The sequence below is a fragment of the Polychytrium aggregatum genome (genome assembly GCF_025602895.1).
Source record: "Polychytrium aggregatum strain JEL109 chromosome Unknown BJ171scaffold_10, whole genome shotgun sequence".
Taxonomy (NCBI): Eukaryota; Fungi; Chytridiomycota; class Chytridiomycetes; order Polychytriales; genus Polychytrium; species Polychytrium aggregatum.
In genome coordinates, this window is record NW_026516212.1 from 70,529 (window position 1) to 138,548 (window position 68,020).

Sequence of the window (68,020 nt, forward strand, 5' to 3'; positions counted from 1 at the left end):
GGTACTGATCCGTCCCAGGCCCAATGGCGCAGCCTGGTGCTGATCCGTCCCAGGCCCAATGGCGCAGCCTGGTACTGATCCGTCCCAGGCTCGACGGTGCAGCTGGTGCTGATCCGTCCCAGGCCCAATGGCGCAGCCTGGTACTGATCCGTCCCAGGCCCAATGGCGCAGCCTGGTACTGATCCGTCACAGGCTCGACGGTGCAGCTGGTGCTGATCCGTCCCAGGCCCAATGGCGCAGCCTGGTACTGATCCGTCACAGGCTCGACGGTGCAGCTGGTGCTGATCCGTCCCAGGCCCAATGGCGCAGCCTGGTACTGATCCGTCCCAGGCCCAATGGCGCAGCCTGGTACTGATCCGTCACAGGCTCGACGGTGCAGCTGGTGCTGATCCGTCCCAGGCCCAATGGCGCAGCCTGGTACTGATCCGTCACAGGCTCGACGGTGCAGCTGGTGCTGATCCGTCCCAGGCCCAATGGCGCAGCCTGGTGCTGATCCGTCCCAGGCCCAATGGCGCAGCCTGGTGCTGATCCGTCCCAGGCCCAATGGCGCAGCCTGGTACTGATCCGTCCCAGGCTCGACGGTGCAGCTGGTGCTGATCCGTCCCAGGCCCAATGGCGCAGCCTGGTACTGATCCGTCCCAGGCCCAATGGCGCAGCCTGGTACTGATCCGTCCCAGGCTCGACGGTGCAGCTGGTGCTGATCCGTCCCAGGCCCAATGGCGCAGCCTGGTACTGATCCGTCCCAGGCCCAATGGCGCAGCCTGGTACTGATCCGTCACAGGCTCGACGGTGCAGCTGGTGCTGATCCGTCACAGGCTCGACGGTGCAGCCTGGTACTGATCCGTCCGATGCTCGATGGTGCTGATCCGTCCCAGGCCCAATGGCGCAGCCTGGTACTGATCCGTCACAGGCTCGACGGTGCAGCTGGTGCTGATCCGTCCCAGGCCCAATGGCGCAGCCTGGTACTGATCCGTCACAGGCTCGACGGTGCAGCTGGTGCTGATCCGTCCCAGGCTCGACGGTGCAGCCTGGTACTGATCCGTCCGATGCTCGATGGTGCAGCCTGGTACTGATCCGTCCCAGGCCCAATGGCGCAGCCTGGTACTGATCCGTCACAGGCTCGACGGTGCAGCTGGTGCTGATCCGTCCCAGGCTCGACGGTGCAGCCTGGTACTGATCCGTCCCAGGCTCGATGGATCATCTTTATTTTCAATCGCGATGGGATATCAGCTCACAAAGCAAGTCTGTCGGAGTACATACGCTTGAACACTCTCCAAGTTGCAATCTCACCCTTCTCGAAAACAAAAAGCTTCATTATAACAATAATGAAGATGTGCAACTCCCTGTAGTAAGCGTACTCATTCAAAGATCCATTTTCCACAACCTGTTTCCACATCTCAATCGAAGATCCCGTCTGAACACTAGTTGTCGCAATCTCACCAAACCACAACATCACCATGTTACCGATGCTTCGGTTTATGCGTGCCTTGAAGGTTTCAGGTTCAATGGTGTCGAAGTAATCCTTCAATTCGGCGTCGGAGTCGATGAGCTGGCGAACCGTCTTGAAGTTGGCGGGGTTGGGATCCACGGGCTCGGCAAAGGCGGCCTTGAGGGCGGCCACATCGAGCTTCTGGAAGGACCAGCGCTCATCAGGAAGCTCCTCGATCACAGGAGCAGCAGGCTTGGGTTGAGTGTCCGCGACAGGTGGACTTTGTCCATTGACGAGAACAAGGATACTCTGAGCCAAAAATTGGATCGTCTCGTGATTGCCGTTGCTGGCTCGACCCAAAGACTCCAGGGTTTTCATCGCAAGCAACTTCTGCCGGCCCTCCCAGAATTGCTCATGAAGCAAACTCTTCTCATCCGATGGGATGGCCGAGACCAAAACAGGGACGATATACGAATCGTCTTCGGCCCGATCTTGGACGTCGCGCTTTCTCTTCAAGGATATGGATGTATCCTCGCTCGACACGGCGGTCGGGGTGACTGCGGGTTCTGTGTGATATGCGGGGTGGTGTGAGTCAATCGCCGTCAAAACGCAATGGGTAAGGGTGGATCCTCGGTGGATGGCTACAAATCCAGCATACTCACCAGCAGTAATTGCAACGTCCTCCATTTCAAGTTCGCCTTGGTCGACAACGATCGTGTCTTCGTCGAGCTCGAACTGGTTCTCATCGGCGGATCCACTGTAAAAGACAGTGCTACCGACCTCGGATGGGAGCCCGATGCCAGGGAGATGCTCCTCGACAGGAGCATCGTGGACCGGCTGGACTGGAGCATCGACAGGAGCATTGTGGACCGGCTGGACTGGAGCATCGACAGGAGCATCGTGGACCTGCTGGACTGGAGCATCGACAGGAGCATCGTGGACCGGCTGGACTGGAGCATCGACAGGAGCATCGTCGACCGGCTGGACTGGAGCATCGGTGAGATCGTCCATGATGCTGTCCTCGCAGGGATCGGATTCGAACTCGGAGTCAGACTTGGAATTGAGATCGGAATCCAACATGAAGTCGGAGTCGTTATCGGCCTCGGACTTCACCTTGAACTCGGAAACGGTGTTGGAATCGGCATCGGCATCGGCATCGGCATCGGCATCGGCATCGGCATCGGCATCGGCATCGGCATCGGCATCGGACTCGGTGAGGTCGATCAAAACCACAGAAGCGCGAGACTGGGGCTCCGCGCGAGCCACTGGGGTCGCTGGAGTAGCGGGAGCCGTTGGGGGAGCATGCGCTGTCATAGTCGCTGGGTCAGTAGGAGCCTTAGGAGCCGCCGGGGTCGCTGGAGTAGCAGGAGCCGTAGGGGGCGCGCGAGCCGTCGCGAAACCCAAAGGAGCTGCAGAGGCAGTTGGGATCGTAAGAGCCACGGGAAACGTCGTGACCGTAGGAGCAGTAGGAGCCGCTGAGGCAGTTGGGATCGTAAGAGCCACGGGAAACGTCGTGGGTGCAGCAGTCCAGAGGCCATGCTGGGGATTAGGGCGAATGAACCAAAAACCATCCACAGTGTCCATCGTTCTCATGATGGTAAAGTTGGAATCAACAACAAGACCCAAGTACATGGAGAATGGCATGAAAACGGGATAATGGTGCGATGGATGAATCAGGATACGGGGGATAGGGACATCCTTAGAAGCTGAGATGCGTTTGCCCTCGAATGCGTTGAATCTCGCACGGGGGGTGATGATGCGATAATCACTCATGGAGTGCTGAAGGAAGAATGGGGCGATGCGGCCGCATTCGGTGGCATCAAAGGGGCAGACGAGAGTGGCATACACATGGCAAACGGCGATCAACTCAGAGTCGTCACCAAAGAGATCAAGATGATGGCAGATATCCTTCTGGAAAATGGCGCGGGTGTAATACTCCTCGTTCTTCTTGATCAAGCCGCGGATAGTTCCACTGAGCCCGACCAATTCGGGGAATATGCGCACCACGGTGGACTCGTACTTGAGGAAGCACTCCAAAAGGAAGAAGATGTAGCGACGAGCGAGGATGATGTGCTCGGTGCACCAGACAAACCCGGTGAGGACAGGATGGCCGGTGCGGTTCTCTTGGTCACGGCGATTGATGTAAGGGTTGATCATTTCGTATGTGATGTTCCAGTGATCCTGTTGATTGATCGTCCTACGAACTGGGACGCCGAATGGGGCCTTATTGGGCCAGACAGCCAGAGGATTGAGCTGGCCGTCCTTGGGGGGGAAGGGTGCGAGGACAGTGCTCTTGGGGATGAAGAACATTGGGAGGGTAGATCAGAGGACAGAAGGGAAGACTGCGAGGGCGAGCGAAGCGCTCCCGGTGGCAGCGGGCTTTATGAGGGGGGGTATGGGCTGCTGGTGTCGACGGGGGGAGACATGTCGCGCCGAGGCCAACCTCCGCCCGGTGCGAAATGCTGGACCCTGTCCTCTGGCATGCGCAGCAGGCTCTTTCGCCTTTCCGCCGCCCAATGCATGTGATGCCAGGCCAGTCGTATACGTCCCCCCGTCGCTCCGCGCTCTCGGTACCACCCATGGCCCAGAAGATTCGGAAGAGACTCGGAAGAGACGTATCGAGTGGTCGGAAGAGACTCGGAAGAGGAATTTTTCATGGAGTGTGTTATTATTATCATCTCACACTGAAAACATGGAGAGAATACCACCGCGGAACTCACTCGGAAGTGATTTGGAAGTGAATATGGAGTGAGAAGCTCTTTTGGGGGGCGGTTGGGGCATTGGAGAAGAAAAACAAAAATTTCCAAGAAAATAAAAGATATTCCTGGCCGGGAAGGATTTGGGGCCCACGCTCGCATTCATGGAGTGGACTCGGAAGAGACTCGGAAGTGAAGCTCGCTCGATAAACATGGTGTGGGGCTGAAAACTCGTAAGAGACTCGGAAGTGAAACGTCGTCGCTTGTGAGCGGGTTGGAAGAGGATTGGAAGAAGGTGTGTGCACCCTCGACATGGGGGTTTCCTTCGATTTCCTGCCCGACCCTCCCGCTGCCCAGCCTCTAATGTGCTGTGTGAGCAGCCAGGAAGGATGCACCTCTCCCAACCTGCCCATACCCAGCGCCGAGCCAGGATATGGAGTGGGATCACGGTCATGTAGTGCGCAAGTGCCACTACCCGTTTCCACCGAGGATCACGGGCCCTCCATGCCACCACTCCATCACTCATTGCCACGGCACATATGCCCTGTAACAGGACTGGGGACTGGACGAGAGCGGACGGACTGGAGTGAGCGGGTAACGACTGGTTTACTAGGCGAAGGACGGTGTTGTCGTCTCGCCGGTTTATTTTCGGCGGGCGACGCCTTGCATTTACATCCCTGGGGGGTAGCGGACCGGCTTGCCTGCGCTCCTTGGCGCGGGCTAAGCCCCCTCGGGATGCCTTCCGGGTCGTCCCGGAGCTCCCTGTCCGCGTGCCCATTACATCACCCTCTTCCTAAGCCCCCTTCCTATGTCTGGGGTGTCTTGCGGACTTGGTCTTGGTCGGCGTTCGAGGCTTCAAGGGGTACCGTTGATGGAATTCTTGGACTACTTGAGGTGCGCTCCTGCAATTCTCTTCGGATTCCCACGAGTCTTCGTCTGGTCCGTAGCCCCTCCATCGGATCAGGTATTCCAACTTATTACCCCTTACCCTTGAGTCCAGTATCTCCTGCACCTCATATTCTTCGTGGCCGTCAATTTCGATCGGCGGTGGAGGAGGTGCCTGTCGTCCTGGGAGCTCATTGGGCTTGACCGGTTCCAGCAGAGACGCATGGAACACCGGATGGATCCGGGCCATCGACTTCGGCAGCTTGAGTTCGAAGGCCACCTCGTTGATCGCCCTAACGACTTCGAAGGGTCCAAGGCGCTTCCAATCCAGCTTGTCGCTTGGGCGCTGCGTCCTTATGTTGCGACGAGACAACCAGACCTTGGATCCGACGGCAATGTCAAAAGACTTACGGTGCCTGTCGGCGTTGGCCTTCTGTCTGGACTGTGCGTCCGCGAGGTGAGTCTTGAGTTGTTCGAGGTGCTGCTTGATTTTTTCGATGCGCTCCTCGGCTGCAGGCACCTCGGACTGGGTCGACAGCTTGAAGTCACAGGCAGGGTGGTGTAGGAGATGGTATCTCCGACGCTGTGCTGCGCGTACTGCGCGTACTGCGCGGCGCAGTGGGTCGTGACCTGTGCTGCGCTTTGCGTTTTCACGCACCGCAGGCAGGCCACCGCAGGGTATACCTGCGGGTTGCCCCCGTTCCCCCCGTTTGTCTGGAGTTCGGTTTTATCGTGAATAAACGTAAGTGCTCCCCGAGCTCACCCGTCCGCTAGAGTAGCCTAGCACCGCCCTGTTCTGCCCCGTCCTGTCTTGTCTTGTACCCCCTCCCTCCCCGTCTTGCCCCAACGTCCCAGTAGTGGACGTTACATGGTAGCATCGGAAATCCTCGTCTTGTTTTCGTCCTGTTTGTCCTCTTTCTAGATCCTCAAGCTGGATCCCGCCTCTCTTGCCGACCGACTCTCCTCTCTGTCCCTGGAGCCTGCCCCTGCCATGAGCAACCCCCGCCCACTTCCGGAAGCCTTCCTCAAGACCTTCCGTGCCCCAGTGTTTACTGGGAAGAGCCGCTCCTCCTCGGTGGAGGACTGGCTGCAGCAACTCGAGGACTACCTCGATGCTGCCCAAGTCGCCCCCACCCACCACATCGTCGCCGCCAAGCTCTGCTTAAAGGACCAGGCGTACCGTTGGTACCGCCGCCAAGGGTTCGACGAGCAGAGCGAAGGTGTGTTTGACGACTTCAAGGACCGCCTCCGTCGCCGCTTCGGCAGCCCCAATGCTGAACTCATTGCCCGTGACAAGCTATACTCTCTCGTGCAGCGTGGTTCTGTGACCCGCTACATCGAGGAGTTTGAAGACCTCTCCTCCCAGATTGAGGAGCTGGGCTCTGCTGATGCGATGTACCTCTTCCAGAAGGGCCTCAAGCCCAAGATCAGAGAGTACATCGCCAGCAACCCTGATGCCCGCAAGTCCCTGGACGTGATGATGGACGTTGCCGAGAACCTCGACAACGTCCAGTACCATGGCCGCCAGTTCTACCCGCAGCTGGCAGGCGGCCATCGGTCTCATCACGTCCCAGCCCGTCCGCCTCGCCCGGCCCCGCCCGCAAGACCCATGCCTGAGCCCATGGACGTTGACGTCAACGCCATGGAGGCTCGTGGCCCTCCCCGCTCCCGGTTCCAGCAAGCTGCCACTGTCTCCCCCAAGGACAGACAGAAGCAGGAGGACCTCCGCCATGGTTCCTGCTTCTTCTGTCACCGACCGGGACACCAGGCCAAGGAGTGCCCCATGAAGTCGGGAAACGGCCGACCCTACTAGGTGGCTCTGGAGCCCTAGTAGGAGACCAACGCCGTGGATTGCTCAATGCAGTCCACGCGTCTCCAGAGGAAGTTCACCTCGCCCCCTCCCCCGAAGGAGAAACAAACCAAGTGTTGTGCGTCGTGCGAGAGGTGCATGGTGGCGCAAGCCGCCTGCCTCTCCACGAACGTGAAGAGAAAACCAAAATTGAAAACCAAAACAAAAAAGAAAATCAAGAACCCTTGAGGGACAGGACCGCCTGTGCCCTCACCCCTGTCAAGTCGTGTGTGTCGGATGCTTCCGACATGTGTCCGCAAGCCGTGGACGTCGTGTGCAATGGCGTGCTGACGCCGCAGGCCCCCGCAATGGCCGAACCCTATCCAAAATGTCCGAGTGGCCGTGATGAAGCCAACCAAGACCAAGTGTCGCCCGTTCCCCCAAGTCAAGTCATGGTGCAGGAGGCTGTGCAGGAGGACCATGAAGAGTCCCTGCTGTACCTCCCTGCCACCGTCCAAGGTCACACCGTCCGAATGATGGTGGACTCTGGAGCAAGCTGCAACTTTGTCAGCAGACGCTTGCTCCAGGAGCTCAACATACATGCAACCAAGAAGAAGTCGCCGATGAGTGTGGCGCTTGCAGACGATCGTGTGCAGCAGTGCACACACCAAGTGGTCCTGCGAGTGGCCCTCCATCCCAAGTACCATCCTGTCCTGTTGTTCCAAGTGATCGACACCAAGTTCGATGCCATCCTCGGCATGAGCTGGCTTGCTCGTGCCGAGCCGACTCCAGTCGTCGACTGGAAAGGCCGCACTGTCCGTGTTGGCCCTGACATTGTCCTGCAGGGCATGGCCTCACCCAACATGCCACCTCTCCTCTCAGCCATGCAATTCAAGAGGCTGATCAAGAAGGACACGTCGTTCCTCTGTGTCGTGCGTGAGGTCGACGACACCGACCAAGCCGGTCCCGGTCCCCCGCCTGTGGTGACCAAGCTGCTCGACGAGTACAAGGACGTATTCCCCGACCAGTTGCCACAATGCCTGCCACCCCAACGCACCGTCGATCATCGCATCGACATCGAACCAGGCTCGTCGCCTCCGTCAAGACCGACGTACCAACTGTCGCTGACGGAGATGGACGAACTCAAGCGCCAGTTGGATGACCTCCTCGCCCATGGGTTCATCCGCCCGAGCCAGTCACCGTATGGTGCACCAGTGCTCTTTGTCAAGAAGAAAGAAGGTGATCTCAGGATGTGCGTCGACTATCGCGCACTAAACAAACAGACCATCAAGAACACCTACCCGTTGCCCAGGATCGACGAGTTGATGGATCGTCTGAGTGGAGCAAAGGTCTTTAGCAAGATAGACCTCCGCTCAGGCTACCATCAGATCCGCATCCACGAGGATGATGTCCACAAGACCGCCTTCAGGACTCGCTACGGACTGTACGAGTTCCTAGTGCTGCCGTTCGGATTGACGAACGCACCTGCCACGTTCATGCAGCTGATGAACGATGTGTTCCGCCAAGAGCTCGACAACTCTGTCATCGTGTACCTGGATGATATCCTTGTGTACAGCAAGGATGAAGCGACCCATGAAGGTCATGTCGCCCGCGTGCTGGCCAAGCTACGCGAGCACAAGTTGTATGCCAAACTGTCCAAGTGTGAGTTCTTCAAGAATCAAGTCCCGTTCCTGGGACACGTTGTCTCAGGAAGAGGAATCGAAGTCGACCCCGCCAAGGTCAAGTCTGTGGTCGAGTGGCCGCCGCTCGCATGCGTCTCTGACGTGCAGTCGTTTCTCGGTCTCGTCAACTACTACCGCCGATTCATCCCCGATCTGGCGCGCACTGCCGGTCCACTCACAGACCTACTCCGCAAAGAGTGCCCCTTCGTGTGGGACCACCCACAACGCCAAGCGTTCGAGACCCTCAAGCACGCCTTGACGAACGCTCCTGTCCTCGCTGTGTTCGACCCGAACACGGATGTCTCCGTGCACACCGACGCCTCCGACTTTGCGGTGGGAGCTGTTTTGATGCAGGAGGGAAGGCCCGTTGCCTTCGAGTCGCGCAAACTGTCCCAACACGAGATCAACTATCCCGTGCACGAGAAGGAGCAGCTTGCGATCATCTACGCGCTGCAGAAGTTCCGAGTGTACCTCCACGGTACCGCCAAGCCCTTCAAGATTGTGACGGACCACCAGTCACTGCGTTACCTCGACACCAAGAAGAACCTGAGCCGACGCCAAGCGCGATGGATGGAGTTCCTCGCCGAGTACAACTACGAGGTTGTATACCAGAAAGGCAAACTCAATGTGGTGCCTGACGCACTGTCCCGACGCCCCGACTACCAATTGGCGTCACTGTACGAGTCGACTGTCAGTGTCGACAACACGATGCTGGATGTTGTCCGAGACAACATCGCCAACGACAAACAGTTCGGAGAACTGTTCCGAAAGGTGTCTAAGCTCCCCAAGGACGACGAATCATCCGAGTACACAGTGCGTGATGGCCTGCTCCTCCTGAAGAAGGACAGCCGTGTCTGTGTGCCGGACATTCCGTCGTTGAAGACCAAGTTGCTCCAAGAGGTCCACGACTCGCCCCTCGCTGGACACTTTGGAGTCGAGAAGACATACGACCGACTGGCCAAAGTCGCATACTGGCCTGGAATGAAGCGCACCGTCGAGAAGTACATCGAGTCCTGCCATACCTGCAAGATGGTCAAGTCACGCACGACCCGAGAGCAAGGATTGCTGCAACCCCTGCCTGTTCCCGACCGCCCCTGGACCAGCATGTCCATGGATCTCATCACGCATCTACCGACGACCAAGTTGGACCACGATGCAATCGCTGTCTTTGTCGACAGGTTCAGCAAGATGGCACACTTTGTGCCGTGCCAGACGACATGCTCCGCGCCTGACCTTGCACTGCTGTTCTTCAAGCATGTGTTCAAGCACCACGGCCTCCCAAAGTCCATCGTCAGTGATCGAGACCCCCGATTCACCTCCTTGTTTTGGACAAGTCTGTTCGACCATCTCGGCACCAAGCTGAACATGTCAACCTCGCACCACCAACAAACGGATGGACAGTCCGAGCGGACGATCCGCACCCTCGAGCAATACCTGAGGACATACGCCTCGACCAGCCAAGACGACTGGGACATACAGCTGAGTCATGCAGAGTTTGCATACAACACCGCCAAGTCGAGCACAACTGGCTTGAGCCCCTTTGAGGCGCTCTACGGATTCCAGCCTGATGTTCCCACCTCCTTGACACTGACCGAGTCCACGGCTGGATTGCCTCCCAAACCAAGTGCCTTTGTCAAAGATCATCAAGTCCGACACAAGATGATCGCCGACGCGCTCACGGATGCGCAACAAGTGATGGCGAAGTACTACGACCGCCGACACCAGGATGTCTCCTTTGAAGTTGGAGACCTTGTCTACCTGGACGCCGACAACATCAAGGTCCCCGAAGCCCAGTCAAAGAAGTTGTTGCCCAAGTACCGAGGACCGTTCAAGATAGCGGCCCGACCCAGTCCCCTCAACTACCTGTTGGACTTGCCACCTGGAAGCAAGCTCCATCCTGTCTTCCATGTGTCCAAGCTGCGTCGCCACACGACCCGCAGTCCAGCACAGTTCCCCGACGCCGACGAAGGTGTCCCGGACGACGCACCACTGGAAGACGACCTCGGACAATACTATACTCAAGAATATGAAGTCGAAAGGATCGTGAGGCACAAGAAAGTGGCTGATGGGTCACTTCGGTTTTATGTCAAGTGGGTTGGTTACCCACACTCGGGCAACACATGGCAAACACTGGAGGACTTGTCCCATGCACCCGAGGAGCTGAGTAAATACGGTAAACACCTCGAGGAGCCCCAAATAAAGAGCACACGCAGGGCTCCTCGCAGGAAGCCTTCTTAAGTGTGGGAGTGTAGGAGATGGTATCTCCGACGCTGTGCTGCGCGTACTGCGCGTACTGCGCGGCGCAGTGGGTCGTGACCTGTGCTGCGCTTTGCGTTTTCACGCACCGCAGGCAGGCCACCGCAGGGTATACCTGCGGGTTGCCCCCGTTCCCCCCGTTTGTCTGGAGTTCGGTTTTATCGTGAATAAACGTAAGTGCTCCCCGAGCTCACCCGTCCGCTAGAGTAGCCTAGCACCGCCCTGTTCTGCCCCGTCCTGTCTTGTCTTGTACCCCCTCCCTCCCCGTCTTGCCCCAACGTCCCAGTAGTGGACGTTACAGGTGGAATCCGTAGTTCGCATAGAACGGTGTGCTCTTGGTGCTCGAGTGGGCCGAGTTATTGTATGCGAACTCAGCTAACGGCAAAAGCGAGACCCAATCGTCCTGTTGGTAATCGCAGTAACATCGGATGAAGGTTTCGAGGACGCTGTTGACTCTTTCCGACTGCCCATCCGACTCGGGGTGGTAGGCGCTGGACAGGTCAGTCGAAGTGCCCAGAAGCTCATGGAATCGTCGCCAGAAGGTGGACTTGAACTGCGGACCCCTGTCCGTCACGATGGACTTGGGAGCCCCGTGGATCCTGAAGATGCTGTCCATGAACAGCGTTGCCGTTTCTTCGGCCGTGATGGAGGTACTGCAAGCCCGGAAGTGGGCCATCTTCGTGAGCCTGTCGACGAACACGGCAATTGCGTCGAAGCCTTCGGACTTGGGAAGTTCGACCACAAAGTCCATGGATACGGCCGACCAGGGTGACTCCGGGATCGGGAGTGGCTTAAGCAGTCCGTATGGTGCGTGGCGTGCTGGCTTGGCTCTGCAGCACGTCTCGCAGGACTGCACGTACTTGCGCACCGTGGCGGCCATCTTGGGAAACCAGTAGTTCCTGCTCAGGAGCTCCAGTGTTTTCTCCCTCCCAAAATGGCCCGCCGTCCTCGAGTCGTGGCTGTCCCACAGCACTTCAAGCTGCAGCTCGGTGGTCGGGACATACAGCAACCCGTCTCGGAAGAGGAGTCCATCTCGGAGGCGGAAGGCATGGAATCGCGGGTTGGTCAGGTTTGCGATTACTTCCTGGGCATAGGGGTCAGTCTGTTGAACTGCCTTGACCTTCTCCTCGAATGCCGACAGTGCTATCACCTGAAGGGCAGCGATTCTGAGGCGACTTGCATCCAGCAGCACTTGGTGCTGCTGTGTGTAAGCCGGCTCGTCCGGCTTGATCTCCAGCTGGGGCTTCCTGGAGAGGGCGTCGGGCACGACCATCTCCCTTCCAGGCTTGTACACGATCTCGTAGTCAAACTCGGACAGGAACATCGCCCATCGCGCTTGGCGACGGTTGAGCATGCGACTGGTGGTGAAGTACACCAGGTTCTTGTGGTCACTGTGGACCACCACCTTGTGCTTGGATCCGGAGAGGAAGTGCCTCCACTCCTTGAGTGCCGTGACAATGGCAAGCATCTCCTTGTCGTACACTTCGTAGTTGATCTCTGGTGCCGTCAGCTTGCGTGACATGTACGAGATCGGATGCATCGACTCGTCGGGTCCAAGCTGGCAGAGCACGGCTCCCAAAGCATAGTCGCTGGCGTCTGTCTCAACAACGAATGGCTTATCCGGGTCTGGGTGTGCGAGCACAGGTGCCGTCGTGAAGGCTTGCTTCAGCAGATCGAATGCTTCCTGAGCCGTGGGAGACCACTCGAAACTCCCCGAGTTGCCCGTCAGGGCGTGCAGTGGGGTAGCTATCTTGCTGAAGTCGTGGATGAATGTCCTGTAGTAATTGGCAAGACCCAGGAACATCTGCAATTGCTTCACAGACTGGGGCGGGACCCAGTCGAGGACACCTTGCACCTTGCGGGGATCCATCTTGATGCCCTCGGTGTTGACAATGTGTCCCAGGAACTCGACTTCGTCCGTGTCGAAATGGCACTTCTCGAGCTTGCAGTACAGTCCATTGCGGCGGAGCTGTTCCAGGACAGCACGCACATGGTCTTCGTGTTGCTCGGGGTCCTCGGAGTAAATGAGAATGTCATCCAAGTACACAGCCACACAGTGTCCCAGATCCTTCATGACATGATCCATGAACGCCTGGAATGTGGCCGGCGCACCTTGCAGCCCGAATGGCATCACCAAGTATTCGAACTGCCCCAAAGGGCAAGTGAAACTGGTGAGCCACTCGTGGCCCTCGGCGATCCTCACGAGGTTGTACGCCCCTCGGAGGTCCAGCTTGGTGAAGACTCGGGCGCTTCGGATCTTCCTGAACAGGTCTCGAATGTTTGGCAGTGGGTAGAACTGCTTCTTGCATGCTTGGTTCAAACGGCGGTAGTCGACGCACAGCCGTAGCTCGCCGGATTTCTTCTTCACGAACAGAATTGGAGCGGCAACCGGGGAGGTGCTCCGGCGAATGAATTCCTTGTCAAGGTTCTCCTTGACATAGTCTTGCAGTGCCTGCATCTCCAACTCTGTGAGGGGGTACACCGGGCCACGGACCGGGTGCTTGTCCGGGTCGACCAGCTCGACGCGGTGGTCCCACGGTCGGTGGTCGGGCAAGTGGTCAGCCTGTTGCTTGCTGAACACATCGTTGTAGTCTTCGTATTTGTCTGGGAGCGGGAGGTCTGTTTCCGGAGTTGCGGTGCTCAAGGCTCCAATCAGGACTGGCTGGCCCCGCTTGAGCATTCTCTTGAGGCCCGCGGCGCTGACGAACGACACATGAGGCAAGGTGGGCACGCTCGGAGCGTCTTGTGCGCTCTCGGTATCTGGCTCGGAGGGTGCAGAGTCCGGAGGCAACGACTGACTTGGCTCCGTTGGGAGCGATACGGTTTCGGACCGACACACCTCTTGGCAATGACTGGATGTGAATCGGATGATCTTCTTGCCCCAACGTATCCAAGGCTCGTGGGATTGCAGCCACGGGTAGCCCAGGATAACTTGGTGGTATGGGGACTTGATGATCTTGAAGGTGATGACTTCCTTGTGGCTATCGATGTCCATCACAAGGGGCAAGGTCTCGTGCGAGATGCCCCCGGATGTGAGTGGTTGGCCATCGATGGCCCGTCCATCAATGGGGCTGTCCAAGCATCGGAGTGGAACTTGGTGGCGTTGGGCAAAGTCAGCATCCATGCAGTTCAGCTGGGCCCCAGAGTCGATGAAGGCCTTGGCGGTAAACTGGGACTCTTGGGATTGGCAAGATACGGGAATCTCAAAGCACATTGGTGAAGTACCACTCGAGAGGCTGCTGATGAGTGCACGCTCTGCATGGGTAGGGTCAGGAGGTTTGTTGTTGGAGTCCGGCGGGGCTCCTGATGCAGCCGCCGGACTCAGCGAAAACCCTGCTGTTGCTTCTCAGGGCAGTGCTTTGCGATATGGCCTTTGCCTCCACAATAGAGGCAGAGGCCCAAGCGACGACGTCGGTCGCGCTCGTCGATGGCCAGCTTACCCTTCGCTGCGGGCTGCGGGCCAAGAGGTGCCTTTAAGGCGTCCACTTCCATTGGAGTGGGTTCGGCCGAGGCGTAGGCGTTGGTCGGGAATCTTGAGCTTGCGCGGGGGGCGGGCTGGTAGCGGCGCTCTGCACGTTGTTCTTGACGGCGCTCGTACAGGCGGTTGTCGATCGATATTATGTGTTCGACAAGGTCGTCGAGGTTGAACGGCTCTCGGGACTTGGCGAGCTCGTCCTTGACCTCTGGGTGCAGACCACGGCGGAGGGCAAAGCGGAGGGCCGCGTCGTTCCAGTCCGTGTCGACTGCGAGGCGACGGAACTCGGCGATGTAGCTGGCGGCCGATCGGGTTCCTTGGGTGAGCGTGTCTAGGGCTCTCTCGGCTGACTTGGTTCGATCGGGGTCACCGAACGAGGCGTCGAGGCGGCGGACAAACTCCTCGAAGTTGTCCAGCACCATGGCGTCGTTGCGCTCCAGCACCGGAGCGAACCATGCTGCTGCAGTTTCGCGAAGGAAACTGGCAGCGAACATGACCTTGAGGCGCTCGGTGCTGTAGCGGCGAGGTTGGACCGAGTAAATCAAGCGCAGGTGGTTCAAGAACGAACGAGTCTCCGAACGGCGACCCGAGAACATGGGTGGGTCAGCCATCCGTGGCTCGTTGGGAGCCTGGGGAAGTTGGGCGAGGAAGTTGCCCAGCGCGGCGTGCTGCTGGGCATTGGGAACTTGGGCTTGCTGGAGGGCAGCGTATGCGTGCTGCAACTGACCGAACTGCTCGTGCAGTTGCTGATAGGCAGCGAACAGTTGGTTGGCATCGGGGGGAGGAGGAGCTTCAGCCTCCATCGGCGGGACGTCGGGATTGTACATGGTTAACAGAGAGACAGGGCACAGGGCACAGGGCAAGGCAAGGCAAGGCAAGGCAAGGCAAGGCAAGGCAAGGCAAGGCAAGGCAAGGCAAGGCAAGGCAAGGCAAGGCAAGGCAAGGCAAGGCAAGGCAAGGCAAGGCAAGGCAAGGCAAGGCAAGGCAAGGCAAAAGGAGGGGAGACGACAAACTGTAACAGGACTGGGGACTGGACGAGAGCGGACGGACTGGAGTGAGCGGGTAACGACTGGTTTACTAGGCGAAGGACGGTGTTGTCGTCTCGCCGGTTTATTTTCGGCGGGCGACGCCTTGCATTTACATCCCTGGGGGGTAGCGGACCGGCTTGCCTGCGCTCCTTGGCGCGGGCTAAGCCCCCTCGGGATGCCTTCCGGGTCGTCCCGGAGCTCCCTGTCCGCGTGCCCATTACATGCCCCACTCCATGATGATATTTTTCATTGATTATGGAGAGGAAATTGATATTCATTTCTTTTGATTTCATGAATGTATGGAGTGATATCGTCGAGTGCCAAAATGGCTCGGTGGAGACCGGTAGCCCCCCCTTTTTTTATGGAGAGGGTATCGGTGAAAACGGGTGAGAACAGTAACAAATTCAAGATTTCAGACCATTTTGAAAAAAAAAGTGAATTTGAAAAAATTGAAAAATTTGCATTTGCGTTTTTTTGGGACAAAGGTCCGGGGAACGACCGGTACTCCATCGTTCACCACCCTCTCACCCGTTTCCACCGAGAAAAATGGCCACACTGAGAACATGGAGAGGAAAAGCACATCTCTCACCAAACGGCCCACTCCATCAGGATGTCCTCACCCGTTTCCACCGACTTCCACCGGTCATTTCTACCACTCCACGATTCGTGAGTTGTACGCTCTTGTGCATTAGATTTCCGGATTCATGGAGTGGGTGTGTCGGGGTTGTGCATTAGAATTCTGCATGGAGTGAGTGGTATTTGTACCTTCCTTGGATCTCAAGGAGTGATATTATCGAGTGAGGGTGTGGTTGTGTCAGTGCTGTGCATTAGAAATGAGTTTTATGGAGTGAGGGTCTTGTCGTCGCTGCCAGCTACCCCAAAATACAGAAAATTCAAAAAATTTCAATTTTTTTCTTGGCCAGATGTTTTAGCCAGCTCATCCAGGACCCATGGAGCGAGGCGTGTTTAGAGCGAGCGCAGCCACTCCATGAACCATGGAGACGTTTCGGGTCGTGTGTATTAGAGCGGATCGGCGGTGCATGAGGCATGGAGTGGGCGTGCATCAGGACGACGGATTTCTGCATTAGCCATGGAGTGGGCTGTGTATTAGATATCCAATATCTCCCACACCACCATCGTGTAGCGGGGAGTACAGCCGTCCAGCACATTACATCACCCCGTCATCCTCCTCCGTCTTTGGCGCACCCAGCCAGCCCCTCAGTTCCTGCATCAACGTGTGCAGCTGGTTGAACCGAGCGGCCGACATGTTCTTGTTCAGGAGGATCTCCGAGGCGGCGTCGGTGTAGAGGCCAAAGATTCGCTTGTACACCCGGTTCGAGTCGATCGGGACTGAAGAAGTCGTCAAGGCAAACTTTGCCTCGACGATGTCGTCGTTGAGATCGCAGGACTGGTCGTCAACGAAATCGAGCAAGTCGTTGAATCGTGCGCTGGCCGTGTCGGTGCGCTCGAGCTTGATGCGCTTGGCCTTGCCGACGGAGCCCCTGGTGTCCGGGGTAGGCGGGGACTCGAACAGGATGGGCGATGGCTGGCGATTGTAGATGAACGAGGAAGACATGATCTGATCGATGCAAGCGGTGAACGAGGACCAGCCAGCACCAGCGGCACCGGGGGCCCTTATATACCTGGTCGGTGCTATCGGACACTGCAAAGTCCGTGGGCTCCCCATCTACGCGACGTGGACGGTGGCCTTGCCTTTCCCCTTCCCGTCGATCACCTGGTCGTGTGCCCCGTTGTCTTCAGGCGGAGCTTCAAAGGCAGGGGGCTTGAATGGTGCGATCTCGAATGCGGGGAGTGGCAGTGACTCGGCGTGCTTCCGCTCCTCATCCGGCATCTCATTGTACCGCTCGATCATGCCTTCCAGCTCGCGCTGGCGATACTCCAGCACAGACGCCAGACGCTTGATGTCGAACCACAGAGACACCGTCTCCTTCTCGGGAGGGACTGGGATCGGCCCCGTCGTGGACTTGAGCGCTTCGATGTGCTCGTTGAAGGCCTTGGTCGACTCCTTCACATGCTTCTTGTGCTCGTTGATCAGCTCGGTCAGCTGCGACTGCACATAGTTGACGTCGGGGACTTCGAGCGGATTGTCCACCCACGGGACCCAGCGGCCCACCGGCATCACAAAGACGTCGAAGGAAGGGTCCGTGTTGCGAATGGCGTGGGCCAGCGACTTTGCATCGTCCAGGGTATCGGTCACTCCCCGCAGCTTGAACGCTTGGATGCTGCACTTGTTTCGGGGGTTCAGCGGAGATACCATCGAGATGCACGCAAAGCGCTGGCCGGGGATCGGGGCATCGTCATGGGGAAGAACGGTGGACATGTTTTGGTTTGTGTGTTGTCGTCGGATGACATAGACCGGGGGAAATTAGTAGTCGTCGTAGAACGCGCCTTCAGTGTCGTCGTAGATCGTTTCGTCGACCGGACCTGCTCCGGCCATGATGGACGACGCATAGAGGTTGTATGGATTGAATTGATAAAAGAGACCAGGGGATGCCGCGGGTGTGCTGGTGGACAGGATCGATGTCGTTGGATAGAGCGATTCGCTGTCGAGCAGCGGCTTCAAATCGTGGCTTTCGATGAGCTCGTCGAGTGCGTTGTCGATGTGGTATTGGTCCACGCCAAAGAGCGATGGTGTGAAGTTGGTGTTGTTCAGCGGGGTGCTGCGAATATACGGCGACTTGTCAAAGATGCTGCGTAGAGGCTCGGCCGGTGTCGTCCGCTGCTTCATCAGCTTGACGTGCATGCCGATGATGTCCTTGAGGACCGTTTTCAGATCGCGGTTGCCGATCGAGGGCTGAGTACGGGCGGCCCAGGGCGAGTTGCCGCTGGAATAGGAGAGACGGTGTCGCAGGGGTGCAAAATCCGATTCAGTAAGGGTCGGGCCCGGCGAGCTGGTGTAGGTGTCATCGTCGTCGTCGTTCGTTGGCTTCTGTGTTAGGTTCAGGGGGGTTGCGGGCATGCTGGGTGGTGGGGTGTACGTCGTCTGTGCTGAACTTGTTCCTGAAGCGGTCAATGGTGGGGGAATAGATTCACCGACCCGAAAATTAGATGCATTGGTTTTGGTTTTGTTGTCGGTCAAAGCTGGACCACTGTAGCCTGGAAGTGTATCTGCGGTTGGGACTGGATTTACTGTGGGTGGGTTTGGATGGTGTTCCGCGGACGATGGTACACTCGTGCTAGGACGTCGACTTGGTGGTTTAGGGCGTGCATTTGCATCGGTAATGGCGGTTGCAACTCTTCTTGATAATTCGTCGTACTTGTTGTCGTAGTCGATGATCAAACCTTCGACTTGTGCAATCCTCATGTCAAGCCATGCTGTCCCGAGCTCGCTAGCAACCTCCAGCCTTTCGGGCGAAATGGTAGTCGATTGACTTTTTAATTTGTTATAATCAGCCCTGGCCTTACTCATGGCAACATTGTTACTGACCAGTCGAGCTTGAAATAGAGTGAGCCAGTCCAAGTCATCGTCCGCGGGCATATGCTCGTTGAACTCTTTCACGAGATTTTCATGCATATTATCGCTCAGCGTAAGTGGTTGCTCGTATTTTGTGAGATAGGTTTGATAATGTTTATCCTGATTCTTTAGTTTGTCTCGCAAACTCTGGGTAGTGGTGTTTAAATCCCTCAAATGCACCTTGAGCTCGTTTGAAAATCTTAGGATGTTTACTTCCCAATTTTTAATAAACTTGACTGCAGTGTCTGCTCCAGGGAGTGTCTTCAACGATTGTGGGTTGGATTGAAATAAGACTTGAATATCGACATCGAGGACTCCTTGGATAATTTTGATTTCTCTATCAATCTCATCAATGGCGTCGTTGATAGTCTGAGGGTTGTACTCGTTAGATTTCAATGCAGCCTCGAGCTTTTCCTTGAGCTTTGGTATATAGTTTTTAGCGGTATCGACTTTTGTTTCAACTCGCTCAAACGCAACAATAACGTCGTTAATGTGGTTATACGTGGGTGGGATAATCGAACCTTGATCAGTCTGCATTGTACCGCGGATGGGTGATGAATCAGTGTCCATTGATGTGTTTTGGTTTGCTGGGTGCGTGATCTGAGAACCTGTGGCAGGGTTGCCAAATGTGACACCTCCTGGGTTGGGAAACCCGAATAGGGGTTGATGAATTATCGGATCTGATCTCCGTCTTTCAATAGGAGGGCCGGTGCGGCCGAATGGCATCATACTGGGATGTCCAAATGATACGGGTGGTGGAGCTGCATTGGATGGTCCAGAATTCAACAGTACCACATTTCCATCCGCCCATGCATCGAGGTCCCTTAATGATGGATCTGCTGCATAAGCCAGGGCTCTTGTTTCTGGGGCATAGCCTTCCAGTGTACCTCTAGCCAAGAGTTTGAGGTCATCTGGTTGTGCGTCAGGAGATGAATTTCCTTTTGACATTTGTCTATATTGTCCTTGTCAGAGATAAAAAATATTGGAGTAAAAAGTGCTCATTGCTCGGAACCGAACCATATACATGGGTTGAATATTCCGGGAACATATAGATTTCCAGGAAAGTTTATATGAATATAGGAGAAACATTCAATGCACAGTTTTCATGCATTTCAAGCAGAGCCGAATGCCAGATTTGGTTGAGATAGAAGTAATTATTAATTTTCATGATGCTGGTAGGGAAGGTGTACAGATTATTAATACTTTGATGACTTGACCTACAAGTTCATCTCGCAAATCTCGTTCGATAGATACCTGACGGGGAGGAAAATTTTGAGCATTGGAACTTCCAAATGCAAAAGGCATTGTTTGCTTGGGAACATTCTCGCTCTTGCTCGTCGCTGGAGTGATGTTTACTTTTGTTTGATGAATGTCGGCTAACGATCTTGTGGCCCATTCGTCGAGTTCTTTCAACGAAGGATCGGCTGCATAAGCCAGAGCCCTTGTTTCGGGGGCGTAGCCTTCCAGTGTTCCTCTGGCCAAGAGTTTAAGATCATCGGGGTATTCATCCTTGATCATATTGTGTCGAGAATCCATTTGATATGGTTGTGTGAGGGAGCGATGGGGAGTGTGTGTGTGCAAGGGAGAACACCTGACCAGGTGCTTGGTAGAAGAGGTTGTTAAGGAAGACTGTTTATTGTTCTGACTGGAGTGTGATACATACTGGCGGACGCAGGCCTATTTATAGACCGGGGGGCACCTCCGGGGGACGAGGTGGGCGGAAGCGGTCTCCGGCGGGCGACGGGGGCGGTGTAGCACCGAGGACCGAGAAGGGGGGTGCGAGGACAGGCGAGGTGCAAGCGAGAGAGGCTTGCCACAGCCCAGCGGCATGTGTTACCCGGTGGCGCCGTTGGGAGCCACTCAGAGGGCGAGGCAAAAGCACGCGGTCAGCCACGAGCATAAACAAAAGACGTGGAAGGAAACTACTGGTGCGCAGGAGGACGGAGGGATCGGAACGGTTCCGGCTTGGCGCCGGGTGAACGGAAGGGCGGCTAAACTACGGGTAAACACCGGATAAACTCCGGGAACGGATGGGACGGGGTGTGGGAAACCGGGAGGAGCAGGGAGGAGCGAGAGGGAGCGAGAGGAAGCGAGAAGGGACCTCGGAGTGCAAGAAAGGTCCTCGAGGGACCGGGGAGCGACCAAAATGGATGGGGATGGTGCGGAAAGTGAAGTTTGTGGTGCGGAGAAGGTCGCTGTGATGCCGGAGCATCACATTATCCCCCCCTCAAAGTCGGGCCACCCCGCCGGGACCTAAGTCCTGGTTTGTCCGGGTATCGTCGATGGAACTCAGCAATCCGTTCTGGGGCGTGAAGATTGCTAGCGAGTTCCCAGCTGCGATCCGTGACTGGGTAGCCAACCCAGTCGATCAGGTAGAACAGCTTGCCCCGGACGAACTTTGAGTCTAAGATCTCCTCGACTTCGTACTCGAGGTGATCGTCGACTTGGACAGGGGGTGGAGGATCCTGGACGCGGCCGGGGAAGGTATTGGCCTTATACGGTTCCAGGAGGGAAACATGGAAGACCGGATGGATCTTCAAGTCCTTGGGGAGGTCCACACGGAAGGCAAGGGGACCGACAGGCTCGACAATCTTGAAGGGGCCAAGACGCTGGAAGTCGAGCTTCTTGCTGGGACGGGTGGTTCTGATATTGCGAGTCAAAACCCAAACAAGGTCGCCAGGATTGAAGTCAGGAGCGGGAGACCTGCGGGAGTCGGCGAAGCGCTTGTAGTCGGACTTTGCCTTTTCCAGGTTCTCACGGAGCAGCGCTAAGTTCTGCTGCAGGTGCTCGGCGACTTCAGAGGCAGAGGGAACATCGAGACCGGTCGAAGGGACTGGGACTTCGAATCGGGGATGGAAGCCGTAGGTGGCGAGGAAGGGCGAGGCGTGGATCGACGAGTGCTCCGAGTTGTTGTAGGAGAACTCGGCCAGCGGGAGCAATCGTGACCAGTCGTCCTGCTGGTACGAAGTGTGGCAGCGGAGGAACTGGTTGATCACCTGGTTCACCCGCTCAGTCTGTCCATCGGTTTGAGGATGGAAGGCCGTGGACAGACTGGTCTGGATGCCAAGCTTGGAGCACAAGGCCTGCCAGAACTTGGAAGTGAACTGGGTTCCCCGATCCGAGACGATGTTCTCGGGGAGCCCGTGGAGTCGGAAGATGTAGTTGAGGAACAAGGAAGCGGTTTCCTCGGCGGACGGCAGGGAACGGCAGGGCAGGAAGTGCGCCAGCTTGGTGAGGCTGCACACGACAACGAAGATGCAAGTGTTGCCGTCGGACTTGGGCAAGTCCGTGATGAAGTCCATGGTGACGAGACTCCAAGGACGCTGAGCCGTCTGCAAGGGAAGGAGGAGACCGAAGGGCTTGTGACGGGGCACCTTGGCTCTGGCACAAGTGTCGCAAGTTGAGACATAGTCTCGGATGTCTTTGCGGACAGTTGGCCACCAGAACAGACGGGAGACGAGTGCCGTGGTTCGGCGGATGCCGGGATGACCAACGGCAACTCGGTCGTGGCAGGACTTGAGTACAGAGACTCGGCACGACTCGGGGACGACGATGCGGCTGCCAAGGACCAGGAGTTGGTCTCGAACAGAGAACTTGGCATCGCTTCGGAACTTGTCCATGGCGGGGTCGCGCGCCTGCTCCTCAGTGATCATCTTCATGAGATCTTCGTGAGGAGTGGGATCGGGGACGGGTGATCCACGGCGACGGACAGCGCGGACGATGGACTCGGGCGAGACGAGGAGGGGAGGCTCGCTGGATACCGGGGCGGACGGAGGAACAAAGTCAGGACGGCGGGACAAGGCGTCGGCTTTGCCGTTCTTGGATCCGGGACGGTATTGGATACGAATGTCGAAGTGGGACAAGAACTGGGACCATCGGGCGTGGCGCTGGTTGAGGATTCGCGCAGTAGCTAGGTACTCCAGGTTCTTATGGTCGGTGATGACTTCGACCGGATGGCGGGCGCCTTCAAGGTAGTGACGCCAAACTTCAAAAGCCTCCTTGATGGCCAGGAGCTCCTTCTCGTAAATGCTGTAGTTCCGCTCGGCACTGGACATGGTGCGCGAGTGGTACGAGCAAGGACGGAGTCGGCCCTCATCATCCTTCTGAGACAAGACACATCCAAGTGCAAAATCCGAGGCATCGGATTCCACAACGAAGGGCTTGGATGGGTCAGGATGGGTGAGGGTGGGCTCCGACACGAACGAGTCCTTCAAGGCGCGGAAGGCAGCTTCGGCGTCCAAAGTCCACTGGAAGGCCTTGCCCTTTCGGAAAAGGCGAGTGAGAGGCCCGGCGACTTTGGCAAAGGCATGGATGAACCGACGGTAGAAGTTGGCGAAGCCAACGAAGGAACGGAGCTCGGAAACGTTCTTGGGGACGGGCCAGTCCAGGATTGCCGAGAGCTTGGACTTTTCCATCTCGATTCCCTCGGGCGAAACGACATACCCGAGGAACGAGACCTTGGACTGGGAGAACTCGCACTTCTCTAACTTGCAGTAGAGATTGGCATCCCGGAGCTTGGAGAGCACTTGCTTAACATGGCGCTCGTGCTCGGCAGGGTTGGAACTGTATATCAAGATGTCGTCGAGATACGCGATGGCGAACTTGTCGAGCTCATCGCGTAAGACATCATTGATAAAGTGCTGGAAGGTGGCGGGAGCATTGGTGAGCCCGAACGGCATCACCAAGTACTCAAAGTGTCCGTATCGAGTACGGAAGGCCGTCTTCCATTCATCGCCGGCGCGCATCCGAATCAAGTTGTAGGCACCACGGAGGTCCAACTTGGTGAATACCTTGGCGTCTCGGAGCCGGTCAAGCATCTCATTGATCAACGGCAGAGGGTAGCGGTTCCTCACCGTGATCTTGTTGAGTGCGCGGTAGTCCACGCAGAGACGCAGAGAGCCGTCCTTCTTCTTGACGAAGAGGATGGGCGAACCGGCAGGCGAGGACGACGGACGGATGAAACCTTTCGCAAGGTGTTCATCGAGGTGTTCGCGGAGTGCCTTGAGTTCGGGCTCTGAGAGGGAGTAGAGCGGACCGAACTTTGGAGACTTCCCGGGCTCCAAGTCGATAGGGCAGTCGTAAGGCCGGTGCGGAGGAAGTGCATCGGCCTCCTGCTTGGAGAAGACAGGGAGGAAGTCCGCATAGGCGGCGGGCAACTCGACTGACGCAGAAGAAGGGTCGTCGGCGATCAAGGCATGGACTTGGAACAAAAGGGTGGGTTCCAAGTCCGGCTGGGCCAAAGACTTTTGGATCGAGCGGGCCGTGATGCTCTGGATCCGGATAGCCGCAGCTGGGGTCGGTGCAGGAGTGGGAACAGCATCAGAATAAAGTGGAACGGTTACTTTATTCTGAATACTGCCGGGGTGTACATCCAAAGAAGAAGGAAGAGAAGAAGGAGGTACAACAGAGGGGACACTCGCAGGAGGCGAGGAAGGAGCAAGGGGCACCGAGGGCAACGACGAAGAAGACTGCGAAGAAGGTGCGGGGTCAACGGGAGCGGGAGAACAAGAGAGATGAAGAATCCCGCGAGACCAAATGATCTTGGGCTCGGTATCCCGGAGCCAGGGATAGCCGAGGATGACGGGCTGGTGCGGCGACTTGATGACGTCGAACTTGAGTCGCTGAGAGCTGTCCCCAAGGAGGAGCTGGAGGGAGACAGTCTCGTGTGTGATGGGGCCAGAGGACAAGGGCCGGCCATCAACGGCCTCGACAGCCAAGGGAGTGGACTTGGCGACAGTCGGAACGGAGAAACGGAAAACAAAGTCCTGGTCGACAAAGTTGCCGGCGGCACCAGAGTCGACAAGAGCCTTGCACGGAACCACGGAGCCAACGGGCAAGACAAGCGAAGCGGGAACGACAAGTGAACATAATCCGGAAGACGAGGCAGCGCACACCGACACAGGGTCACCAAGCGGATCACCAGACTGCTCCGAAAACACGTCTGCTTTCACTGAGGGGAACCAGCAAGACGGCCTGGCGCCCATCGCCTGTGGGTGAGACACGGATTCACCAATGGCAAAGCCATCAATTACTAACGTCGAGCTCACGTCTGCTGACAACCCCCCAGCTACGACAGTCGATGCATCCGTCGACAAGTCCGAAACACCACCCGACAACCCTGCACCAGTGCACAACGACTCGGGAGACATGGTTTGGGGCACCGATTCTGAGTCTCCATTCAGAATCGGGCCAAGTCGTTTCCCGATTCCACCTGTCTTACCTCGCCGTCATCATAGATGACGGCCCTGATGGTCCGGGACGGAGCGGCGGTCTTGGCAGGACAGTTGCGTGCCATGTGGCCCTTGTTGCCACAGTAGAGGCACAGTCCGAGGCGGCGGCGGCGTTGCTTTTCGTCCGGAGTCAGGGGACCCATAAGGGCAGAGTCCACCTGCATGGGGTCGTGGCCGGGAGTTGGGGACGGACGAGGAGCAAAGGAGGAATGGCCTCGGGAAGCAGGATCGGGATGTCGGAAAGGCGCGGGGGCAAAGGAGTGTGTGGGGCCAAGGAAAGGTTGTGCGGGTCGGGCTCGAAAGGAGGTGCGGCGTTCTTGGCGACGTTCGCGAAGGCGGGCATCCAGTTCGACGCAGAGTTGGACGTAATCGTCGAGGTCGCGGGGATGGTCACGGACACGGGCAAGCTCGTCCTTGAGATCTTCCGTCAAGGCCTGACGGAAGAAAGAGATCTTCGCGGAGTCGTTCCAGGTGGTGTCGGCGGCGACACGGAGGAAGTCGGAAGCGAAGATGTCGCAGGGACGGCTTCCCTGGAACATGGACTGGATGGCGGCTTCGGCGGAGCGGGCGCGGTCGGGGTCGTCGAAGGCGGAGGCGAAGCGCCCCATGAACTCGTCGTAAGAGTTCAAACGGGCATCGTTGCCCTCTAGCATGGGCGTCGCCCACTGAAGGGCGGGTCCGGAGAGCAGGCTGAGGATGAATCCGACTCGGACTGGATCGGTGGGGAAGCGTTGAGGGTGCATCCTCATGTAGAGGTTGCACTGACTGACAAAGGCACGGAAGCCCCGACGGTTGCCATCGAAGCGGTCGGGGACTTGAGAGGGAGGGCCGGCGGCGGCAGCGGGGGCGTCACGGGCGTCACGGGCGGTACGAAGGGCGGTGACTTCGTCTTGGAGAGCTTGGATGCGCTGGGCTATGGCTGGGTCCATGGTGGCGTAAGTCACGTGACAAGTGGGAATCGATCGGAAAACAAAAAAACTGGAAAGTGTGTTCAGGGGTGACTGGGCAAGGGGTGACTATGCAGGGGTACAGGGTGACTGTGCAGGGGTACAGGGGTGACTGTGCAGGGGTACCCTCTAATCGAGGATAAAAGGTCAAAGAAATCCAGGAGTGACTGTGCAGGGGAAGGGGTACCACCAAGGGTGACAGCGCAATGACAGGAGAGGATCAGGACAGTGCAAGACAGGACAGTTGTACCACCGAGAGGTCAACCACAGGACAAGGACAGGAGACTTGACAGGACCGGAAAGGACAGGACAGGGACTTGACAGTTCACGTGACCGTAGGGCCAGGGCAGGAGCCAGACAGGGACTTGACAGGTAGCACAAGGAGAAGGGTTCGACCAAGCAGGTGGTCTCCGACAGTATTAGAGTCAGAACAATATGTGAGGGAGCGATGGGGAGTGTGTGTGTGCAAGGGAGAACACCTGACCAGGTGCTTGGTAGAAGAGGTTGTTAAGGAAGACTGTTTATTGTTCTGACTGGAGTGTGATACATACTGGCGGACGCAGGCCTATTTATAGACCGGGGGGCACCTCCGGGGGACGAGGTGGGCGGAAGCGGTCTCCGGCGGGCGACGGGGGCGGTGTAGCACCGAGGACCGAGAAGGGGGGTGCGAGGACAGGCGAGGTGCAAGCGAGAGAGGCTTGCCACAGCCCAGCGGCATGTGTTACCCGGTGGCGCCGTTGGGAGCCACTCAGAGGGCGAGGCAAAAGCACGCGGTCAGCCACGAGCATAAACAAAAGACGTGGAAGGAAACTACTGGTGCGCAGGAGGACGGAGGGATCGGAACGGTTCCGGCTTGGCGCCGGGTGAACGGAAGGGCGGCTAAACTACGGGTAAACACCGGATAAACTCCGGGAACGGATGGGACGGGGTGTGGGAAACCGGGAGGAGCAGGGAGGAGCGAGAGGGAGCGAGAGGAAGCGAGAAGGGACCTCGGAGTGCAAGAAAGGTCCTCGAGGGACCGGGGAGCGACCAAAATGGATGGGGATGGTGCGGAAAGTGAAGTTTGTGGTGCGGAGAAGGTCGCTGTGATGCCGGAGCATCACAGGTTGATATGTTGAGAAAAAAAGGATTGCTAATCGTGAGAGCCAAAACGATTCGAGTGAATTGCTTTCCGTAATTTTTTGTCTTGGGGGGTAAGGTCGATTTATATGTTCGACGAGTTCGATAGGACGTACATCTATTATTAGGTCGGATTGCCTCGCATCCGATCGTCGTGCGCGTGGTGTAGACGTCACGTAAAAAATCTCAAGCCTCATCAAGGCCATCGTAAATAATGACCGAGCCCGTCCTTGTCGTCTCCGAGCACGCACCCCAAACATCCCCAGCCCACGCTTCAGAAATCGCCCCTGCCGCACCAGCTGACGCAAACACCGAGCCCGAGTTTACTCCAATCATCCCACTGAACAAGGTGTTGATTACGAATACGGATGAGCTCGGGATCTTCGACCAATCCCGTCTCCTTGCCTATTTCAAGCGCCTCAACTCCTTCTCCCATCTCTACACAAAGGACGAGGTCACGGTGGAGCTCCTTGAGTCCATCGAGCGCGAGCTGCTCTCCCATGATGAAGTATCCACCTACTGTCGCCTATACCACGACGAACCCGACTCCCCCGTCACCCTTGAGCAGTTCGCCGCCACCCTCGAGCAGTACAACCCCGAGAACTTTGTTGGGCAGATCATGCCCCGAGTGGAAAACACACGCTTCTACACGGTCGTCAAAACCTTCATTGAGTGGTCTCACAAGATTGGCAAAACAAAGAGTGTCCCCGACTTCATCGCCTCCGCCCACTGGAAGGGGGCCCTCGACACAAGCGACTTTGTCGTGAGTCAGATCATCCAGATCCTTCACCAGTCCCCCTTCGGAACCGACACACCAGTAAAACGCTCGCAACTCCCGACACACGTGTACGAGTTCCTTAACCGGGTCTGGAAGTTTATCGCTCATCAACAAGCAACCACGGAGGCGCAGGTCGCTGACGCCACCATGGCTTGTTAGAATCTGAAGGTCTTTCCTTTTCGCTCTTGTCGACCGCGTTCCATCTGTCGCCCTTCCCCGCACCACCAAGAATGCCTCCGTCGTCAATGATCAAGCCCGGATCATCCACTCCCCCACGATGAACTCAAGTTCAATATCGCCCTCGCCCAGGACTCCCAATCCTAATTCTACGACCCCGGCCACTCCCCTTCCCCTCCGTTCAAGGTCGGAGACTGAGTCTGGCACCCCGCCAAGAACATCAAGACCCAGCGACCCACGGCCAAGCTCGACCACACCAAGCTTGGGTCGTTCAAATTGTCGCTCAAGTCGGTTCCCGCGCTTTCAAGTTGGACTTGCCCTCGTCCTTGCGCATCCATCCTGTGTTCCACGTCTCCCTTCTCGAGCCCGCCGCGGACGACAAGATCCCAGGTCGAACGATCCCGCCCCCTCACTCATCCAAGTCGACGGCCACGACGAATGGGAAGTCGAACAGATCCTGGACTCCAGGTTGTTCCGAGGCAAGCTCCAGTATCTTGTGCACTGACGTGGCCTTGCATTGGGACACTTTTGGAAGCCCCTGTACATGCAATGGTGAACGCAACCACATCACAGGGCGCCATTTTGAATGACGCCCAAATGGTAGCGATATTTGGAGTGATTTTTTTTCATCGGCGATAGAAAAGTGGCCCACAGACACAGCTATGGACAGCTACTCGAACGAAACTGAACAGGTTAGTCCTGAACCCATCAACTTCATGGCTCTGGGAGAAGCGGACAGATACGTGGGATCACCCGCTCCCCCAGCCAAGGCTCCATATGACTTCCGAATCACACAGCCCGGCGAGAACTCACGATACTCGACCCGCACATCCAAACGCAGACGCGAGAACCTCAGTGACCTCATTACCAAGCGTCGCTACAACAAACGGTCAGTGGCAACTGGGGTTACTGAGACCCAACCCGATGCTGACGACGCCAAAATTGATTGCGTGGAGGTCGTGGTCGGTATTATTCCCGACGAGCAAGATGCACCTGATAATATAGATGAAGAACATGAATCAGTTGGTGGAGATGGTCTGCCCGAAGTCAATCAGAGTGGTGCTGGATACGACCAAGCTACACATTCTTTCACGGGTGCTGATGCTGAGCTGGTTAGGATCGCCAACGAACAGAGGGGGACGATTGCTGCTCTTACACAAGACGTTGAGCTGTTGAAGAGTCGACTAATCGAAGACATGTTACCATCGGTTGGATTTTTTTTGTCGACGAGGCAATATTCGTCATCTGACTCGGATGTTTTCATCCTATCGGTCATTTTACCAGACAACTATCCTGAAATACGCGATCAAAATATCATTACATTGCTTGGACAAATCAATTTATTCAAATCATACGTACAAACTCGCCTCGACAACGAATGTATCGACAATGAAAAAGATAAAATAAACAAGTATCGAGCCAGGATAATCATGAAAATTCTTTTGAAGACATATAGTGACGCAGTTCAAGCGACAGGTTTATATAACACATATACGGGCACAAATAACCCATTTACAAGTCAATTATATAGAAGTGTACAACGGTCTCAGCCATTCTTCTCAAATTTCACACATGCTCAGCTAGCAACCATCCATTATTTCGCGTTTAATGGATTCGTCTCAGAAAAGAATGTGTATCAAAATATAATGAACCAGCTCGCCGCAAACCACGGATCAACTGTGGATTGGGGAGCGCCGGCCCAACCCTTGCCCTAGTCAGGATCCCTTCTTCTGATCCAAAACGCGCTCCCTCTTTCGACACCCCATCCACCCCTCCCCCCAGCAACAACTGATAAGTCAAGTGTGCAGTCAAAGTGGAGAACACGCAGGAGCTATCCCTAACATCATCTCCTATTGAGGAGCGGTGTACCGCACCATGACCTGGATGTAGTGCACATCGGTCCCGGCCGCCTGGAACTGCAGCAAGCACGAGTCGCTGCTGGCCACTCCACAGACCAGCAGGTTCTGCAGGATGACATACGTGTCCGTCCATCCACTCGCGCATGCGATCACATCGTATGCGTTGGTGAGGGGGCTCGTCATGCCCGGCAGCGAGAACATGAACGTGCACTGGATATTGGCCGCACTCGGGGTCACCTGGAACACGACGCTCAGCAGCACCTCGTTGAGGGTGTTGATCACCTTCGAATTCGACACCACCACCGATGTCGCATTGAATATACTCGCCACGCCGACCGTAGGCTCTATGATCACCGTCCCATTCCATGCCAACCCGCCGTTCAGAGCCAGATTGCCGTTGATCGTGACATCCCCGTCGATCGTAGCGCTCTTCGCATACGACACATCCTGGTTAAACGTCGCTGGAGCCTGGATCGTCACAGCCGAGTTTGTAGCCTCGATGACACCGCTCTGGAGCATGAGGGTGCCGCCGGACGTCGCTGTGTTGATGGCATCCGTGGCCACCGCCGGAGCCGTGATGGAAGACGACAGCGTCACCGTCGGCCCCGTCAGCGTGCTCTGAAACGAGATGCTGCTGCCCATGAGCGAGCTGGTGTAGATGGTCGGTGCATTCAACGTGTTGGATGTGAGCGTCGTGATGCTTCCGACAGGGCACTGCAGCGATGTCGACAGCACCAGGGTATCTGCCGTCGCCGCAGACACAGAGAGCGACTGGGACTCGACGAGTGTCGACTGGAGATGCGGAATCACAGCGTGATCGGTGTAGATCTGTGCATATCCATTGAGTCCGAGATAGCTGCCAGACGGCGCAACGACCGACCCCACCTGCAACGGCACCCCAAGAACCGCCAGCGACGACCCCACTGTGAGCAGGTTCTGGGTGACCAGCGCTCCACCCACAGTGCATAGGACGCTGCCGTCTGTATCTGTAAAGTTGGTCCTGCCCGTTCCTCCATTGCCGATCGACAGCGGCCCTCCAGCCCAGTTCGAGTCCCCAACGGTGTTTTGCAGCGCAATGGTGCCGAGCGATAAGTTGGCTCGCACCTGGCTTGGGGTCTGCCGGGCATAGACACCATTCGCCGTAGCCACGATCATGTCCTGGGCATTCGGGGTGCCTGTCGCTGTGAGCAAGTCGAGCACACTCGAGTAGGCCTGCACATCGGTCTCGATCGCCAGCCCGAGTTCAGCCCGCAGCTGAGCACCCGCAATCGGCCGAGGCACACCATTGGAATCGGCAATGACCACAGACCCGGCCGTATACCCTGGAGTCGACACAAACGCACCGCCGCCGCTGGACACATAGACCATACCGTTGCTCGTGAATGCCGCCGCCCTCGACCCGGTTCCTCCCTGGCTGATGGAGAGCGGGTTCATGAGCTCGATGTGGTCCGAGAACACCGACAGCGACGAGTTGACCACGAGCGCCGTTGCGCCTGTATTGGGTACGATGGGCAGCCCGGAGAGAAAGAGGGTCTGGATGCTTGAATCGTATGTGAGATTCGGCGAGTTTTCGAGTGGGCCTGTGCTCGAGGACGACGACCCATAGACCAGGCTTCATCGGATTGACCTGGGTGATACCCGTCCCTCCCCAAGCGACCCCAACGGTGCTTGCATTCCACACACCGGTCGTGAGGGTCCCGACGCTCACCGCTGTCGTCGACGAGAGCACACCGCCACTGAAGGTAATGCCCGACCCAGCAATGGACGGGTCGATCTGGAGAGTGCCTCCAGTGAGCGAGAGGCCAGAGTCGGCACCGAGATTGACATTGAAGGTGATGCCGTCCTTCTCCAGGCCCATACCCGCAAGGAAGATGGTGCCCGAGAACTTGCTGAATTCGACCGGGTCGGTGCCGACGATACATGGGTCGGTGCTCGAGTAGGCAATGAAGCCGACTTCGGCATAGGTGCCCTGGTCGACAAAGACGAATATGCCGATGGCAGATGTGCCCGGTGGGCAATCCAGCGTTCTCGCCAGGAATCCGCCTGTCCCGAGGGCAAAGATGCCGTTTTGCACAGGAAGCGTCTGGCCCATCAGCAACACCCGGTCGCCGGACTGCAGCGTCACTCCATCGATGACCGAGACGGGGCTGGTGAGGTCAACGTTCGAGTCGGCAGCGACAGAGACCGATTGCTTGACATTCAGGCCCCTCGCCACGGCATCGACATAACCCTTGGTCGCCGAGTCCGACGACAGGATGGGGTCGGGGACGTTGGTCAGCCGGGTGACCGACTTGAGATCCATCACACCACTCACGACACTGAAATCAGCTGGTCGCCAGCCCGCCCGAGAGCTTCGAGGACGTTGCTGGTGTTGGTCAAGGCGATGGTGTTTGTGGGGCTGGTCGTGTCCTGGATGTGCAAGGGGGATGCCACCACCGAGAGCGTCAGGGGCGATGGACAACTCAAAGTCAATGGCTGGTCAAAGGCCAGCTGGTTTGCACTGAACTGGATGGTACCCCCCGACGGGGCAATAAAGGACGGGCAGGTGAGCGAAGTGGCAATCGATACAGGGGCACCCGTCAGAGCCAGTGATGCATTAGCAGGGGTGGTGATGGATGTGACGTTCTGGATGGCGGACGAGTTGATCTCGATGCCGCTCTCGATCACCAGCGGCACATTGCACTGGACCGTAGAGCCTCCGGTGCCAGTGGAGAGCTGAGCCCCGCCGGAAAAGACAATGGAGCTGGGCAGAGAGAGATTGGGGCAGATGGCACGGGCATTGGCAATGTCAAAGAGAATGGACAGATCGTTGCCGGGGGTAGTGGTGTCGATCCATGCAATCCCCGGATTCGGCGTGCTGGTGATGAGCCGGAGACTCTTGGTCTGGATGGAGGTAGACGGGTCAAAGGAGACAAAGGTAAAGACGTTGCTCGGGATGGAGAGGGTGTCTGCGGTGATGGTCAGCTCGGAGCCGACGATAACCGAGGTATCGACACTGAATGCACCGACCCGAGCCAAGTTCCCGAGACTCAACACATCGCTGCTGGCCGAGAGCACGACACCGCTGGTTCCAAAGATGAGCTGGCCGCCGACGATCTGCAGGTCTCTGTTGAGCAGCTGCAACCCGACTCCATCCGGTGCAGTGGGTCCCGCTGGATTCCACGAGTTGATGGCCATGAGCTGCCGACCAGCGTCAAACCATGGGCCATTGGCATTGATCTTGGAGCCATCGGATGCGAGTAGGAAGTTTGCAGCGAGCGAAGACGACCCTGTGCCTCCATAAGCGAGTCCGACGGCCTGGCCCTGCCATTTTCCCGCGGTGATGGTGCCGACGGCATCGAGATGGGTGATGGAGGAGACAGAGAGGGTGCCGCCGGAAAGCGTCAGGCCCTCGCCGGCAAAGGTGTCTGCAACCCGCAGACCGCTTGGAGCAGCAATCAGCGACGAATCCTGGACCTGCACCGAGAGCTGCTTGCCGGAATGCGACGAGACCATTGCCGGCCACAGCCAAGCTGTCCCCCGACGAGCACTGGTGAACGCCCGACGAATCCACCAGCCATGATGTATTCCCATACTGCGTGCCGGACTGGATGTAGACCAGAGTCTGGTTGGGCAGCGCAGCCGGGTTGTCGACATACATGTTGGTGGAGAGCGTCTGGACGGTCAGGATCTGGCTGGTGGCTGCACAAAAGATGGTCTGGCCGAGGAGGACGACGACCGAGTCGATGCTAAACTGGACGTAATAGTACTGGTTGGTGTTGGTGTCGAGAGTGGGTGCGGTGGCAATGTAGTAGTCTGCCGTCTGTCTCGATGCGATCCCGTTGCTGACCCAGTTCTGCAGATACGAGAGCGGCACGGCATCGGTCGGATCGGTTGGGGTCGGCAGGCCCGTCAGCGTCCCTCCGCCCCCGATGGCCAGTTTCGATCCACTCTGGGTGAGGGTCTGGCCCTGGATGTAGAGAGTGGTGCATCCGAGGGTCTGGGACTGGACCGAGTTGGCCGAGACGGCATCGGCAAAGTAGCTCTCGATCTGGACCTTGGGGATATCAAGGGTGCCGTCGTCTCGAGCGGTCCAGATGGTCTGTCCGTTGCGCACGAATGCGGTGGAATTGGTACTGTCCACCAAAGACGAGTGGGTCATGGCGAGAGTGTCGGTTTGCACCTGCTGGGCCTGGATGGTGCCGCTCACAGTCTCGCTACCGGTGACGGTCAGGGTGGCCACTTTGACTTCCTCGGTCTCGAAATACCCGCTGGCAATGGCCCCTATCTGCACGAGCACCCAAGTAGATGTGTCGATTGGAGGTGTCAGTGCAGTGACACCGGTCAACCCCCGTCCCGTCAGCACAGTGTTAGCAGTGCCGATGGAGAGGAACCAGGTCTTTGTACCGCCCGCATTCTGAACGAGATAGTACAGCTGGGCGGATGGGGGGCTGGTCTTGGTGTAGAGACGATAGCCCTCGGTTGGGCTATAAGACCACTGGCCCTCGACGGTGATGGAAGTCCAGTTGAGATCGTTGATTTGGTAAAAGCCCGTCGACAGCATCGTTTCAAAGACGGGTGCCTGGAGGGTGCTCACCGCAATCGATGGAGCCGTGAACGACTCGAGCTGTGGTGCATTCAGCGTGCCGTTGACGGTGACGACGGTGCTGCCAGAGGACGGGTCTGGTGAGATCTCTGCGACGGAGATGGCTCTGGCGGTGGCATCGTATGCGGGTCCCTGGGCCCAGGAACCACTGGTTCTGCACTGGATGCCATCGAGGAGGGTGGTGGAGCCAGTCCCGCCATACGCGACGGCCACCGGGGTCGACTCCCAGACACCCTGGGAGATGGTGCCGAGCTGCGAGACATGCGACTGGTTCGAGTCGGTTGCAACCAGGCCGCCCGATATGTTGAGGATGCCGCGGCCTGGCTGGATGCGATGGGTGCCCGAGAAGAGGACCCACTCGGTGACGCTGCCGGTGACAATGCAGACGTAGGTTTGGTCGTCGTTGATGGAGTAGACCAAGTTGCCGTTGCCTGTCGACACGAGCGACCCGGTGTCCCAGACACCCATCTGCGAGCCGGAGAGAACGAGCACGCGGCCGGTCGAAGGAATCGACACCCCGGACGGACCAGCGATAGTGAATTGGACCGAAGCGATGGGGGCAAGCCCGACAGACATTTGGTCGACATATGCCTTGGAGACAGCATCACTCGACGAAGACCACGATATGTTCGTCACTCGGTTGCCGCCCATATCGAGCGTCGCCGTGGGGTTCCATTGGCCCGAGAGCGAGCTGCATTGAAGCGAGGGAGCATCGATGCGGACGCTGGTTGGGTGGTAGACTGACGATCTCGTTGGTGTCGCCCTGAATATACCCGAGACCTGAGGTAAAGTCGATCTGGCTGAACGTAGACGAGGAGCCGGAACCTCCGCCTCCACCACCGCCAGAGCCACCGCCGCCACCACCAGACGACGGCCAAGTGGGTTGATTCCGGAAGGTGACATTGCCGAGGAACTCGATCGAGTCGGTGAATGTGACCGGGCCGGTGAGTTCGGGGCAGGTGATGGAGCCGGTGCATACGAGGCTGCCGTCGTTGTAGATCTGGATGCCGACCCCATTGGCATTTTGGACTTGGATGGATGCCGAGTCGCTGGTAAACTTGACACCCCCATAGAGATCGAGCTGGCGCACACTGAGGGTGTCGAGATGGACAGCGTTGCCTGCATTGAGATAGAGATCCTGGCCGGACCCGGTGATCTGAGTGCCGGCAGAGACATTGATTCCCGCATATGCCTTGAGGGGGCTGCCACGGATGCTGATCTGGCCGCCGTCGTCGAGCAAGCTGAGGGTCATGCCGCTGTCCAGAAAGACCTGGCTGCACTGCACAACGCCGGCCTGCACGGTTCCAGACTGGCTTTGCAAGAAGAGGGTCCCGCTGTTGTTGTAGATGCCGGTCAGGCCGGTCGAGTCAAAATCGATCCCCTGGAGGGTGTGCAAGGGCTGAGAGAAGGTCGTCTCGAAGCCAATGGTGTTGGAAGCGCTCATGACGCCATTGAAGATCTGCATGGTGCCGTTCAAGGCCGAGTTGGGATCCATGATGGCCACGAGATTCTCGCTGCCCTTGATGCCGATATAGAAGAGCTGGGTCGAGTCGTCGTAGGTGAGCACGGCGGGAGCAAGCGATCCTCGGTTGACCATGAGGCCGCCGCGAGTCGATGGGTTGGAGGCATCGTTGACTTCGACATACGCGTCGGTGATGGTGGTGATGGTGCTCTCGACGGTGTTGATGTTGCCGAGGACCTCGAAATTGCCATTGACTCTGAGATCGCCGGCGAGCTGGAGGCTGCTGAAGGACACATTGGACTGCGGGGTGAGGGGCTGGAGCAGATTCTGGTCGATTCGTCGGACATACTGGGCAAGAGAGCGAACGTCCTGCATGACCACCGCTGTCTTTTGGATGGCGGTGGGCAAAAAAAGGACATTGCAGCTGGCGCAGGAATCATGCAAATATTTTGTATGATTGAGAGTATCATCGAAACCAAAGTTTGGATAATGAGCGACTTGGATGACCAAATGGGTATGAGCTCAGGAAGTAGCGATGATTCGATGTCGGAAGTATCCCCCTTTTATGATGCTGATGCTGCTATGGATGATGTTTTCGATCGATTTTTGGATGAAGAGCCACCCGCAAAAATCGAGATATCGCCCAGTATTGTGAAACACACTCCAGATGTATCACGAATTGCGGATCCTACTGAAGTCGATTCAGACACTCCGCGTAGGTGGGTCCGAGATATAATTGGTATTGTCACGTCTGTTGATAGCTACTCGCATAATATCAAAGGAAAAGGCGAAGCACTGATAAAGAGTATCACATCCGAAACATTTGACCACATCACCAAAATGACAAAAGACATAGAACATGATAAAACGATGCTTAATAATATTGAGAGCGGTGATGTTGAAGATTTATACGGTGGTACAATTCAGAATCTGAGAGGAGCCCTCGATAGTTATCTTGAATACCTGACACGGGAGTATAGTGCAATGCAGGACATCGTTGCAACGACCAAAAAATTGATCGACAAGTATGATGACCAGTCGTACCTCGGTACATTGAACGCGCTTAAGATAGAAGTCGAAGTTGGGATTGGACTAATCTACGAAAGAACAGCTTTAAAGACCACGCCACTCTTGAGTGAAGCCGAAGCAAAGTCGTATGCCCAGGCGAGGATGAATTTTTTTTCATTCCTTGAACGTCTCAAGGATGACTACAGAAATGACATCAGGTTCATTAATAAATATGGAAGGGTCAGGATGGAAATGGTGGAACGACACCTCGGTGAGATGACCCTGGCCATCAAGAGGGCGTGGAATCAATATACTCTTCATGTGACTCTTATCGATGCTGAACATATGGAATGGAAAGAGCTTCGCGATACATTGAAAGATACACTCGCCGAAAAAGCACACTGTGAGGATAAATATGAGGTACTCCTAGTTGGAAGATCGCAAACGGAAAGAACGTGCAGCCAAAAAGAAGAAACGTGCTACTGAGGCAGACGATGACAAGAAGACTGAAGATGAAGATGAAAAACTAATTCCAGACATTGAAATTGCATTAGACGCACTCGGTATTCCTTCGAATGAATGGCCTGACTATAATAACACAAGCAATGAAGAATATAAAAGCTTCATCCAGCAAAGGGTTCTTAAATTTGTCGAAGATGAATGCAATAAAGTCGAACAAGCAGCCGTCGCTCATTTTGGAAACAGTATTGCCGAAAAGGAACAATTGATACAGAGGCAGCATGAACTACTCACTCAACAGACGGTTGTATTGGATCAACTGAACGCACAGCTGGAAGCCAATGCTGTCGAGTTAGCAGGAGTTGAACAATTGAGTGAGAGTTTTGCCCAACAATTAGCAGCAAAAGACAGTGAAATTCAAAATTTGTCAGGGCAGCTCATGGCCCGACATGCGGTTGTAGCCACCCAGACTCACAATATAGAGAAACTGAACAACGAGAAAGAAACAATGACAGCTAAGCTGACTGCGAAGGAAAATGCGGTTAATCAATTGAGACAGAATTTGGAACAACATACGGAAGCCCTTACACAGGCTCAAGCAACCAATCTAGATCTGACCCAACAATTGTCAGCAAAGATGGATGAAATTCAAGCTTTGAAAACCCGGCTCACAGAAAATGGAAACTTGACACGCCAGAATGAAGCCATGACAGCCGAGCTGACCGCAAAGGAAAATCATGTTACTCAATTGGGACAGAGATTGATGCAAAATGCTAACGCCCTTGGCGTGTTTACCGCCGAATCGAAACGTAAAGATGAAGAAATAGCAAGTTTAACTGAAAAAGTCAACAAGCTCAATAAATTAACACCTAAATACAATGAATTGGAAGATGCATTGCTTAGTATACGAACGCTATTAAGTAACATCAGTACTGGTGAAACAAGCACAGTACCAGATATCAATAGCACAACATCAGACTCTAACGTTTCGATTAGTTCTTTGGTAACCAAAATCGAAGCTATCATTAACGAACGCAAGATAGCACAGATGACAAAAGCAATAGCTCCGAACATCCAGGACTACGTCAAACAAAAATTGAACCGCACCGTGGCTCAAGCGATCGATGACCTACATGGCAAAGTATACCTCTGACATGGACGCCATTTCCGCAACCAACAATGTGAAATTAGACGACGTCTTCAGCCCAATGCTCACACGAATGAAGAGCAAAACCAGTGATCTCACTCAACTCTACAATGTCTTCACCACGAGCGGATTCAGTTTCGTGCCCCAGACGTGAACATGGTATTTCTTGCGGTCCAGTTGTCCTCATAACCCTGGATTCTGTTACGCACAACAGCAACGCTTTTCTCCAATGACTTGTAGATTGATATCAACCCAGTTTTCAAATATGATACATACCAGTCATACCCAGTTATCATCTCAGTAAGAGCATCGCTTATGACTTGAATCTTTGAAATGTCGACGGAACATGTTGTTGCTGGTGGTTTCGTATAGGCCGACTCGATAAAGGTTGCCAAATTCGATTCAAACACATGAAATGCGGCGTCAATTGCATTTTTAACAGAATCGTCCATGATCAGCCTACACTTTCCAGAAAATCAAGAAAAAAATGACAATCAATCCAACCCTCCCAAATCCAAACCACAGTAATTGGAGCTGTTCTTATCGGTGTGATACATACCCAGACGATGCGCCTCGCGCTTGAGGAACCGGAAGTTTTCCAAAAACTCCCCGTTGTGACCCTCGGAAGCACTTGCCACATGGGCCAGCTCGTGGAGCATGACGTACATTAGCAGATTCGGGGGTATCACTTCCCCGGTCTGGCGATCGCGAATGCACATGGAGATCAGCGTGCCCTTGTTCACCGTATACGACGTGAACTCGGCATTCCGCGTCTCCTGCATCCTTGTCGGGCTAAACCGAGCCCGGAGTCTGTCGAGAGCGATGCGCTCCTTATCGGTGGTCGGGTTGCAGTGGTTGATGATATGGCTAGCATCAACTCCCAGTTTCCCGAGTATCCGAAAGCTCTCTGCATTGACGTCGTCATTTTTGGATTCATTGACGCAGATGGCTTCCTTGCCGGGTAAGCACACCTGCTGACGATATCTCGATCGGAAACACACGCACACGGCGACAATGAGGAGTACTGCCAAAAAGCCGATCCAGTTTTGTAAAGACATGGTGAGCGTCTTTCATTCAGCCCTGAAAAAAATCGATTTTCACTTGGGAGGCTGGAACATGGCATTGCGTGCCTCCCATCCCTTCAGGTACTCGGTATCCTGTTTCAAAACATGCTCCTTGACGTCTTTGAGGGATTGATAGTACTCCAGCAGGTTGTCTCGGATGGTTTTGATGAGCTCTTGCTGAATCTTGATGGTGTTTTCGAGCTCATCCATCGTAGTCTTCTCGGTCTCTGGAGTGACGGGTGCGGACGATGGCTGATCCATTCTGGGCTACGTTTGTGGGAAGAAAAAAAAGGAACTGCGTTGAATGCACCCCCTATATTCTCTCGGTCAATGAGCAGAAGCCTTGTCATGTCGGCCAAGGAGATTTTCAAGCGTTTTATTGAGTATCTCAAAGAGAACGGCAGCGAAGCCCAGCGCACGACCGGCCGTGCTCTCTCCAATACATTCGACACCCTCTTGGGGCATTTGAGTGAGCCGATCTTTGTGGATATGTGCGGGGACGTCAACTCGTCGATTCTGCGGGATGTGTCCTTCTTTGAAGCAGCCCGTGACCCCAAGGGACGGGCTATCCTCGAGGAGATGCAGGGGTTCTGCAAGGGAGTCGATATCTTCCTGAGCGCCGAGCCACCAGAGGAGCTCAACCAGCTCGCAACGCAAAACGAAATGATGGCCAATATGACCAATGCCCTGGGGAGCTTTGTGTGCAGCCCCAACTTCAGCAATCTCTCGCAGCGCATCAACGACCTGCTCACTGAGGAAGACACCCGCGAGCTGAGTACAATCATCGATATGGTCCAACCGGACACCAAGTCAACCCCCGATCTGCAGCCCCAAGACATCAACGCCATGTTCAGCAAGCTCACATCCGCATTCAGCCAGAACCCGTCGGTCCTCGAGCACTCCTTCCAGCGCATCCGTGGTATACTCGAGCGCGACCCAGAGATTGACGGGATTGTGCGATCCTTTGCCACCATGGCTCATGGCAATCGATAGATATCAAAGAAGCTGTGTCTCAAGAGCTGCTCCGGTGTCCACATGATGTCTCCGAAGAGGTCGAGTGCCTCTTTCCGGATATGACCGTGGTAGAGATAGGCGTTGGTCACCCCGCAGCTGCTGCACTGGCTGCACTGGCTGGACCCACTGCACGACGACACCTCGCTGAAGGCATCATCGCCACTGTCATTGTCGTCGAGTAGGTCTGCCTCTTCCGGTGTGTATTCTGCTTCCGAGACCTCGTCGTCGGTCTTGTAAAAGTCTGCGTCGGAGAATGCATCTTCGTCCGTGACATCGCTGTAATCGTCGTCACTGTCGGCGTCGTTGGCGCTGTCGTTATCCTCGGCCGCATCGGTTCGGTCGATGGTCAGCTGATCCAGCTGCTCCCTCGATGGTTTTCGAGGAGGCATCAACTCAGACGGGTACAGGCTGAAGACAAAGTCTTGGATGACCTGCGGCATATCGCTGAGCTCGCCGAGCGAGTTGATGAAGAAGTGGAGATCCAGGCGCGGATCGAACTGGCCGACCGGGGCGACTCCATCGAGTCGCTGGTTGAATGGGTTTTTCCAGCCGAGTGAATGGAGCTCCGTGAACTCAAAATCCCACAGCTTGGGCATGAGGCCGCCGGGTGGATCACAAAAGAAGCGAAAGTCACCATGGGTGTAAGTGATGCCCTTCGAATCGGTCGTGTCCAGCAGGATGTTCCCATAATGCAGATCGTAGTGGATGAACTTGTATTTCTCCTGGAGAACGTAGAGCGACCAGACGACGGCAAAGATGATATAGCGCCACTCGGCCTCTCCGATCTCGTGGTGGTTGTCCTCGAGACTGCCATTCTCGATGAATTCGCTCTGCAGCACCTGGCATTTGTGGTAGATGACGTTTTTGAGGAACTTTAGCGGGAAGCAGGTGAGGGCCTTGCTGCTGTTCTTGACGACATGATCCGAGATATATCGGGTGATATGCGGGGTGCATTTGCTCTGGGTGAGCTCCTTGAGCACCCTGGCCTCCATCAGAGCTGGGTGTTTGTCGTCCAGCGGATACTCGGTCTGCAATGGAATCACTTTCACGCCGTAGAGCACGCTGTCCTTGGACACAGCGCATGGGAACCCTTTGACGTCGTCGATATCGACCGAATGCAAGAGCTCGCATTCATCGCCGCCAAAGTGCTTTTGGGTGCAGTCAATCACAAACATGATGCTCGTGGGCTAGCCGAGGACGGAGAAATCAAAGTCGTCGAAAAAGCGCACAAAAATTTTCTCATACCTCTCGCAAGCTGCGCGTGTGGCCACTGAACGAAACCAAACCCGAACGCAATGGACGGATCGAGCCCAGTTTCTCTCTAGGAGATGGTATCTCCGACGCTGTGCTGCGCGTACTGCGCGTACTGCGCGGCGCAGTGGGTCGTGACCTGTGCTGCGCTTTGCGTTTTCACGCACCGCAGGCAGGCCACCGCAGGGTATACCTGCGGGTTGCCCCCGTTCCCCCCGTTTGTCTGGAGTTCGGTTTTATCGTGAATAAACGTAAGTGCTCCCCGAGCTCACCCGTCCGCTAGAGTAGCCTAGCACCGCCCTGTTCTGCCCCGTCCTGTCTTGTCTTGTACCCCCTCCCTCCCCGTCTTGCCCCAACGTCCCAGTAGTGGACGTTACATGGTAGCATCGGAAATCCTCGTCTTGTTTTCGTCCTGTTTGTCCTCTTTCTAGATCCTCAAGCTGGATCCCGCCTCTCTTGCCGACCGACTCTCCTCTCTGTCCCTGGAGCCTGCCCCTGCCATGAGCAACCCCCGCCCACTTCCGGAAGCCTTCCTCAAGACCTTCCGTGCCCCAGTGTTTACTGGGAAGAGCCGCTCCTCCTCGGTGGAGGACTGGCTGCAGCAACTCGAGGACTACCTCGATGCTGCCCAAGTCGCCCCCACCCACCACATCGTCGCCGCCAAGCTCTGCTTAAAGGACCAGGCGTACCGTTGGTACCGCCGCCAAGGGTTCGACGAGCAGAGCGAAGGTGTGTTTGACGACTTCAAGGACCGCCTCCGTCGCCGCTTCGGCAGCCCCAATGCTGAACTCATTGCCCGTGACAAGCTATACTCTCTCGTGCAGCGTGGTTCTGTGACCCGCTACATCGAGGAGTTTGAAGACCTCTCCTCCCAGATTGAGGAGCTGGGCTCTGCTGATGCGATGTACCTCTTCCAGAAGGGCCTCAAGCCCAAGATCAGAGAGTACATCGCCAGCAACCCTGATGCCCGCAAGTCCCTGGACGTGATGATGGACGTTGCCGAGAACCTCGACAACGTCCAGTACCATGGCCGCCAGTTCTACCCGCAGCTGGCAGGCGGCCATCGGTCTCATCACGTCCCAGCCCGTCCGCCTCGCCCGGCCCCGCCCGCAAGACCCATGCCTGAGCCCATGGACGTTGACGTCAACGCCATGGAGGCTCGTGGCCCTCCCCGCTCCCGGTTCCAGCAAGCTGCCACTGTCTCCCCCAAGGACAGACAGAAGCAGGAGGACCTCCGCCATGGTTCCTGCTTCTTCTGTCACCGACCGGGACACCAGGCCAAGGAGTGCCCCATGAAGTCGGGAAACGGCCGACCCTACTAGGTGGCTCTGGAGCCCTAGTAGGAGACCAACGCCGTGGATTGCTCAATGCAGTCCACGCGTCTCCAGAGGAAGTTCACCTCGCCCCCTCCCCCGAAGGAGAAACAAACCAAGTGTTGTGCGTCGTGCGAGAGGTGCATGGTGGCGCAAGCCGCCTGCCTCTCCACGAACGTGAAGAGAAAACCAAAATTGAAAACCAAAACAAAAAAGAAAATCAAGAACCCTTGAGGGACAGGACCGCCTGTGCCCTCACCCCTGTCAAGTCGTGTGTGTCGGATGCTTCCGACATGTGTCCGCAAGCCGTGGACGTCGTGTGCAATGGCGTGCTGACGCCGCAGGCCCCCGCAATGGCCGAACCCTATCCAAAATGTCCGAGTGGCCGTGATGAAGCCAACCAAGACCAAGTGTCGCCCGTTCCCCCAAGTCAAGTCATGGTGCAGGAGGCTGTGCAGGAGGACCATGAAGAGTCCCTGCTGTACCTCCCTGCCACCGTCCAAGGTCACACCGTCCGAATGATGGTGGACTCTGGAGCAAGCTGCAACTTTGTCAGCAGACGCTTGCTCCAGGAGCTGTTAGGGATAGCTTCTGCTTGTTCTCCACTTTGACTGCACACTTGGCTGTTCTTTTGCCTTTCTGTTTGTTTGTGTGTAGCTTTGCAGTTCCCCTCCAATTTTCCGCCTTTTGCCTGCCATTTCCGCTCCTTCCGCACTTCCGTTTCCCCGCGCTGCTCCGCTTCCTTTGTCTTCTTCGCACGCGCCGGTTTGTTTGTGCACGCGCCTTGCTGCGATTGGTTGCAATTCGGCTGTCATGAACACCCTCTGCCTTTGCCCTCTTCCTTCCTTTGCCTTTGCCCTTTCCTTTCTGTTTGCCTGCCTTAGCGCTTTCCCTTCCTTCTGTTTGTTTGTTTCCCGCGCTGTGCTGCCTTGTTGTCTTCCCGCCAGCACGCGCGCTGTCTGTGTTCCGTTCCCGCTTCCTTGCTGTTGGTCGTGGGTTACGCCCACGACGCCGCCTCGACGCCGCCTGACGCCTTGGCGCCGCCATGCCGCCGCCACTGACGCCCGCTGACTCACGGATCCCGAGTCACGGCCGCCACCTGCTTCGCTCGCTGCTTCGCCCTCCCCGCCGCTGCTTCGCTCCTGCCCCCTCGCTCTGCAACGTCGATCCTTGGCGCTCGCATAAATAGCCCTCCGACCAGCCTCTGTCTTTTGCCTTCGTCTTGCCACTTTGTATTTTTAGTATCCTAAGCCTTGGATCTAGAATAAAACTTTGGCTTCACACTTGACACTCTGTGTCCCAGTCCAGTCCCCGCTCCTCTCCCTACGTTCGAGTCTTGCATTAGGACTCTTGCGCGCTTCCCTGCTTGCCCCGTTGTCCAGTCTTGACACTTGGCAAGACCTTCAACAACCCCCCACTTGCCCAGCTTTTGTCCCCGTTCCCTTCGCTATCTCTTTTACCAATGGCTTCCCCTTCTGGCCTTTCCGAGCCCGAGCTCCAGGCCATCCGTGCGGTCATTATCCAGTCCGCCGAGAACGCCCGTTCTCTCCAGGACTTTTCCAAGTTCCTCCACGATCAGGATGATGCGCTCAACCGCATCACCGATCGTATGGACCAGGTCCTGGCTCGCCGTGAAGAGGATGTCCGCCAAGTTGTCGCCGCCAGTGTCCAGGAGGCCCTCCGCAGCTACCAGGCCCAGCTACCTCCTCCAGTTCCTGCTCCCGCTCCGATCCGTCGCGCAGGTCGCCCCTACTTCGGCGTACCTGACGACGTCGATGATCCTGCCCAAGACCCCGAGGATCACTCTGCTGGTCGCAACTCTGCCACCAGGCAGATAGGTCCTCCCGACCGCTTCTCTGGTAAGGACCCGAGCCGCTGCAATGCCTTCCTCTCGCATTGCAGACTGGCCTTCGTGTCCAACCCTCCCCTCTTCCAGACTGAAAGGGATAAGGTGTTTTACGCCTTATCCTATCTCGATGGTACTGCTGCAGACTACATGCAGCCGTACATCGATCAGTTGGAGAGAGACCCCGAGTGCTCTCCCCCTGCCATCCGTGACTTTGCCGGTTTCTCCGAGTGGCTCCGTGCTGCCTTTGGCCAGGTCCAGCCCACCATCGCCGCTGCTCGCGAGATGGTCAGGCTTTACCAAGTCACCTCCGCCGCCGCCTATGCCGCCGAGTACCGCCGCCAAGCCGTCCACCTCGTCACTTGGTCCCAAGACCCTCTCATGTTCCACTTCGAGAGTGGACTCAAGCCCTCGGTTCAAGATGAACTCTCCCGCCGCTCCTTCGACAACCTCGAAGATCTCATGCAAGCGGCGATCGCCATCGACAACCGCCAGGAGGACCAACGCTCCCGCCGTCCCAACCACCGCTCCGCTCCTGCTCCTGCTCCTGCTCGTCCGGCTCCTCTCCCTTTCCGTCCGGCTCCTCGTCCCTTCGCTCCTGCTCCTCCTCCTCGCCCCGCTCAAGCCTTCAACGTTCCCCAGCCCATGGACCTCAGCCAGGCTTCCGCTCGCAGGCTGACCGCCGAGGACAAGGCCGCCCTCCGTGCTGCTAATCGTTGCTTTTATTGCAAGCAGGAAGGGCACATTGCCCCTCGCTGCCCCAATAAGGCATCCTCCCGCTTGGCTGCCATCGATGCTTCTTTGGCTGTCGTTGATGTGAATAAACTTGACGACCAGGAAAACTTCTCTGCCTAGAAAAGGTCGGAGGAGCTTTCCTAGGCGTCAATCATGTCATAAATCTTCCTCCTGTAAATGTCTCCACGGTAAATCACTCTTCTGCCTTTTGCCATCTTGCCCCCGTCACCATTGCCACCGTTTCCACCGCTCTTGCTTCTTCGTCTTCGCCTCCCGAGCCTGACATCCAACGTCAGCCCTCCCTCGCTGTGACTCTGCTGTGCGGTCCAGAGTCCATACGGGCAACCGCCATGATCGATACCGGCGCGGTTACTTCGTTTATGGACACTGGATTCGCCGCAACCCACGCTCTCCCCACCTTTGAAACTTCTTTCGTCATCACTCTTGCCGATGGTTCTTCGATGGAGTCTAGTCTTGGAGTTTGTGTTTCTATGATCACAGGCATCAGCCACTATGAACAAATCTCGTTCGCGCTGATTCCCTTGGCTTCATACCCGATCATCTTGGGTATGGATTGGATCAAGAAACACAAACCCTACTTTGACTGGCACCATGACTCTATTTTCTTGCCTTGCACCTCTATCCACAGTTTGGCCTCCCCGTTCTCTCCCGAGCCACAGTCCTCTAGGTCCAGCCCTGCCGAGTCCCCTGCTGAGGTCCCCGCCGAGCCTGCCGTGTCCCTGCCCGAGTCCAAGATTGTTCCTGCCAAGTCCCCAGCCGAGTCCCCAGCCGAGCCCGAGATCCTCCCTGCCTTGCCTCCTGCCGTGCCCAAGCCCAGTCCTGCCTTGCCTCCTGCCGTCCCAAAGACCAAGACCAAGACCCAGTCCCTGCCCAGCGTCAGCCTGATCGGCAGCATCCCCTTCCAGCACGCCGTCCAGAAGGAAGGCCTGGAAGTGTTCCTCTTGGATGCTGCCCGAGTCCTGTCCCTCTGCTCCGTCGACGCTGGAGCCAAGCCCAAGGCCGAGCCCTCTGTCCCCTCCAAGTACTCGTCCTTTGCCAAGGTGTTTTCCAAGTCCGAGGCCGACAAGCTCCCCCAGCACCGCCCTTACGACCACACGATCCCGTTGGTCGAAGGTGCGTCTCCGTCGTTTGGGCCCGTCTACAACCTCTCCAAGCCGGAGATGGACGCCCTCCACACCTACATCCAAGAGAACCTCTCCAAGGGTTTCATCCGCCGTTCCGAGTCCCCTGCCGGTGCCCCAGTCCTGTTCGTCAAGAAGAAGGATGGCTCCCTCCGTCTCTGCGTCGACTACCGGGCCCTGAACAAGATCACCGTGCCGAACCGCTGTCCCCTTCCTCTGATTGCCGAGACGTTCGACAACCTCGGCAAGGCCAAGATCTTCACCAAGCTCGACATGCGAGGCGCATACAACCTTTTGCGCATCGCTGAAGGTGAAGAGTGGAAGACGGCCTTCCGCTGCCGCTACGGCCATTTCGAGTACAACGTCATGCCGTTCGGCTTGACCAACGCTCCTGCCTCGTTCCAAGCCTTCGTCAACGATGTCCTCCGAGAATACCTTGACCAGTTCGTGGTCGTCTACCTGGACGACATCCTCATCTACTCCTCCGATCCTGCCGAGCACGAGGCTCATGTCAAGAAAGTCCTGACCAAGCTCCAAGACGCCGGACTCTCACTCAAGCTTGAAAAGTGTGAGTTCGACCAGTCCTCCGTCGCCTTCCTCGGGTTCATCATCTCGCCCGATGGAATCTCCATGGATCCCGACAAGGTCAAGGCCATCCAGGAGTGGGAGATCCCCCGATCTGCCCACGACATCCAAGTCTTCCTCGGCCTGGCGAACTTCTACCGTCGGTTCGTCAAGGACTACTCCAAGATCGCCACCCCGCTGACGGACCTCCTGAAGAAGGACATCAAGTTCTCCTGGTCTCCCTCGGCTCAAACGTCATTCCTGAAGCTTAAGGAATGCCTGAGCACCGGTCCTGTCCTCCGCCACTTCGACCCCGAGCGTCAGTGCGTCATCGAAGCCGACGCATCTGACTATGCTCTTGGCGCTGTTCTCAGTCAGCGCGACGACGAAGGCCTCCTGCACCCCGTGGCTTTCTACTCCCGGAAGCTGCTCGATGCGGAAATGAATTATCAAATCTATGATAAGGAACTTCTCGCCATCGTCGCAGCCTTCAAGCAATGGAGACACTACCTCGAGTTCTCCTCCCAAGCCACCGAGGTCGTCACCGACCACAAGAACCTCGAATACTTCCAGACCTCCCGCAACCTCAGCCGTCGCCAAGTCCGTTGGTCCGAGATCCTTGGCGATTACAACTTCGTCATCAGGTATCGACCCGGAACCCTCAACAATGCCGCCGACGCCCTCTCCCGCAAGGACAAGTTCCCTAAGGAGGGGGGTGACTCTCGTAGCTCCCCGAACACCCAGACCCTGCTGCCACCAAAACTCTTCGTTTCCGCCCTCCGAGCTGTTCCCGTTGCCCCCGAGTCCGAGGATATCGCCGCCCTCATCAAGTCAAACCTCAAGAAGGACTCTACCTTTGGTCCGATCCTGTCCCAAGTCCTCAAGAACCCTGCCTCCTGTCCCGGCTACTCCGTCGACAACGACCTTCTGCTCTTTGAAGGTCTCGTCTGCGTCCCCGATGTTCCCGAGCTCAAGCGCAAGATTCTCGTCGAGTGCCACGACTCGCCGACCGCCGGCCACTTCGGCGTCGCCAAGACCTTCGAGCTCGTCTCCCGGACCTTCCACTGGCCGACCATGTGTTAGAGTCCAAAGGGGACTCAACGGCAAAAGAAGAAGTGAGCTCGAAGTGAGCTCAGGGAAGGCAAGGGTAAAGTCCGAAGTGGACTCGGAGAGGGAGCGAGGGAAGCAAAGATCCGTTCAAGATAAGACTAGTCTCGAAATGAGACGTGAGGAACACTCAGAGAATAAAGTAGAAGGCACTTTATTTAGTCCTATTTTGAACGCTGAGGTTCGACTACACATCGCGGGGGTCAGGCTATTTATAGACAAGTCCGGACTTGGCAGCGAAGGGCGGCCAAGGGAGGGAAAAGTGGGCGATCGAGCAGGGCGAAGGGGGCGATGCACGAACGAGGGCCGAGAAGGACCACCGAGACAGGCAGAGAACCAAAGCGAGGGAGGCGCAAGCAAAAGCGAAGCACCTGGCAGGAGAAACGTGCAAAGGCGAAGCAATGTGACTCAACGTCCAAGAAGCGGATTGGTCAAGTATAAGGTTGGGGCAAATGCATGCGAGATGAACAAGAGATCGGGGCGGTCAGGCAGGTCATGAGTCACCGGTGGTGGGACACATGACCGGCAGCCGAATTGCAACCAATCGCAGCAAGGCGCGTGCACAAACAAACCGGCGCGTGCGAAGAAGACAAAGGAAGCGGAGCAGCGCGGGGAAACGGAAGTGCGGAAGGAGCGGAAATGGCAGGCAAAAGGCGGAAAATTGGAGGGGAACTGCAAAGCTACACACAAACAAACAGAAAGGCAAAAGAACAGCCAAGTGTGCAGTCAAAGTGGAGAACAAGCAGAAGCTATCCCTAACATCATCCCCTTCCTTAGCGACGAACTCCGGGCGTCGCCTTCGGCTTTGAGGGATAGCGAAGGTGGAAGTCAGCAACAAGATCAGTGGCGTGGGAAACATTGGCAGCGGGCTCCCAAGACCGGTCAGTCTCGGAATAGCCCTTCCACTGAACCAAGTACTGTAAGCGACCACGGAAGAGCCGAGAATCGAGAACAGTCTCGACCTCAAACTCTTCCTGGGAGTCAACAAGAATGGGTGGAGGTTCGGGTTGGGTGAACTCGGGAACAATGTCCTTCGTTCGGGGTTCAAGGAGGGATACATGAAAGACGGGGTGGACTTTGAGTGTGGAAGGGAGTTTAAGTTCAAAGGCAACGGGGTTGATGCGGCGAAGAACTTTAAAGGGGCCAAGCTTTTTCTGATCAAGCTTGTTGGAGGGACGAAGGGTGCGGATGTGGCGACGATCAAGAAAAACGAGGTCGCCAACGGAGATGTCGGGAGTGGGGAGACGGGATTTGTTGGCCTGCAAAGTGTAGGACTCTTGGGCAACCCGGAGGTTGGCCTTGAGATCCTCGAGAACGGTCTGAAGTCGGTCGACACGTTCTTCGGCAGAGGGCACAACAGAAGGATCACGGATGATGGAGGGATCAAAAATGGGGTGATGGCCATGGACTGCAAAGAAGGGAGTCATGCCAGTGGAGGTGTTTTCCGAGTTGTTGTAAGTGAACTCGGCAAGGGGAAGGTGAAGGGTCCAGTCGTCTTGCAGGTAATTGCAATGGATACGCAAATACTGCTCGATGACCTGGTTGAGAACCTCGGTCGAACCGTCGGTCTCGGGGTGGAAGGCAGAAGAAAGGGAAATCTTCGTCTTCAGAAGCTCATTGAAGCGCCTCCAGAAGGCCGAAGTAAACTGAGTTCCTCGGTCCGAAACAATAGACCGGGGACAACCATGCAAGCGGAAGATGTGGGAGAGGAAGAGTTCGGCGGTTTGCTCGCCTGTAACCGTCTTCGTGGTGGGCACAAAGTGTGCTTGTTTGGACAGGCGGTCCTTAACCACGAAGATGGAGTCAAAGCCGTTCGAAGGTGGGAGATCCGTGATGAAGTCCATCGACAGGTCCCACCAACGTTCGGAAGGAACGGGGAGAGGGTGAAGTAAACCATAAGGGGAGTGACGGGACGGCTTGGCTCGCTGGCACGCTTCACAATTAGCAATGAAGCGACGCACAGACTTACGAAGCCGGGGCCAGTGAAAGTCCCGGGAGATGAGCTCAACGGTCTTGGCAAGACCAAAGTGACCAGCGGCAGCGGAGCAGTGACGTTGCTCAAACACTTTGAGCTGGAGCTCGGGGGAAGGGACAACGATCAGGTCTTTAAAGTAAAGGAGACCGTCACGGAAGGAGTAATCGCCATCAAGACGTTTGGCGTTGAAGTCAGAAAGAAGGGAACAAGAAAGGGTGGCAGCTCGAATCTCGGAAAGAAAATCGGGGTTCGAGCCGATAACGGTGATGCTGTCGAGAGAAATAGACTCGAACAGCTGAAGGAAGTTGGTGGAGTGGAGGGAGTCACCAGGCTTTATCTCAAAGTCAGAACGGCGACTGAGAGCATCGGCTTTGGTGTTGAGGCGACCAGGGCGGTGGTAAATGCGAAAAGCAAAATCAGAAAGGAATTGGGCCCACCGGAACTGGCGGCGAGAAAGTTGGGAAGCGGAAGTGAACCGGGTGAGGTTCTGGTGATCAGAGAAAACAAGAGTGGGATGATCGGGGTCGGCAGCCATCAAGTAATGACGCCAGGCAGTAAAGGAATCGACAATAGCAAGGAGCTCTTTGTCGTGGGTGTCATAATTCACCTCGGCGGGACGGAATTGCCGAGAGTGAAAAGCAACGGGGTGAAGAGCGCCGTCAGGGTCAAACTGGGAAAGGACGGCACCCAGAGCAAAGTCAGAAGCATCGGGCTCGATGACAGCGGGTTTGGAGAAATCAAAGTAACGAAGAATAGGTGCGGAAGTGAATGAACGTTTAAGAGAATCAAAAGCCTCTTGGGCCTCGGGAGACCAAGAGAAGGTGGAGGATTTGGTGGTGAGTGAAGTCAAAGGACGAGCAAGTGCGGAAAAGTCCTTGACGAAGCGGCGGTAAAAGTTTGCGAAACCAATAAAAACTTGGATGTCGCGAGCAGAAGAGGGAACAGGCCAAAGGGAAACGGCCTCGACCTTGGCAGGGTCCATTTTAATGCCATCGGCAGAAATGATCATGCCGAGAAAGTCAACTTCAGAAAGGTCAAAAGAACACTTGGCCGGATTGACCTTAAGAGAGTGTTCACGAAGGCGAGAAAGAACAAGCTTAACATGCTCCTCATGCTCCAGGGGATCTTTTGAGAAGATCAGGATGTCGTCAAGATAAATGACAACACAGACACCAAGGAGGTCCGAGAAGATGTCGTTCATAAAAAACTGAAAAGCAGCGGGGGCATTCGAAAGACCAAAGGGGATAACATTGTACTCGTAAGAGCCAGATTTGCAAACAAAAGCAGTCTTCCACTCATCGCCCTTCTTGACACGAACCAAGTGGTAAGCATCAGGAAGGTCAAGGTGTGAGAAGACGCGGGCAGAAGAAAGTTTATCCAGAAGATCCTGGAAGAGGGGAAGAGGGTAGCGGTTCTTCTTCGTGATGGCATTGAGGCCCCGGTAGTCGACGCAAAGGCGAAGACCACCATTGGGCTTCTTCACGAAGAAGCAGGGAGCACCAACGGGAGAAGAGGATTTGGAGATCCAACCACGTGCGAGGGCGTTGGTCAGATACTCCGAAAGAGCAGATTCCTCGGCCGGGGACAAAGGATAGACTTTCCCCGGCTTTGGCAAACGAGGTTCCTTTCCATCCTCGGTCCGTACAAACTCAATAGACAAGTCATACGGACGGTGAGGAGGCAAGGAAGAAGGAGGGTCAGACTTGAGGCTGAAAACGTCGCCAAACTCATTGTATTTGAGCGGGACACCTCGAGAGTCAACAGGGGTGCCAGACTCGGCATACACCTTCGTCGTGAGCACGGACCTTATCGACACCGTAGGATACGTCTCCGGCGAAGGAGGACGGATATCCATTTGGGCAGCGAAAATGTCGAGCTTGTCTTCCCGTGCAAGACGGAGAAGACTCGCCGCATTAACGAGCTCAATGTCGGGCGAAGATAAAGCCGTTGGCTCTTCAGAAAGCGAAGCAGAGTCAAGGCGGGAAGAAAGGGAAGGCGAAGTGCCAAAGGAGGGAACCGGTGTAAGGGAAGGACCGGAGGGAGGAGTCAAAGGCGAAGTGCCCGAAGGGGGAGGCGAATAGCCGGAAGGGGACGAAGTGTCCAAGGAGGAAGCAGAGACATCCGCGAGGATGTGTCCATCAGCAAGGCAAGAGGGATCGGAGAACGAAAGGGAGAGGGACTTCCAATTGACAACTGGATTATGCAAGCGCATCCAGGGAAGACCAAGAGTGATGGGAGTGGTGGAGAGTCGAGTCACAAGAAAAGAAATCGACTCGGTGTGGGAACCAATGGTCAACGTCACAGGAACGGTTTGGAAACGAATGAAACCGGCCGAAGAACCATCAGCAAGGGAAACGGAGTAGGGAGTAGAAAGAGGGATAAGAGAGAGTTTATGGAGATCCGCAAAGGCAGGATCAATGAGGGCAAGAGCGGTGCATCCATCATCAATAAAGACAGAAAGGGAGATGGAGACCGGGCCAGAAAGACTCATGACGACAAGGGTGGCCGGAAGAAGAAGCTTATCGTCCGATAATGACGAGTCAGAGGGGGAAGATGTTCGTATCGCCGAACAGACCACCTCGCTTACTTGCGAGGTGCTGCTCGGCTGTGGGCATTTCCCGAGTTCCGTTTGACCAGAACCGGGCACTGCTGAACATCGCGACTGCCGGGACAAGACTTTTCCCCGCAGTACAGGCAGAGACCCTGCTCACGACGTCGCTTTTTCTCGACGTCGGAGAGCTTAGCAGGGCGGACCGAGACAGAGTCAAGGTCCATGGGAGTGGGTGCAGAAGAGGAGGAAGAAGAAACATGCGCGGGAGAATGGTGGTGATGGGGAGCAGAGCGAGAAGAAGGAGGAGGAGGTTGGGAACGGGAGGAGATCTTGAGACGATGGAGGGCATCGTCGTACTCGACCGCTGCCTTGATCAACTCAGGCAGGGAAGCGGGAGCGGGGCGGAGACCGATGAGGTGGAACTTGACCTCAGACTTCAAACCCTCCTTGAAGAAGTGCATCTTGGTGGGTTCATCAGTCTGGACGCGGGCGGCGAGCTGGACGAAGCGGGTGGCGAAGGCTTGGCAGGACTTGAGCTGGACCAAGCGCTTGAGGTCGTTCAAGGCCTTATCTTGCGAGGAGGCCGTGTCCTCACCGAAGGTCGACTTGAGGGCAACTTCAAAATCCGCGAAGGAAGCCGGGAAGCGGTTGGCCATGTAGAAGGCGGCCTCGTACCACTTGAAGGCTTCACCGCGGAGGAAGGAGGTGGCGTACAGGACCTTCTGGCGCTCGGGCGCGAAGAAGGCAGGATCGGCGAGGAAAACCAGGTGGCACTGGGCGAGGAAGGCCGTCGTTTCATCGCGGGAACCTAGGAACTCCTTGGGCTTGTTGACCTGGTAGACCTGGCGGGGAGCGGCGGCGGGAGCTTGCAGATCTTGGATCTGACGATGGAGAGCAGCGTTCTGGGTCATGAGGGCGTTCATACGCTCCTCCATGCGCGCCAGATACGCGTTGAGGTCTGCAGGGGGTGCAGCAGGCTCAGCCATCGGATCGACGAGGGAAAGAGAGGCGAAAGAAGAAGAAAGGCCGGGAAGCCAAGAGGGAGCGTTCAAAATGATGTTAGAGTCCGAAGGGGACTCAACGGCAAAAGAAGAAGTGAGCTCGAAGTGAGCTCAGGGAAGGCAAGGGTAAAGTCCGAAGTGGACTCGGAGAGGGAGCGAGGGAAGCAAAGATCCGTTCAAGATAAGACTAGTCTCGAAATGAGACGTGAGGAACACTCAGAGAATAAAGTAGAAGGCACTTTATTTAGTCCTATTTTGAACGCTGAGGTTCGACTACACATCGCGGGGGTCAGGCTATTTATAGACAAGTCCGGACTTGGCAGCGAAGGGCGGCCAAGGGAGGGAAAAGTGGGCGATCGAGCAGGGCGAAGGGGGCGATGCACGAACGAGGGCCGAGAAGGACCACCGAGACAGGCAGAGAACCAAAGCGAGGGAGGCGCAAGCAAAAGCGAAGCACCTGGCAGGAGAAACGTGCAAAGGCGAAGCAATGTGACTCAACGTCCAAGAAGCGGATTGGTCAAGTATAAGGTTGGGGCAAATGCATGCGAGATGAACAAGAGATCGGGGCGGTCAGGCAGGTCATGAGTCACCGGTGGTGGGACACATGACCGGCAGCCGAATTGCAACCAATCGCAGCAAGGCGCGTGCACAAACAAACCGGCGCGTGCGAAGAAGACAAAGGAAGCGGAGCAGCGCGGGGAAACGGAAGTGCGGAAGGAGCGGAAATGGCAGGCAAAAGGCGGAAAATTGGAGGGGAACTGCAAAGCTACACACAAACAAACAGAAAGGCAAAAGAACAGCCAAGTGTGCAGTCAAAGTGGAGAACAAGCAGAAGCTATCCCTAACACCATGCGTCGCTACATCAAGGAGTATGTCTCCGGATGCGACACCTGCCAGCGGAACAAGCACTCCCGTCACAAGCCCTACGGACTCCTTGCCTCGCTCCCTGTTCCCGATCGCCCTTGGTCCTTCTGTCTCCGGTCGACTTCATCACCCAGCTTCCCGAGTCCTCTGGACACACAGCCATCTGTGTGTTTGTCGACCGCTTCACCAAGATGGCCCACTTCGTCCCGTCAAGCAACGAGGCCAACGCCGAGGACACTGCTCGGATGTTTGTCGAGCACGTCTTCACCAAGCACGGTCTTCCAGACGATATCGTCTCAGACCGAGGATCTACCTTTGCCTCCAAGTTCTTCCAAGCCGTCCTGACCCGCCTCAAGATCAAGCACAAGATGTCGACTGCGTTCCATCCGCAGACCGACGGCCAGACCGAGCGGGTCAACGCCATCCTCGAGCAGTACCTCCGCTGCTTCATCAACTTCCAGCAAGACGACTGGGCCCAGCTTCTCCCTCACGCCGAGTTCACCTACAACAACACCTCTCAAGCAACCCTCGGCTGCTCCCCCTTCTTTGCCTACACCGGCTACCACCCTCGTTTTTCCGTCGCCCTTCCCCGCACCACCAAGAATGCCTCCGTCGCCGACGATCAAGCCCGAGCCATTCACTCCCTCCACGATGAACTCAAGTTCAACATCGCCCTTGCCCAGGACTCCCAAGCCAAGTTCTACGACCCCGGCCACTCCCCTTCCCCTCCGTTCAAGATTGGAGACCGAGTTTGGCTCTCCGCCAAGAACATCAAGACCCAGCGACCCACGGCCAAGCTCGACCACACCAAGCTTGGGCCGTTCAAGATCGTCGCTCAAGTCGGTTCCCGCGCTTTCAAGTTGGACTTGCCCTCGTCCATGCGCATCCATCCGGTGTTCCACGTCTCCCTCCTCGAGCCTGCCGCCGATGACAAGATCCCAGGTCGAATCGATCCCGCCCCCTCCACCCATCCAAGTCGACGGCCACGACGAATGGGAAGTCGAACAGATCCTGGACTCCAGGCTGTTCCGAGGTAAGCTCCAGTATCTTGTGCACTGGCGTGGCTACACGGTGATGGATTGCACCTGGGAGCCCGCCAGCAATCTTGCACATTGTCCGGAGCCTGTCGCAGCCTACCACTCCTCTCATCCCTCGAAGCCTGGCCCTCTCGGAGCTCGGGCCTTGAGAGGGGGGTAGTGTCATGAACACCCTCTGCCTTTGCCCTCTTCCTTCCTTTGCCTTTGCCCTTTCCTTTCTGTTTGCCTGCCTTAGCGCTTTCCCTTCCTTCTGTTTGTTTGTTTCCCGCGCTGTGCTGCCTTGTTGTCTTCCCGCCAGCACGCGCGCTGTCTGTGTTCCGTTCCCGCTTCCTTGCTGTTGGTCGTGGGTTACGCCCACGACGCCGCCTCGACGCCGCCTGACGCCTTGGCGCCGCCATGCCGCCGCCACTGACGCCCGCTGACTCACGGATCCCGAGTCACGGCCGCCACCTGCTTCGCTCGCTGCTTCGCCCTCCCCGCCGCTGCTTCGCTCCTGCCCCCTCGCTCTGCAACGTCGATCCTTGGCGCTCGCATAAATAGCCCTCCGACCAGCCTCTGTCTTTTGCCTTCGTCTTGCCACTTTGTATTTTTAGTATCCTAAGCCTTGGATCTAGAATAAAACTTTGGCTTCACACTTGACACTCTGTGTCCCAGTCCAGTCCCCGCTCCTCTCCCTACGTTCGAGTCTTGCATTAGGACTCTTGCGCGCTTCCCTGCTTGCCCCGTTGTCCAGTCTTGACATCGGCTGCCGGTCATGTGTCCCACCACCGGTGACTCATGACCTGCCTGACCGCCCCGATCTCTTGTTCATCTCGCATGCATTTGCCCCAACCTTATACTTGACCAATCCGCTTCTTGGACGTTGAGTCACATTGCTTCGCCTTTGCACGTTTCTCCTGCCAGGTGCTTCGCTTTTGCTTGCGCCTCCCTCGCTTTGGTTCTCTGCCTGTCTCGGTGGTCCTTCTCGGCCCTCGTTCGTGCATCGCCCCCTTCGCCCTGCTCGATCGCCCACTTTTCCCTCCCTTGGCCGCCCTTCGCTGCCAAGTCCGGACTTGTCTATAAATAGCCTGACCCCCGCGATGTGTAGTCGAACCTCAGCGTTCAAAATAGGACTAAATAAAGTGCCTTCTACTTTATTCTCTGAGTGTTCCTCACGTCTCATTTCGAGACTAGTCTTATCTTGAACGGATCTTTGCTTCCCTCGCTCCCTCTCCGAGTCCACTTCGGACTTTACCCTTGCCTTCCCTGAGCTCACTTCGAGCTCACTTCTTCTTTTGCCGTTGAGTCCCCTTCGGACTCTAACATCATTTTGAACGCTCCCTCTTGGCTTCCCGGCCTTTCTTCTTCTTTCGCCTCTCTTTCCCTCGTCGATCCGATGGCTGAGCCTGCTGCACCCCCTGCAGACCTCAACGCGTATCTGGCGCGCATGGAGGAGCGTATGAACGCCCTCATGACCCAGAACGCTGCTCTCCATCGTCAGATCCAAGATCTGCAAGCTCCCGCCGCCGCTCCCCGCCAGGTCTACCAGGTCAACAAGCCCAAGGAGTTCCTAGGTTCCCGCGATGAAACGACGGCCTTCCTCGCCCAGTGCCACCTGGTTTTCCTCGCCGATCCTGCCTTCTTCGCGCCCGAGCGCCAGAAGGTCCTGTACGCCACCTCCTTCCTCCGCGGTGAAGCCTTCAAGTGGTACGAGGCCGCCTTCTACATGGCCAACCGCTTCCCGGCTTCCTTCGCGGATTTTGAAGTTGCCCTCAAGTCGACCTTCGGTGAGGACACGGCCTCCTCGCAAGATAAGGCCTTGAACGACCTCAAGCGCTTGGTCCAGCTCAAGTCCTGCCAAGCCTTCGCCACCCGCTTCGTCCAGCTCGCCGCCCGCGTCCAGACTGATGAACCCACCAAGATGCACTTCTTCAAGGAGGGTTTGAAGTCTGAGGTCAAGTTCCACCTCATCGGTCTCCGCCCCGCTCCCGCTTCCCTGCCTGAGTTGATCAAGGCAGCGGTCGAGTACGACGATGCCCTCCATCGTCTCAAGATCTCCTCCCGTTCCCAACCTCCTCCTCCTTCTTCTCGCTCTGCTCCCCATCACCACCATTCTCCCGCGCATGTTTCTTCTTCCTCCTCTTCTGCACCCACTCCCATGGACCTTGACTCTGTCTCGGTCCGCCCTGCTAAGCTCTCCGACGTCGAGAAAAAGCGACGTCGTGAGCAGGGTCTCTGCCTGTACTGCGGGGAAAAGTCTTGTCCCGGCAGTCGCGATGTTCAGCAGTGCCCGGTTCTGGTCAAACGGAACTCGGGAAATGCCCACAGCCGAGCAGCACCTCGCAAGTAAGCGAGGTGGTCTGTTCGGCGATACGAACATCTTCCCCCTCTGACTCGTCATTATCGGACGATAAGCTTCTTCTTCCGGCCACCCTTGTCGTCATGAGTCTTTCTGGCCCGGTCTCCATCTCCCTTTCTGTCTTTATTGATGATGGATGCACCGCTCTTGCCCTCATTGATCCTGCCTTTGCGGATCTCCATAAACTCTCTCTTATCCCTCTTTCTACTCCCTACTCCGTTTCCCTTGCTGATGGTTCTTCGGCCGGTTTCATTCGTTTCCAAACCGTTCCTGTGACGTCTGACCATTGGTTCCCACACCGAGTCGATTTCTTTTCTTGTGACTCGACTCTCCACCACTCCCATCACTCTTGGTCTTCCCTGGATGCGCTTGCATAATCCAGTTGTCAATTGGAAGTCCCTCTCCCTTTCATTCTCCGATCCCTCTTGCCTTGCTGATGGACACATCCTCGCGGATGTCTCTGCTTCCTTCCTTGGACACTTCGTCCCCTTCCGGCTCTTCGCCTCCCCCTTCGGGCACTTCGCCTTTGACTCTCCTCCCTCCGGTCCTTCCCTTACACCGGTTCCCTCCTTTGGCACTTCGCCTTCCCTTTCTTCCCGCCTTGACTCTGCTTCGCTTTCTGAAGAGCCAACGGCTTTATCTTCGCCCGACATTGAGCTCGTTAATGCGGCGAGTCTTCTCCGTCTTGCACGGGAAGACAAGCTCGACATTTTCGCTGCCCAAATGGATATCCGTCCTCCTTCGCCGGAGACGTATCCTACGGTGTCGATAAGGTCCGTGCTCACGACGAAGGTGTATGCCGAGTCTGGCACCCCTGTTGACTCTCGAGGTGTCCCACTCAAATACAATGAGTTTGGCGACGTTTTCAGCCTCAAGTCTGACCCTCCTTCTTCCTTGCCTCCTCACCGTCCGTATGACTTGTCTATTGAGTTTGTACGGACCGAGGATGGAAAGGAACCTCGTTTGCCAAAGCCGGGGAAAGTCTATCCTTTGTCCCCGGCCGAGGAATCTGCTCTTTCGGAGTATCTGACCAACGCCCTCGCACGTGGTTGGATCTCCAAATCCTCTTCTCCCGTTGGTGCTCCCTGCTTCTTCGTGAAGAAGCCCAATGGTGGTCTTCGCCTTTGCGTCGACTACCGGGGCCTCAATGCCATCACGAAGAAGAATCGCTACCCTCTTCCCCTTTTCCAGGATCTTCTGGATAAACTTTCTTCTGCCCGCGTCTTCTCACACCTTGACCTTCCTGATGCTTACCACTTGGTTCGTGTCAAGAAGGGCGATGAGTGGAAGACTGCTTTTGTTTGCAAATCTGGCTCTTACGAGTACAACTGTTATCCCCTTTGGTCTTTCGAATGCCCCCGCTGCTTTTCAGTTTTTTATGAACGACATCTTCTCGGACCTCCTTGGTGTCTGTGTTGTCATTTATCTTGACGACATCCTGATCTTCTCAAAAGATCCCCAGGAGCATGAGGAGCATGTTAAGCTTGTTCTTTCTCGCCTTCGTGAACACTCCCTTAAGGTCAATCCGGCCAAGTGTTCTTTTGACCTTTCTGAAGTTGATTTTCTCGGCATGATCATCTCTGCCGATGGCATCAAAATGGACCCTGCCAAGGTCGAGGCCGTTTCTCTTTGGCCTGTTCCCTCTTCTGCTCGCGACATCCAAGTCTTTATTGGTTTCGCAAACTTTTACCGCCGCTTCGTCAAGGACTTTTCTGCACTTGCTCGTCCTTTGACTTCACTCACCACCAAATCCTCCACCTTCTCTTGGTCTCCCGAGGCCCAAGAGGCTTTTGATTCTCTTAAACATTCCTTCACTTCCGCACCTATCCTTCGTTACTTTGATTTCTCCAAACCCGCTGTCATCGAGCCCGATGCTTCTGACTTTGCTTTGGGTGCCGTCCTTTCCCAGTTTGACCCCGACGGCGCTCTTCACCCCGTTGCTTTTCACTCTCGGCAATTCCGCCCCGCCGAGGTGAATTATGACACTCACGACAAAGAGCTCCTCGCCATTGTCGACTCTTTTACTGCCTGGCGTCATTACTTGATGGCTGCCGACCCCGATCATCCCACTCTTGTTTTCTCTGATCACCAGAACCTTACCCGGTTCACTTCCGCTTCCCAACTTTCTCGCCGCCAGTTCCGGTGGGCCCAATTCCTTTCTGACTTTGCTTTTCGCATTTACCACCGCCCTGGTCGTCTCAACACCAAAGCCGATGCTCTTAGTCGCCGTTCTGACTTTGAGATAAAGCCTGGTGACTCCCTCCACTCCACCAACTTCCTCCAGCTGTTCGAGTCTATTTCTCTCGACAGCATCACCGTTATCGGCTCGAATCCCGACTTTCTTTCCGAGATTCGAGCTGCCACCCTTTCTTGTTCCCTCCTTTCTGATTTTAACGCCAAACGTCTTGATGGCGATTACTCCTTCCGTGACGGTCTTCTTTACTTTAAAGACCTGATCGTTGTCCCTTCCCCCGAGCTCCAGCTCAAAGTGTTTGAGCAACGTCACTGCTCCGCTGCCGCTGGTCACTTTGGTCTTGCCAAGACCGTTGAGCTCGTCTCCCGGGACTTTCACTGGCCCCGGCTTCGTAAGTCTGTGCGTCGCTTCATTGCTAATTGTGAAGCGTGCCAGCGAGCCAAGCCGTCCCGTCACTCCCCTTATGGTTTACTTCACCCTCTCCCCGTTCCTTCCGAACGTTGGTGGGACCTGTCGATGGACTTCATCACGGATCTCCCACCTTCGAACGGCTTTGACTCCATCTTCGTGGTTAAGGACCGCCTGTCCAAACAAGCACACTTTGTGCCCACCACGAAGACGGTTACAGGCGAGCAAACCGCCGAACTCTTCCTCTCCCACATCTTCCGCTTGCATGGTTGTCCCCGGTCTATTGTTTCGGACCGAGGAACTCAGTTTACTTCGGCCTTCTGGAGGCGCTTCAATGAGCTTCTGAAGACGAAGATTTCCCTTTCTTCTGCCTTCCACCCCGAGACCGACGGCTCGACCGAGGTTCTCAACCAGGTCATCGAGCAGTATTTGCGTATCCATTGCAATTACCTGCAAGACGACTGGACCCTTCACCTTCCCCTTGCCGAGTTCACTTACAACAACTCGGAAAACACTTCCACTGGCATGACTCCCTTCTTTGCAGTCCATGGCCATCACCCCATTTTTGATCCCTCCATCATCCGTGATCCCTCTGTTGTGCCCTCTGCCGAAGAACGTGTCGACCGACTTCAGACCGTTCTCGAGGATCTCAAGGCCAACCTCCGGGTTGCCCAAGAGTCCTACACTGTGCAGGCCAACAAATCCCGTCTCCCCACTCCCGACATCTCCGTTGGCGACCTCGTTTTTCTTGATCGTCGCCACATCCGCACCCTTCGTCCCTCCAACAAGCTTGATCAGAAAAAGCTTGGCCCCTTTAAAGTTCTTCGCCGCATCAACCCCGTTGCCTTTGAACTTAAACTCCCTTCCACACTCAAAGTCCACCCCGTCTTTCATGTATCCCTCCTTGAACCCCGAACGAAGGACATTGTTCCCGAGTTCACCCAACCCGAACCACCTCCCATTCTTGTTGACTCCCAGGAAGAGTTTGAGGTCGAGACTGTTCTCGATTCTCGGCTCTTCCGCGGTCGCTTACAGTACTTGGTTCAGTGGAAGGGCTATTCCGAGACTGACCGGTCTTGGGAGCCCGCTGCCAATGTTTCCCACGCCACTGATCTTGTTGCTGACTTCCACCTTCGCTATCCCTCAAAGCCGAAGGCGACGCCCGGAGTTCGTCGCTAAGGAAGGAGATGATGTTAGGGATAGCCCTGCCTGTTCCCCACTTTGACTGCACACTTGGCTGTTCTTTTGCCTTTCTGTTTGTTTGTGTGTAGCTTTGCAGTTCCCCTCCAATTTTCCGCCCTTTGCCTGTCTTTTCCGCTCCTTCCGCACTTCCGTTTTCCCGCGCTGCTCCGCTTCCTTTGTCTTCTTCGCACGCGCCGGTTTGTTTGTGCACGCGCCTTGCTGCGATTGGTTGCAATTCGGCTGCCGGTCATGTGTCCCCCCACCGGTGACTCATGACCTGCCTGACCGCCCCGATCTCTTGTTCATCTCGCATGCGCTCACCCCAATCTTTTCTTTGACCAATCCGCTTCTTGGACGTTGAGTCACATTGCTTCGCTTTCGCACGTTTCTCCTGCCAGGTGCTTCGCTTTTGCTTGCGCCTCTCTCGTTTTGGTTCTCTGCCTGTCTCGGTGGTCCTTCTCGGCCCTCGCTTGTGCATCGCCCCCTTCGCCCTGCTCGATCGCCCACTTTTCCCTCCCTTGGCCGCCCTTCGCTGCCAAGTCCGGACTTGTCTATAAATAGCCTGACCCCCGCGATGTGTAGTCGAACCTCAGCGTTCAAAATAGGACTAAATAAAGTGCCTTCTACTTTATTCTCTGAGTGTTCCTCACGTCTCATTTCGAGACAAGTCTTATCTTGAACGGATCTTTGCTTCCCTCGCTCCCTCTCCGAGTCCACTTCGGACTTTACCCTTGCCTTCCCTGAGCTCACTTCGAGCTCACTTCTTCTTTGGCCGTTGAGTCCCCTTCGGACTCTAACACCGGCACGTCTTCAAGGGTCCGGAACCACGATAGAGCTTGGTCCGAGAGGAGCGTTCCCGTGTAGAGGATCTTGACGCGCTCGTCCGGGAAACGCGTGGGTTGAAGCGCGATGACGTTGTTGACGTTCGCGATAAAGTTCTTGATGTCCTTGGCGGCACCAGAGAATTTGTCCGGGCAGGGGACCTTGGGCTCTCTGAAGACCACGTTGTGCTCCTGGGGCGGGGGAAGCTGAGGTACTTGGACTTGTTGAAGCATCTGGAATTGGTGATGCTGGTGCTGCAGTTGGCGTTGAAGCTCAAGGATAGTCTCTTGCTGCTGCTGGTTCTGAGTAGTCAGAGCAGCCAGCTGTTCAAGGACGGCCTGGATGGGGTCAGCCATGGTAGTAGGACAAGGCAAGGGGGGTGGAGTGAATTATGATGTCAGGAACGAGGCGTGGGAAACAGGTGTCAGCAGACCGAGTGGGTTCTTGACGGTGCAGACAAGGCGTGGGAATCGGAACGAGGGCAAGAACAAGGAGCAGGGGCAGGGAGCAAGGGCAAGGTACGAGAGAGTGATGATCTTATATTCAGAAAGGTGATAAGATAATTCACTGGGTGTGATTTCCTTCTGGCCCCTGAGCTCCTCTATTTATACCTCGACCATCTAATCTATCACGTCATCGAGCTCAGCCACAGGATAAGCCACTCTGTGATCAAATAAAGTAAATGAATGAACTAATCTAATGCATGGTGCAGGAAGGTTCTAGACCGTCGCCAGTCCCGGATGCTCATGAGTTCCATGACAATGCGCTGCGCCACAACGCCAATCATGGTACGCGTTCATAACAGTTGGGATGATAAACCTCAAACATGCTGACATGAAAGACCGGGTGAATACGAACGCTCTCCGGCAAGGTAAGCCTAAACGCCACGGGGTTAATCTGCTCCTCGATCTTGAACGGTCCCAGCTTGACAAAGTCTAGCTTGGAGGACGGTCGACGAGTTTGTATGTTCTTGCGGAGGAGCCACACTTTCTGTCCAACCTTGAATTGGTGGTCCAGTCGACGTCTGTTGGCAAACCGACTGGCTTCTCGTTGTGCTTCCGCCAGGGTTTCACTGAGGAACTTGCTGATAGCTTGAAGACGCTCCAGGTGTGAGGCCGCGGAAGGTGAGTCCACGGTGCTGATTACGGTTCGTTCCCAGTCGGCCCTGGGGTTGAACCCGTAATTTGCTTCGAATGGTGATAGCTTGCTGCTCGCATTGACGGCGTTGTTGTGAGCAAACTCCGCCATCGGCAAGAGTTGGCTCCAGTTGTCTTGTTGATAACTGACAAAGCATCTCAGGTATTGTTCCAGGGTTTGGTTCACCCTCTCGGTTTGGCCATCCGTTTCAGGATGAAATGCCGTCGAGAGTTTCAACTGGACACCGAGGGCTGTCGTGAGTGCCTTCCAGAATTGGGACCGAAATTGGGGCCCACGGTCCGAAATGATATCCTGTGGGAGTCCGTGCAATCGGAAAACGTGGCTAATGAACAGGTTAGCCACGCCAGCTGCATCGATGGTCTCCTTGCAGGGCACGAAATGTGCCTGCTTGGTCCTCCGGCAAACAAAGACAAGGACCGAGTCATACCCCTGCGAGCATGGAAGTTTGACGATGAAGTCCATGCTCACAGACGACCACGGGGTATCCGCGATCGGGAGGGGCTCGAGTAGCCCGTAGGGCTTGTGGCGTCCATTCTTGACCCTCTGGCAAACGTCACAAGACTTCACGTATTCTTTAATATACTTGCGCATCCCAGGCCAGCTGAAGTCACGTCTCACCAGCTCGAAGGTTCTTGCCTGGCCTGGGTGTCCTGCCGCAAGTGCGTCGTGCCTGGCTCGGAGTATCTCCAGTTTCCGCGCATCGTCCTTGACTACCTCAGGCCCTAGATCCGGTTGTTGTGCTGCCCGAATCCAGCATTCATCGGGGAGTAACGTAATCTCCAGCCTGTTGGGGTGATCATCTCCCCCTTCAGGAGCGAGGTCACTCCGTCTTGATAAGGCATCCGCGACTGTGTTCAGGTGCCCAGGTGTGAAGCAGAGTTTGTAATCGAACTCTGAGAGGAGCTCGGCCCACCTGGCGTGCCGCTGTTTGAGTAAACGGCGGCTTCTGAAGAAGGTCAAGTTCTTGTGGTCGGAATATACGAGTATATCTCTCGCGCCGACCAGATAGTGCCTCCAGAAACGGAAGGCTTCCACGATTGCCAGGAGTTCCTTGTCATGGACCGTGTAATTCTGTTGTGCGCTGTCGAGCTTCTTCGAGAAGAACGCAACGGGGCGCAGCTCAGTCGGGTCATCGACTGAGACCGGCTGGGACAACACAGCTCCGAGGGCAAAGTCCGACGCGTCAGTCTGGAGCACGAAAGGCAGGCCCGGATCAACGTGCTTCAACACCGGCGCCGAGGTGACAGCCTCCTTCAGGCTATTAAAGGCACGTTCTGCTTCCGGGCTCCAAGAGAAACTGCGGGTGGCGCACGTGAGGTCCGACAAGGGTTTGGCGACCTCGGAGTAGCCGGCAATGAACTTGCGGTAAAAATTGCAAAATCCGAGGAAACTCTGCACGTCCTTAAGCTTGGTGGGAGTCTTCCAGTCTTGGATCGTCTCTACCTTGTCAGGGGCCATGGCCAGGCCGTCATTGGAGACCACGTAGCCAAGGAACTCAACGCTTGGCACGTGGAACTTGCACTTCTCAAGCTTGGCGTAGAGCTTGTTCTTCCTGAGGCGGCCCAGTACCTCGCGGACATGTTGAGTGTGGGAAGGGGTGTCAGCGGAGAACACAAGGATATCGTCGAGGTAGATGACGACAAACCGATCAATGACGTCTCTGAATATGTCGTTCATCATGTGCTGAAATATTGCAGGAGCATTGGTGAGCCCGAAGGGCATGACCAAGTACTCATAATGGCCGAACTTGGACCGAAAAGCGGTCTTCCACTGATCCTTAGGGCTCATCCGGACCAGGTTGTAGGCTCCCCTCAAGTCGATCTTGGTGAATATCTTTGCCTCCCCGAGCCTGTCCATCAGCTCGGAGATAAGCGGGAGCGGGTGGCGATTCTTGACTGTCATATCGTTCAGGTCCCTGTAGTCGACACAGGGCCTGAGTCCCCCATCCTTCTTCTTCACAAAGAAGATCGGGGCCCCGCAAGGTGACTTGGAGGGCTGGATGAACCCCTTGTGGAGCATGTCCTCGATGTAGGCATTGAGTGCCTCCGACTCGGCAGGCGAGAGGTTGTACAGGGGTCTGAACGATGGTATGGCGTCTTCGTCCTTCAGTGGGATGTCGCAGTCGTAACGTCTCTGGTCCGGCAAAAGCTCCGCCTCCTCCTTGGAAAAGACGTCGGTGAAATCGCGGTATTCTTCAGGTATGTCCCCGGGGTTGGCGCAGTCTTCCGGGACCGTGTCCCTGTCGTCCTCGTCGCGCTCCCAAGCATCCGTGAGGGTGGTGGGGGACACCTGGTCCGTGTCGCGTGTCGACGCGGTTGGGGTCAAGACAGCGCGTGTGATGGTGGGGGAGGGGACTGGTTGGTTGCAAGAGACGCGACCACTCACCCAGTCGATGACCGGATTATGTGTCTGAAGCCAAGGGAGGCCAAGTATGATGGAAAATTCGCGTGAATTGCAAGTGAACAAATTGAAGGTAAGGTATTCAGAGAAGGAAAGTGTATCAAAGGTAACGGGCAGTGGGGAGGTCTGCTCCTTGATCAAGAAACGGGTCTTGTTATCCGCAAGGAAGATGGTAAGAGGGGACTCGCGGTCAGTGATAGTGAGGCCTTGGCTCTTGGCCAGGCGAGAGTCAATCAAGTTACACGACGAGCCGGAATCAATAAGGGCGGAAAGATGAAGCACTTGGTTGTCGGGAAGTGAAATGGAAAGAGGAATGATGAAGTTTCTGCTGTTTACCCTGGCGTGGGAAACCACAGTGTCCTGGTAATTTGGGCCAGATTTGCGGTCCAGGCTGAGGCCCCTTACTTGGCCTGGACCTTGAAGTTTGGGTGCTGCTGTTTCTTGTTGGGACATACTCTTGCGATATGTCCCGGGCCTCCGCAGTAAAGGCAGAGACCCTCTGCGAGACGGCGGTCTTTCTCTTCTCGGGTGAGCGGCGCCTTCGGAAGCATGTGGATGGCATCCACTTGCATGGCTTCGTGGTTGGTGGCATCTGGGGCAGGGGCGTTGCTTGATTGGCGGTAGCCACTGTAGTTATGGGTGGAGAGTTCCTTTTCCATCCGGCGAGAATATTGGCGCTTGTCGAGGCCAATGCAGAGTCTGGACAAGTCCTCCAAGTTCTCTGGGACCACCAAGGTTTGGGCCAAGGCATCCTTGATGGAATCGTTGAGGCCGTCGTGGTAGTGCTGGAGGAGGGCCACGTCGTTGTACCCGGACTCGAGCGCGAGTTGATTGAACTGGGTTGTGTAGTTGACACACGACGTTCTGCCTTGCTTGAGGGTCTTGAGACGGGCTCTGGAGGTCCAGACCGCGTGCGGGTCTCCGAAGGTCGCCGAGAGGGACTCAAAGAAGTGGTCAAGGGTCACAGGAGGTTCGGGAAGCGTGCGAAACCACGCGAGAGCCTGGCCTGTGAGCAACGTGCTCACGTAGAGGACCTTGACAACTTCCTCCTGGAAACGCGACGGTTGTAGAGCGATGACGTTCTTCACGCCGGCAATGAAGTTCTCCAGGTCGCGAGCGACACCGGAGAATTTCTCAGGGCAAGGCACTTTGGGTTCCTTGGGCTGGGGTAGGACGGCCTGCGCGGCGGGAATTTGGTACTGAAGGTTTTGCTGCTGCAAGTGAAGTTGCTCTTGCTGCTGAAGCAAGGTGATTGCTTCCTGCTGTTGCTGGCACTGAGCGGTAAGCAAGGCAAGGTGATCAAGGAGGGCCTGGTTTGGGTCAGCCATGGCAAGTTGGGGAGTGAATTATTATGTCAGGAATTGGCGAGGGCAGGGCAGGGGAATCAAGGGCAGGGACAGGGGAGCTAGGACGGGACGGGAACAGGGACAGACAAGGAGAGTGATAATCGTTTATTAGAAGTGATAATTCACTAGCGTTCATCAGGAGGGGAGTGTAACGGGGATGGGAACTGGGCTGGGACTGGACCTGGGCTGGGACTGAACTGGGATCGGGCTGGGACTGGTTTT

At 56.1% G+C, this 68,020-nt stretch overlaps 9 protein-coding genes across 9 annotated transcripts; 3 read left to right on the forward strand and 6 right to left on the reverse strand.

The window, feature by feature from the left end:
• Positions 1-1,514: 1,514 nt before the first annotated feature.
• On the reverse strand, positions 1,515-2,396 carry BJ171DRAFT_495825 (uncharacterized protein). The gene is made up of 2 exons (XM_053110171.1): positions 2,092-2,396; positions 1,515-1,995 (listed from the first exon to the last, which is right to left on the reverse strand). The coding sequence occupies exons 1-2, from the start codon at positions 2,386-2,388 to the stop codon at positions 1,942-1,944; spliced, it is 351 nt and encodes a 116-aa protein (XP_052968641.1). The 5' UTR covers positions 2,389-2,396; the 3' UTR covers positions 1,515-1,941.
• A 1,527-nt stretch (positions 2,397-3,923) lies between these two features.
• On the reverse strand, positions 3,924-5,109 carry BJ171DRAFT_11697 (uncharacterized protein). The gene has a single exon (XM_053105504.1). The coding sequence runs from the start codon at positions 4,901-4,903 to the stop codon at positions 4,109-4,111; it is 795 nt and encodes a 264-aa protein (XP_052968642.1). The 5' UTR covers positions 4,904-5,109; the 3' UTR covers positions 3,924-4,108.
• An 11,212-nt stretch (positions 5,110-16,321) lies between these two features.
• Positions 16,322-17,581, reverse strand: BJ171DRAFT_609551 (uncharacterized protein; the record flags this gene model as incomplete). Its single annotated transcript, XM_053115259.1, has 2 exons — positions 16,322-16,819; positions 16,976-17,581. The coding sequence occupies 2 exons, from the start codon at positions 17,579-17,581 to the stop codon at positions 16,409-16,411; spliced, it is 1,017 nt and encodes a 338-aa protein (XP_052968643.1). The 3' UTR covers positions 16,322-16,408.
• A 9,592-nt stretch (positions 17,582-27,173) lies between these two features.
• BJ171DRAFT_597242 (uncharacterized protein) lies at positions 27,174-28,471 on the forward strand (the record flags this gene model as incomplete). Its single annotated transcript, XM_053114732.1, has 3 exons — positions 27,174-27,921; positions 28,183-28,273; positions 28,389-28,471. Exons 1-3 carry the CDS (start codon positions 27,226-27,228, stop codon positions 28,469-28,471), a joined length of 870 nt encoding a protein of 289 aa, XP_052968644.1. The 5' UTR covers positions 27,174-27,225.
• Positions 28,472-30,967: 2,496 nt separating this feature from the next.
• BJ171DRAFT_11922 (uncharacterized protein) lies at positions 30,968-32,178 on the reverse strand. Its single transcript, XM_053105533.1, has one exon. The coding sequence runs from the start codon at positions 32,125-32,127 to the stop codon at positions 31,069-31,071; it is 1,059 nt and encodes a 352-aa protein (XP_052968645.1). The 5' UTR covers positions 32,128-32,178; the 3' UTR covers positions 30,968-31,068.
• A 4,190-nt stretch (positions 32,179-36,368) lies between these two features.
• BJ171DRAFT_11958 (uncharacterized protein) lies at positions 36,369-37,398 on the forward strand. The gene is made up of 3 exons (XM_053105540.1): positions 36,369-36,386; positions 36,489-36,591; positions 36,723-37,398. The coding sequence occupies exons 2-3, from the start codon at positions 36,540-36,542 to the stop codon at positions 37,364-37,366; spliced, it is 696 nt and encodes a 231-aa protein (XP_052968646.1). The 5' UTR covers positions 36,369-36,386; positions 36,489-36,539; the 3' UTR covers positions 37,367-37,398.
• A 296-nt stretch (positions 37,399-37,694) lies between these two features.
• On the forward strand, positions 37,695-38,657 carry BJ171DRAFT_11951 (uncharacterized protein). Its single transcript, XM_053105539.1, has one exon. The coding sequence runs from the start codon at positions 37,779-37,781 to the stop codon at positions 38,490-38,492; it is 714 nt and encodes a 237-aa protein (XP_052968647.1). The 5' UTR covers positions 37,695-37,778; the 3' UTR covers positions 38,493-38,657.
• Positions 38,618-39,811, reverse strand: BJ171DRAFT_597244 (uncharacterized protein; the record flags this gene model as incomplete). Its single annotated transcript, XM_053114733.1, has 4 exons — positions 38,618-38,684; positions 38,772-38,841; positions 39,046-39,470; positions 39,588-39,811. The coding sequence occupies 4 exons, from the start codon at positions 39,809-39,811 to the stop codon at positions 38,618-38,620; spliced, it is 786 nt and encodes a 261-aa protein (XP_052968648.1).
• Positions 39,812-40,109: 298 nt separating this feature from the next.
• Positions 40,110-41,887, reverse strand: BJ171DRAFT_495867 (uncharacterized protein). Its single transcript, XM_053110172.1, has 2 exons — positions 40,962-41,887; positions 40,110-40,760 (listed from the first exon to the last, which is right to left on the reverse strand). The coding sequence occupies exons 1-2, from the start codon at positions 41,737-41,739 to the stop codon at positions 40,528-40,530; spliced, it is 1,011 nt and encodes a 336-aa protein (XP_052968649.1). The 5' UTR covers positions 41,740-41,887; the 3' UTR covers positions 40,110-40,527.
• Between the last annotated feature and the right edge of the window lie 26,133 nt (positions 41,888-68,020).

Bases quoted from the DNA above. Each gene is read 5' to 3' on its own strand.
- BJ171DRAFT_495825 (XM_053110171.1), bottom strand. From the start codon at position 2,388: ATGCTCCAGTCCAGCCGGTCCACGATGCTCCTGTCGATGCTCCAGTCC. The intron at 1,996-2,091 runs GTGAGTATGCTG...CATATCACACAG, and splicing joins GGACGTTGCAATTACTGCTG to AACCCGCAGTCACCCCGACC.
- BJ171DRAFT_495867 (XM_053110172.1), bottom strand. From the start codon at position 41,739: ATGTTTGTGATTGACTGCACCCAAAAGCACTTTGGCGGCGATGAATGC. The intron at 40,761-40,961 runs CTGAGTTGATGC...CAGAATACACAC, and splicing joins TGTCTTCAGCCTGTACCCGT to CGGAAGAGGCAGACCTACTC.
- BJ171DRAFT_11958 (XM_053105540.1), top strand. From the start codon at position 36,540: ATGTATCACGAATTGCGGATCCTACTGAAGTCGATTCAGACACTCCGC. The intron at 36,592-36,722 runs GTGGGTCCGAGA...AAATGACAAAAG, and splicing joins GATTCAGACACTCCGCGTAG to ACATAGAACATGATAAAACG.
- BJ171DRAFT_11951 (XM_053105539.1), top strand. From the start codon at position 37,779: ATGGCCCGACATGCGGTTGTAGCCACCCAGACTCACAATATAGAGAAA.
- BJ171DRAFT_11922 (XM_053105533.1), bottom strand. From the start codon at position 32,127: ATGGATCTCAAGTCGGTCACCCGGCTGACCAACGTCCCCGACCCCATC.
- BJ171DRAFT_11697 (XM_053105504.1), bottom strand. From the start codon at position 4,903: ATGGGCACGCGGACAGGGAGCTCCGGGACGACCCGGAAGGCATCCCGA.